The sequence below is a fragment of the Peromyscus californicus genome, unplaced genomic scaffold, assembly GCF_007827085.1.
Source record: "Peromyscus californicus insignis strain IS unplaced genomic scaffold, ASM782708v3 Scaffold_10__1_contigs__length_136768540, whole genome shotgun sequence".
Taxonomy (NCBI): domain Eukaryota; kingdom Metazoa; phylum Chordata; class Mammalia; order Rodentia; family Cricetidae; genus Peromyscus; species Peromyscus californicus.
The window spans coordinates 93,548,236-93,620,324 of NW_026294391.1; the positions used below are offsets into that span (position 1 = coordinate 93,548,236).

The 72,089-nt window shown below is 39.6% G+C and overlaps 1 protein-coding gene and 1 long non-coding RNA gene across 2 annotated transcripts; one reads left to right on the top strand and one right to left on the bottom strand.

Annotated features, from left to right (window-relative positions):
• The first annotated feature begins 21,809 nt into the window (after window positions 1-21,809).
• Sertm2 (serine rich and transmembrane domain containing 2) lies at window positions 21,810-33,938 on the top strand. Its single transcript, XM_052737555.1, has 3 exons — window positions 21,810-22,281; window positions 22,444-22,540; window positions 29,593-33,938. The coding sequence occupies exon 3, from the start codon at window positions 30,381-30,383 to the stop codon at window positions 30,648-30,650; it is 270 nt and encodes an 89-aa protein (XP_052593515.1). The 5' UTR covers window positions 21,810-22,281; window positions 22,444-22,540; window positions 29,593-30,380; the 3' UTR covers window positions 30,651-33,938.
• LOC128109959 (uncharacterized) lies at window positions 23,545-30,592 on the bottom strand. Its single transcript, XR_008217992.1, has 3 exons — window positions 30,483-30,592; window positions 28,837-28,937; window positions 23,545-23,767 (listed from the first exon to the last, which is right to left on the bottom strand). It is a non-coding gene; the product is annotated as an uncharacterized LOC128109959 (long non-coding RNA).
• Window positions 33,939-72,089: the final 38,151 nt, after the last annotated feature.

Sequence of the window (72,089 nt, forward strand, 5' to 3'; positions counted from 1 at the left end):
CATGGATTGCTTTAGAGACCTCAAGATGTTGGAGATGCCAGAGCCATGGGATACCTGCCAAAGAATGCTGCATGTTTGCTGGTGTGGAATCAAAGAGAGAGAAGTGGGTTGCATTCAACAAAACTGAAAGGAATTGGAGATATGAAGAGTGATTTGACATCAGACGTGGAGATGCAGAGTTTCCAGTTTGCCAAGCTGGTTTTTCAGTCTTGTTTTGGTCCAGAATTTCCTTGTTATGTTCCCTTTCCTCCATTTTGAAATAGTAATATATATTCTGTGCCATTGTATGTTGGAAGTATGAGATCTGCATTTTGATTTTATATGATGTTACAGTTAAGAGAGTACCTTGAGTCTCAGAAGAGACTTTGAACTGTGGACTTTTAAAGAGTGTTGGGACTGTGATAGACTATGGGAATTTTTGAAGTTGGGCTGAATGCATTTTTGCGTATGATTTGGCTACAAAACTATGAGGTCCAGGTAGTGGAATGTGGTGGTTTCAATAAGAATGTTCCCCATACTCTCATATATTTGAATGATTGGTCATCAGAGTATGGCACTACTTGAAAAGAATTAGGAAGTGTGGCCTTGTTGGAATAGACATGGCCTTGTTGGAAGAAGTGTGTCACTAGATAAGAGCTTAGAGGTTTTAAAGGCCTAGTGGGTCTCTCTTCCTGCTGCATCTGTATATATGGCACAGATATGTATGGAGATACATATATACATATACACACACATATCAGCTACTATTGTGCCTCCCTACATGCTTCCATGCTCACTGCCATGGTGTTAATGAACTAAATCTCTAAAACTGTAAGCAAGCTGCTATTAAATTATTGGCAGAATCATGATTAGACATAGCCTGGCTAGATACTGTGCCTGTGAGTTAAGCATCATATATGACTGCAACTGTCAGAAAACTATGTGAGACACAGTTCTTTGTACTTCTCATGAATTATCTTAAAAGGATGGATCTGGGGAGATGGTTCTGTGTATGAAAAACACTTACAGCACAAGAGTGAAGACCAGATCCCTAGCATCCACATAAATGCTGGGTGAGTATGGCAGTTTGCCTGCAATCCCAGAGATTAGATGAGAGAGGCAGGGATCTCTAGAGTCAGCTAGCTAGCCTAGCCATATGGCAAACTCTGAGTTCAATTGAGGAACTCTGTAATAATTTATAAAGGTAAAAACTATCAAGGAAGAGTCCCTAATGTCAGTCTTCAGGTCTCTATATGTTCACACACATGCATGTATGAACGTGGACAAGTACACACAAGTGCATCCATACACCTATAAACATGCACACATACATGGGCAAAACACAGAGACACATATAAAGAGAATGGCTCAAACTAGCCTCTAACAGTCCTTGGAAAGCAAGGTCATTATTCCATTTAACAGATTGCAAAATGATGAGTGGTTCAGAGTTTCTTGCCCAAGTCACATAGCAAATCCATGACACAATCAAGACAGAAACCAATGCTGTTTGATCTCATTGTTGGTACTAAGAACAACTACCTGATACTGTCTTTCCAGACAATACAGGCATTACTAGCCACATCCAGCAGACAAGAAATTAATGGCCAGTACCTGAAATACAACAGCCACTCAACAGAAATAGGAAGGAAATACACAGTCCCAATTCATTCATATTCTCTCTCTCTCTCTCTCTCTCTCTCTCTCTCTCTCTCTCTCTCTCTCTCTCTCTCTCCTCTCCCTCTCCCTCTCCTCTCCCTCTCCCTCTCCCTCTCCCTCTCCCTCTCCCTCTCCCTCTCCCTCTCCCTCTCCCTCTCCCTCTCCCTCTCCCTCTCCCCTCTCCCTCTCCCTCTCCCTCTCCCTCTCCCTCTCCCTCTCCCTCTCCCTCTCCCTCTCCCTTTCAAACTGAGGCCTCCGAAATCTTTTGATGGAAATTGTCATGTAGTTTGGGACTATAGGTTTGCAAGGTCTTCCACAGTTCTGTCTCTCAGTTAAACGGGTGCCTCAAGGTCAGCTTCCCAAATGTTGATGATTTCATCACAGTTTAGCAGATTAGTTGCTGTTCTTTTCTTATGTTTTAAATCTAAGAATTTCCAAAGACTTGATATAAGAATATTATAAGGAACAAAGAGCCTTGGAACGTTCCTTCTTAACCTTCTCCCTTTCCCCCTCTCCTTTTCTGGCCTTACAGGAAATTCATTGGCAATTATCACAGGCAAAGCAATCATTCAGCCAGCACTATCTAACAAATCGCCTTGAAGCTATTTTAGAAGTGACAGATGAGTGCAAGGTCCTGGAAGGCACATGTTCTTCCTTCGTTAATTGCCGCTTTACTAAAAGCAGGAGGCAAACAATATTGAGAAACTTAGCTCTATTCGCTACCTCAGATGGCAGAAGAAGCTGTACATGTGCATATTAAATAGGCCAGCTGAAATCTTATTTGCTCAGTATTAATGAAGAGATGGTAATGTAGCCCAACATCTGTAAACAGTCCAAGAAGACATCTGTGGATTACTGGGAGCAATATTCATGTTTTATAACCCTTATAACAGCTGAAGTACTCTAAGTCTTCCTTTAAAACTGGAGTTTAGTCTTCTAATGTACACAGAACACCAGAAAGAAGCAAAACATTAATTCTTCCTATTTGAATTTTTAAAAAGACATTAAACAAGATAGATCTTCAGATTCTCATCTTCTGTGTGCTTAAAGCAGACATTCTGCACAGCAGGACTGGTTGGTTGGATGTTAAAACATGAGGGTGGGTTTTGTCATTAGGTCCTTTACTCTTCTCCTTTACCCCTCCCTCATCATCTTCTATGACTCCCTCTTCCTCTATTGAAATGGCCAACTGATAAAAGATTTTTATTGGGAATTCTAATATAGACTAGATTCCTACTCTATGACTCCTTCTCTACATTCTCCACCCTGGAAGGAACCTGAGTCCCATTCCAGTAGCACTTCCCACAGAGTGTCATGTAGGAACCAAATCAGATAACCCGGCAATCTCATTCTTGGGAATAGATGCAATGGGAATAAAAGGCAGCAAAGGTACCAGTGGACAAAAATAAGTGGGAAAAATGACGTACTTCGGCAACCAACCATTTATTTCAGTTTGCGCAGAGCAGAGAGGTTTCCTGGAGTTTGAACCTTTCCATGCTCAAGCCAGAAAAGTTCCAGATAAACTGAAACAAGGGTTAACTCATAGAGTGTTGATCATAATATCAAACAACTGAAATAAAGCTTAAATGGCAATCCATAAGATAATGCTTGAGCAAATTATACTACTTCATTCTCTATAGTACAACACAGTTGTTTTTTTTAAGAAATGTATTATTCATTTTACATACCAATCACACATCCCCCTCTTCCCTCATTCTACCCCTCCAGCCTTCCCTCCCAGCCCACCCCCCCCCCATTCCCTCCTACAAGAAGGTAAGGCCTCCCATGGGGAGTCAGCAGAGCCTGGTACATTCAGTAGAGGCAGGTCCAAGCCCCTTCCCCTGCCTCAAGGCTGTGTGAGGTGTCCCTCCATAGGTAGTGGGCTCCAAAAAGCCAGCTTATGCACCAGGGATGGATCCTGATCCTACTGCTGGGGGGCCCCTTAAGCAGATCAAGCTACACAACTGTCTCGCTTATGCAGAGGACATGGTCCATTCCTGTGGAGACTCCACAGGTGTTGGTCTAAATTTCATGAGTTCCCATTAGTTTGGTTTGGTTGTCACTGTAGGTTTCCCCAACATGATCTTGATGCCCCTTGCTCAGAGAATCCCTCTTCGACAGGACTCCTGGAGCTCTGCCTGTTATTTGGCTGTGGATCTCTGCATCTGCTTCCATCAGTTACTAGAAAAAGGCTCTATGATGACAGTTAGGGTATTCAGCGATCTGATTACTGGGGTAAGCCAGTTCAGGCACCCTCTCCATTACTGTTAGTAGTCTAAGCTGGGGTCATCGTTGTGGATTCCTGGGAGCTTCCCCAGCACCCAGTTTCTCCCTGTCCCCATGATGTCTCTCTCTATCATGGTATCTCTTTCATTGCTCTCCCACTCCATCCCTGTTCCAGCTCAATCATCCTGTTCCCTTATGTTCTCACCCCCCCATCCCCTACCCTCCATTGCCCACCCCTCATCTCCAGTTTAGTCATGGAGATCTCATCTATTTCCTCTTCCCAGGGCAATCCATGCATCGCTCTTGGGTCCTCCTTGTTAGCTAGCTTCTCTGGAGCTGTGCAACCCAGTTTTTTTAAAGTGAATCTTTGTGTATTGAGTATAAAAGATGACCACAGAAATAAAAAATAGAACTATGCATTAAAATGTCTAGCATAATAGTATTTTGTGAGTACTCGAAAATAAAACAAAACTACAAAACGGCATGATCATGTTTGCATTCTCGGGAATACAGAGATGGTCTACTCATTTTGAGAAATCAATAGTGCAATTATCAGTAGTCATTATTAGTCCAGGCATAACTACCCAAAAGGATATAAAAATCTACAAAAACTTATAGTTCCAGTGTTAAGTAGATTTGAAAATATGTGCACATTCAAAAATGAGTCAGTGATAAAATATGAACAATATGGGGAAAATGAATAGTCATTATTTTCAATTTGGTTCAAAGTGGCCTAGGAAAATACAGATGCGATTGCTGCTGATAGTACTTGAAGAGAGAGCAAAAACATGTAAATAATACTTACATAGCAGTAGAAGTTTTGGGTTTTGCTTTTTATTTTTTATGGTCTTATTTTGTTGCACACACACACACACACACACACACACACACACGGAATTCAGAGGACAGCGTGAATGAATGGCTTCAATCTTTCCACCACATGGTTCCCAGAATTAAACTCAGGCCCTCAGGTTTGAAAGCAATTACTTCCCACTGAGCCATCTCATAAAGACCAAGTAAAACTTCCAAATAAATAATATTATACAGTTGTTTGAATTTGACAATGTGAGAGATGTTTAATAGGAGCAATTTCACTGTGTTTTACACATGGAAACATAAGCAAAAGTGATTAAGAGTCTGTTTCAGTTACTGCCTATAGTTCCTCCAAAAATCATGTCTTCTGAGTCAGATGTATTATAGACACAGTCAAGATTTAGGGAGCTGTTATGTCTTCTTTGAATTTCAAATATCCTTAATCTACAGAAAGAAAGAAGTAACTGAAGAACAATGGAGCTTCTTACTAATTAATGGGAATATGATTTTTTTCTATTTTTCTATGTTTTCCAAATTTTGTACAAAGGAAATATTTTTTGATAATCAGAAGGAAAAGAGCATGTAGAATTACTAGAAGAAACATGAAGTAAATACAATACAATGTAGCAGTGTAAAGACAAGTATGTAAAAATGATTAAAACTGTCTTCAGCTCAATTCTATTTTTATCTTCATTCAAATGTATACGTAAGAGCAGTCATGGCAGCATTATTATAACACTATTATAATAGAACTATTAAAATAGCAAAACTTTTCATTAATAATATTTATCAATAATGCACTGTAATATAAGTTAAGCATATAAATACTAAGGTATACATGGACAACACTAAAAAGGACAAAATATATATTAATGACATAGAATGATATTCATAATATGTAATGGAATAAAAATAATTTACCCTATTATGTGAGTATAATTTTGTTCCTTATGCAAGTACATATACAAATAAACATACATGTATACAGAAAATTCTTGAAATATAGAAACTAAACTTTTTAAATTTTTTAAAAATATTTACTTATTTTACATCCCAACCACGGATTCTGCTCCCTCCTCTCCTCCAAGTCCCTCCCCCCACCTCTCTTCTGCCCTGCATCCACTCCTCCTCCATTTATATTCATAAAAGAGCAGGCCTCCCACAGATCTCAACAAAACATGGCATACCGGGAACTGAATTTTTAATAGTGGTTGTTTTCATACAGGGGATGGGAAGAATGGACCAAATTTTACTTCATATGTTTACACATTTCTTGAGGTTTTCCTTTCAAATCATAGCATGTATTGTCTTATGAAAAGATTTTTAACCCAATGTAAGCATTTGATCTGAGAATGGATGAATTACATGTATCTGTATAATAGAAAGTTTAATAACAATGACTAAACAAAACCATGCACATTAACATGAGTAAATGTCACCACATAATAAGCAAAGATTGTTCAAGGAAAATCTACACAGTATGGATTAATGTATGTCAAGATCTGAAAACTACATAAAAACTAAGCCACACTTTGAGTAAGAACAAAAGGGCAGCAGGGCGGTGGTGGCGCACGCCTTTAATCCCAGCACGCAGGAGGCAGAGCCAGGGGGATTTCTGTGAGCTCGAGGCCAGCCTGGGCTACAGAGTGAGTTCCAGGAAAGGTGGCAAAGCTATACAAAGAAACCCTGTCTCAAAAAACCAAAAAAAAAAAAAAAAAAAAGGGCACCAAGCCCAATCTTGGGATAATAGCCAGCTCTGGAGAAGAGGAAAGAAGGTCTTTGTACTTCAAAGGTTTGGGTTGGTTACATTCAATTTCTTAGGCTGAGTAGCGAGCAAGTGGCTGTTCATTTTATAATTAGTTCTTAAGTATATGCATATGTTGCAAATGCTCTCATATGTATGTCAGATTTCATGACATACAAATTATGTTATAGATTTATAACTTAAAACTTGTAAGAAAGAATTGTTATTCTGAAATATTGCTGCACGCAGACATATATACTCAGATAAACAAAGTCACATTAAAGTGTTAAAAAGCCAACGGAGGCCAATAAAATCCTACCTGCCATTTACCAGAGGCTCTATAGAGATGCAAAATTGTACCACCAGGGAATAGAGGAATGGCATTTTATATTTTAAACAGAAAAAGAGCAGAATATCTGGGGTGGCCAGTTCCTGTTGTTTTTACATCACAGAGCAACACATTAGGAACACGCACTTTCTTCTAAAGGTCGTAGTGATTAGTGCCAGGAAAGCACTCTGAAGTCTGATGGACTGACTCTGGCTGTGTCTGTAAAGAGCTTCCAGGATCACCTGTAAAGTCTAATCACTTGACTAAATTTGCCATTGAAATGAGCCCAAATACTTGAATTGGTGGGCCTGTAATGATATGGTTTTTGCCAAGTACGTTCTTCCATGGAACATTACATACTGTGAGGTTGTATTTGTTAGAATTTAACCCAAATAACATCAATCACCCTCAACACTTTCACTTCCTTCACAGGAAAAATAGAAAACGTTTTGATTTGCTCAGAAATCCTGGTTTTGTTTAAATGACTTTTCGAACCCTTTGTTCTTTAATTGATCGTTTTCTGCTAGTAATTAAAGTGGGGCAATAAATAAAGATAAAGACTTTTCTATTATTCGACAGGAAAGGGGTCAGGCACTCAGTCTCACAGTCATCAGCCTGAGATGGATGGCAGTCACAGGATGGGAGAACCCATCTGTCTTTATTAAGACTTGGCACCGAAGGAGAGCAGAATGGAGAAGAGCTCATTTAGCAAATGGCAGTTCCCATTCTGCAAAGCGACAGAAAATTTACTGCACTGTCAGAGAGAAAAAAATTATCCACTCAGAGAAAGTTGTTATATTAGGAAGATTTATACAGAAAAAGCTTTTTAGTGATATTAGAGAAGATTAAAATTTCTAATAATACATAAAAAGAAAAAGTTCTGCTCCAGGCCATTGCTTATGCTGCCTCCTCTAAGGCCTTCCCTCTCTTCACCTAGTCTATCTTTTACACAATTTAAAACCATAAACATGCCTATCTGTGGTCCTTGGTAATTTCAATGCAAGCTAACTTCACTTTCTTGCTGCCAGATTTCCTAGTAACCATGATTTAACATTCTAGCAATTCAGGCTTTTACTCCTATGTATTTTACTTACTATGTATTTTCACTCTTATATGTTTTCTTGTACTGATTCAACTTTCTCCTGCACAAAAACTGGGTCTTAAACCCTCTCCGAGTACCTCTGTAACTCTTAACAGAGTTCGTGACACAAAGTAGATGCTCAGTGAATATTTATTACTTAACTTTTCTGATCTAAATCCCTTTATACATTGTTATTTCTGATAACAATTTCCTAAATAATTAAGAAGTGTTTATTAAGGTAATGAGTTTATGAGTCCAAATATAATAAGCTATGGAAGGATTTATAATGAAAACTAAATTTTGCTCCTCACGCCACAATGCAAATTTCTTCTGTTTAGCAGGTGTTCTCAACTATAAATGTAGTCTAACACAAAATATTATGAGATTTTCTTTTGTAAACTAATTGTGTAGTTCTAAAGCATGAACTCTATTAATAACAATGCTATGTCACAATGTTACAAAGCCTAAGACACCAGCTAGGACTAACTTTTGAATTTATTTATATGCTTCTTCTTAAGAGTCACTCTTAAAGGTACCCTTCCACTCAACTATGAGAGTTCTTTTTTTTTTCTTTCCCCATCAATTCCAATTTGTGTTGCCCAGCTGGTCCTGGGAGTAGGACCTACTCTGGCATGTGTTCAATATACCAGGGACCACATCATTAAAAAAAACTTACTCATCTTCTCCCAGAAGCTATCAAATACCAATAGCTCCTCAGCTAGTGATGTGATTTCATGTCCTCTTCCTCCTGTCTGTGCTGGGATTTTATCTGGCTAGAGTTTGTGCAGATCTTGTACATGCGGTCACAATTGCTGTGAGTTCATTTGTTCAACTGTTTCCTTGATATTATCAACCTCTTCTGACTCTTACAATCTTTCCAACTTCTCTTTTGCAAAGATTCCTGAGCCTTGGAGGGAAGGGTCTAATCTTTATGCCCTATTTAGAGCTGAGTACTCCGTAGTCCCAGTTGGAGGGCTCTGTGTTAGTTGCCATCTACTGCAAGAAGTTTCTCTAATGAAGATTGAGAGATTCTCTAATCTATGGGTATAACAATAATTCCTTAGGAATCATTTTAATATTATGTTCATTTAGTAGAATAAAATATTGTGTTCTCCCCTAGGGCCTAGTCACAGATTCTTGGCTCCTTTAACAGTGTCAGGTATAGGTTTTATCCAATTAAATGAGCTTTAGATAAAAATCAGAAAGTGGATAGTTACTCCATGACATTTGTGCCACTATTGCAACAGTGGTCATGGCAGGCCAATCACTGTTGTAGCTTGAAGAGTTCAGAGACAAGTGAGATTGATAATTACTTTTCTCTTCTGGCAACATGTATAACGTATAGCAACACGTTCCAGCACCAGCTAGCCAGTATGGATGAGACTTCCAGAGGAGTACTAGGTTGATTTATCTATGTTATATAACACAACTGTGTGTTGTCTTTAACAATAGTTCTAGAGGGGAGCCAAGAGTATTGCCAGTAGCCAGTATTTTTTTTTGGTGTCTATGTGACCTCATTGACCAACAACTTAAAAAGAGATGACTCATTTCTGGTACTAAGGCTTTTATTTGCTATCATGAGGTGTCAAGTTGGGGTATTATTCCCCTATTGTAGGGTAACTCTTTAAACATATATATATATATATATATATATATATATATATATATATATATATATATATATATTAGAAAATTTGTATAGTAATAAGTTTATTGGCTTTCTTCAAAGGCCTCAGGGTTAGTTATCCTTCCCCATATTCCCTCCTCTACCCTTGAACTAAGAATATACCTAAAACTAACTTGAGGAATTTTGAACTAATTTCATTTGCAGAAAAGATTTCAAGACAGCCTAATATTTATTTACTCTATCCTGCAGTTGTAGTGATCACTCTTATGCAGATCTACAATGAAAAAGAGCAAGTAGGACAAAAAAAATGTACAATCTGGGGAGAAAAAAAAGAGCACCAGGAAATTTAATGTTGTAGCCTAGGCTTGTTCTGAAGGAGACAAGAAATTGAATAAAGGAAGTGATACCTTCAAGGCAAGGTCCCACTCAACCTGCAACTTGTGAAAAGAAAATGCCTAAGGAACTTTCTGCTCCTAAAGTAAAGGAAAATATATTCCACAAAGTAAAGCATCAACAAATCAAAGATTATGCAAATATATTTCAAGGATGGGGCCAGGTTCCATCCCAAGCAGGCATCAGAACTTGATAGCATTGGCCTCTTGGTTCTGACTTTAGAGTCTTGAAGGATACAGGAGTAAAGGAGTAATGGAATCTTCCTCCATGGTTAAGAAAAGTCACTAACTAAGGCTAAGAATGTGTCAGTGGAGTTCCTGCATAGACGACAGGGGAGGCTATTGTGTGAAGCTGTGAAGGTGCAGCTTGGATTGTCTTGGAGATCCCAAGATGTTGGAGATGCCAGAGCCATGGGATGTCTGCCAAGAACAGCTGCAGACAAGGAATGGAACCAGCCGAAGAGAAAGGAGTATGTTGCAGTCAACAAAGCTGGAAGAATGGAGCCATCAAACATGGAGTTGCAGGATTTGAAATTTTCCCTGCTTGGTTTTGGTCCTGCTTTGGTCCAGTATTTCCCCATTATGCCTCCATTCTTCCCTTTTGAAATGGTAATTTATGTTCTGTTCCATGGTACATTGGAAGGGTACATTTTCCTTTTTGATTTTATAAGTGGTTGCAATTACGAGGTTGTCTTGAATCTCAGAAGAGACTTGGATTTTTTAAACGGTGTGGAAACTGAAAGACTATGCAGACTTTTGAAGTTGAACTAAGGATATTTTCCATTATGGCTACAATCCTATGAGTGCCTTTCAAAGGCCCATGTCATTTCCAATTAGCTCCTCTCTCTCTCTCTCTCTCTCTCTCTCTCTCTCTCTCTCTCTCTCTCTCTCTCTCTCTCTCTCTCTCTCTCTCCCCCTCCTCCCCCTCTTTCCCTCTCCACATCTCAGTTTTTGTCTCAATATGTGAGCTCTCAGCTACTGCTCCAGTGCCATGCCTGCTACCATGCTCCCCACCATGGTGGTCATGGACTCTACTATCCCTGGAATCCTAAGCCCCAAATTAAATGTTATATTTTATGTTTCCTTGGCCATAGTGTCATCGCAGCAATAGAAAACTAACTAGGACAACACCCTGATCCTAATGTTCTGTCTCTGTTTTTGTCTATTTATCACTCTCTTTATGTTGAAAGTTTTTCTCAAATATGTTGATCATTGACATGTTATTCACATCAAAGAATGAGGTAATAAAAGTTTAAAAAAAGTAGTCAGAAACTTTATATACATGAAAGAAGTTTGTCATCTTGCTGTAGGGTGTCCTAAAATGCAACAGTGTTGGATGAATTTTCTCTAAGATCTCTGAGTTTCTGTAAAGAGTATCACTCCCATTTTTTGGAGCTCACAAATAATATAGTTGTATGTATGGCATTCTGTGCATCAGATTTAGGAGGGTAATGAATCACCTGTGTGAAAAATGGTTTCATTCACCTCCCACTTTCTGTCTTAGTTTCTTTTTCAAGTCATTTATATGAAGAAGGTTGCTTTAATTACCTTTGTATTGCTAAAATGAAAGACCTGAGGCAAATAATTTAAAAAGAAAAATAAGTTTATTTGACTCACAATTTTAAAGTAGCATGAGCTTAATAAGGGATGCCCCTTAACTACCTCATCTCATGAAACAGATAGTAATGTCAACTGTGTATGTGTGAGGGAACATGTGAGCACATCTTTAACAAGAAAGAGGTTTGGTGAGTGACAGGTCATTGTTCCATAATCCTTTGCAAAGACATGCCTCCTCCATCTTGAGGACCACCTTCTTCCACTCTGTGAAACCTCCCACGGGTTCAACCATATCCCACTTGCGCTTGCAGTACCTTGTAGATCAAGCCTTCAGTCACAGACCTTTGTGAGACAGTCTTCTAAACCATAGCATCTGATTTTCCCTTTAACTGTATTGCCCCCTGCAATTACTCTAAACTGTGGCTTTCCCCACACTGCTTCACCAACTACCACTGCTCTGCTTTCTAGCTTTCATACAACTTCATTCTCCAAGAGTACCATTCCCATTTTCTCCATCATTGTAAATTTGTATCTTCTGTATTCTTTTTGGTATCTTGTGATGTTGAGCCAATACCTGACAGTAATCTGTATTTGATCTTTAACTTCCTGAAATGCATAAAATCATTTCAAATACAGTTTGATGTTTCTTCTGAGAACAGAGCACCAGGGAGTATTATATTCATTGCTGTGATAACATCCAACTTACTTAGTAATAAAAGACCATTTTGTTAGCACAACAAATTGAAACACTACAGTACAAGTATACATAGTTCCTTCTCAAGAATTTCTAAGCATAGATCAAGATGGTCTGATACATTGTTTAGTACAATTAGTTCAGTAGGCATTTACATGCCTTGGTAGTGGTTATTCAGCTGGAAAGCTCGTTTCAAAATGCATATTCAGATCCAGGCATGGTAACACATACATTTAATCCCAGCACTTAAGAGGCAGAGGCAAGCAGGTCTCTGTGAGTTTAAGGTCAGTGTGGTCTACATAACAAGTTCCAAGCCAGAAATAGATACTGAGTAAAGCCCTGTCTCAAAACAAACTGATGAGCCTTGCACGAATTAGTCTAGCTTTTTTCTTTTCCTTATGCGCAAAGCACAGTCCTGAGTAAGAATCACAGATCACTGGAAAGCCAGCAACAGCAAAGGTTGGGCCATTCTTTTCTCCTCCTCATTTCTCCCTCCATTCTTGCTGACCCCAAGGGTAGAAGGCAGGCTTTAATGTGAGTTCTTTCAAAGAGTAGTAACTGTATGGCCAATCTGACTTTCCAGACCATGCTACTTCAGTCAAATCCACCAAGCAATCAATGAAAAACTGATGGATTTCATCTGTACTGAGTAAACTCACTGGCCTACAGTCATCGATGTGAATGATGAAAATGGGAACAGTACCCCAAGCCAGAGATTTCCATACTTTCTAAATGTCTAAATCTTAAAAAAAAAAAATTAGAAATCATATTCTAGTGTTCCTCTTAGCTACCAGGAAAAAGACTCCTGTAAGGATGAAACATTAAAATTCCTGGCATTTGCACAGTATATTCTAAGTCTCACTGGGAGAATGGGTTGTTTTTTAGAGGAAGAACTAGAAGTCTAATGAAGCCAACCCAACTTTATTGATTCACTCTCCTTTCTTAAAGATCCTTAAGCCCTTTAGAAATTTGACATTTTCTCCCTCAGAGAAATCGGAAATGAGCCAAACTCAGCTTCTGATTTGTAAATTCTTGAAACAGATATTAGACTTTACTAGAGGGGTTGCAATATGATCCAGTAGCTAAGAGAACCAGTTTGGAGTCAGGCACATCTGTGTTGAGTCTAGCCTTCATCACTGACTAATTTAACTTCTCTAAAGTTTATCCTTTCTGTTCTTTCTAGCATGAACCAAGGGCCAGTGAGATAGCTCAGAACCCACTCAATATAAAGAAGGAAACAATTCCCCAGAAGCACATGTACACACACACACAATGAAATGTTAAAGTGAGCCGGGCGGTGGTGGCGCACGCCTTTAATCCCAGCACTCGGGAGGCAGAGCCAGGCGGATCTCTGTGAGTTCGAGGCCAGCCTGGTCTCCAAAGCGAGTTCCAGGAAAGGCGCAAAGCTACGCAGAGAAACCCTGTCTCGAAAAACCAAAAAAAAAAAAAAAAAAAAAAAAAAAAAAAAAAAAAAAAAAGAAATGTTAAAGTGAAAAGTGAACCAAACTGTTTCCCTCTTTGATAGGTCCCTTGACCTTGAACACCATTCATTGTCTTTACTCTACCTCCTATTCATTCTGGTATCAGGTCAACATTGCCTCTCCCTAGAAGCCTTGATTTCCCAATCTTTGTTAAATAATGATTTTCTTTGTCTCCTAATGTCCTAAAAGCATCTTCAATTCTAATTGCCATATAGTAGGATATATTCCTTAGCTTACTCTTTTCTGCTAGTGGACATCCTAGAGGAAGCATCACTGAATTATCTTACCTTGCTGCACTCATTTCTCAGAGTCTCTTAAGGAGGCTGAATAGCTCCGGAAGTTCTTCATTGGGAGGCTGAGCTTCAAAACAACTGATGAGAGTCTTGGGAACCATTTCGACCAATTGGTAACACTCAATGACTATGTGATAAAGAGATCCAAACACCAACCACTCTAGGAGGTTGTTTGTCACTTACACCATTGTGGAGGAGGTGGGTACAGTCATGAATGAAAGTTCTCACAAGCTGGAGAACCAAAGCTGTGTGAAGAGATGATTCTCAAAGACTAGGTGCCCACTTAACTGTGAAAAAGACCGTCACTGATGACTTAAAGAAGACATTGACTACCATCACCTACAAGATTGTTTCCAACAGTATGGGAAAGTTGAAGTGTTTGAAATCACGACTGACAAAGGCACTGGGGGAAGAGGCGTTCTGCTTTTGTAACCTTTGATGAGCATGACTCTGTCAGTAAGGTAGTCTTTCAGAAAAACCATCATGGAAATTGCCACTGCCGTGAAGTAAGAGAAGCCTTGTGGAAGCAAGGAACGGCTAGTGCTTCATCTACCTGAGAAGTTGGAGTGGTTCTGGAAAATCTGGTAGTGGTCATGAAGTTAGTTTTGGTGACAATGATATGGTAGCTTTGGAGGCAGCTGAGGTGGGAATGGATGCTGTAGAATTTTCTGGAAATAATGGATTTGGTAATGGTGGTTATAGAAGGAGGTGGCTCTGTTTACAGTGGAGGAAGCAGAGGCTATGAAAGTGGTGGACGGCATTATGGAAATCAGAACAGTGGCTATGCTAGTTCATGTGAAATCTACGAAATCCATAAACCAAGAAATTACAGATAGCTTTGATGATGGTCGTGAGAGAAACTTTGGAGTTGGAAGAAGCTACAGTGGTTTTGGAAATTCCACAGTCAGTCTTCAAATTTTGGATCTATGAAAGGAAGAACCTTGGGAGGCAGAAGCTCTGGCTCCTATCGTGGTTGAGGCCACCAATTTGTGAAACCCCAAAACCAAAGTGAATCTAGCAGTTGCAGCAGCAGTGGTGACTGCGATGGTGCAGGAGGTTTTAATTATTGCGGAGAAACAAAGCTTAGCAGGAAAGGAGAGGCAGAGAAGTGACAGGGAAGCTGCAGGTTACAACAGATTTGTGCACTCAGCCAATCACAGAGGTAGCAGTGCCTAGCTACTAGGAAAATAATGTCTTAAACAATACTCATGTGTGGGCAAAAAATATCAAGGACTGTATTTATGACTAATTGTATTTCAGGTCATTTTAGTTTCTGTTCTGTAGAGGGTATAAAGCATTCCAACAAGGGCTTTAATGTGGACTTTTTTTTCCTGCCCATGCTGTTGTTTGCTAAACGTGGTGGAATGATTGTGATGCTGAATAAATGCATTCTTAAAAATAATGATAATGTATAGTAATTGGTGGTACTTAAGTATTTTGTTTTGCCTGTAGCAGCAAATAAGGGTCTAGAGGCCAACTCTGACACATGGCCTCTTTTCCTTTAGCTCTCAAGAGAAGAGTCATTTTTAGTTTTAAATGGTTGGTTTATCTATTTATTTGCTTTTTTTCTGTTTTTTTTTTTTTTTTTTTGAGATTGTGGCCCAAAGTGGCCTGGAACTCACTGTGTAGTACAAGCTGACCTTGAACTTGCAGCTATCCTCCTGTCTCGGGATCTTGAATGCTATGGTTGCAAATGTGAGCCATGCCTGGTTTTAAGGGTTAGTTTAAAAAGAATAATACACAGCAGCTGAGTGTGGTAGTGCAGGCCTGTAATCTCAACAATCAGGAAGCAGAAGCAGGAGGATTGTCACAAATACAAGTCCATCCTGGTCTAAATAGGGTGCTTTAGGCTACCCAGAGCTACACAATGAGACCTCATCTCAACAAAGACCAAAGAGAGAAAGAGAGAGACAGAGAGGAAGGAAAAAGTAAAATCATGTGTACCCCATAAAGTCTAATATCTATGTGGCCTTTTGTAGAAAAAAAATGGTATGTTAACCTTTGCTATAGACAATAAGCAATTTGAGAGCAAGAATTTTTCCCTTCTCATTGTATGACCTACTCCTAGCATAATGCATGGAACATAACACACTCACTGAATAAAAGAATGAATTGTCAAGTACAGTTGGTTGTGTTTTCATCTGTGCATGCATATAGGTGTATGCATATGTGTACACTGCATGTAGCCGCCACAGGACAATATCAGGTATCTGTCTCCTTCACTCTTTACCATATTTTTTGAGACAGGGTCTCTCACTGAACATGGAGCCTATCAATTTAACTAAGAACTCCAGGGAGCCTTCTGTCTCCATTCATTCAGTGCTGAGGTTACGCATCCACTTCGTTATGCTCAGATTTTATGTGGTAATCCAGATGAGAATCCAGGTTCTCATGCTTGCAGAGCAGACATTTTATGGACTAAGCCATCTCCCCAGCCCACAACTGGTATTTTTTAAAGTGCAATTTATTATTGTCTGTCAATGCCCCAATAAAATACACACCATTGAGGTGTGCTGTTTCTGACTCTAGATCAGTGGTTCTCAACCTTCCTAAAGCTGCGAACCTTTAATACAGTTCCTCATGTTGGGGTGACCCCCCCAACCAAAAGATTTCCGTTGCTACTTCATAATCATAATTTTGCTACTTTTATGAATTGTAATGTAAATATTATTTTGAAAATAGACATTTGACAAAGGGGTTGCAACCCACATGTTGAGAACCACTGCTTTAGATGAAAATTGGGACAGATGGCAATTCTACAGTCACACTAAATGACAAAACATAATCTTGATTCAGCAATCGGTATGTAGTCCCTCTAAGAGATTAATCAAATTCCTCAGTCTTACTGGGTCTTGTGGCACAGACCTGTAATCCCAGTACTTGGGAGGTAGAGGCTGGAGGAGGATCAGGATCAGGCTCAGGAAGATAGTAATTTTGAGGCCAATATGAGCTACATGAGATAACCAAAAACAAAGAGAGAGAGAGAGAGAGAGAGAGAGAGAGAGAGAGAGAGAGAAGAAAATCTCTTCAGTCTTTACTCCAGATAAGATCTTCTCCCCTTGCCCATACTGAGACCCATAGACTACAAATGTCTTTGGAGGAGATATTAGGGAGAGATATGATATTAGGCTTTATGGGGCACACATGACTTTACCTTTCTCTTCCACTTGCCAACTCCTCTCTGAATCTTCAAAAGGGTGGAAGTATGAACATGGAAAGAAAATAAGGGAATTGGTCATTTCTCCCTTAGTGAAATGGCTTCCCACTGCTGGGGTCTCTGTGGGCTTTTCAAAGACCTCTGTCACTGAGAATCCCTCTTGTGTAATCGGGGAGTTCTGAATTGACACATTTCTATTTAGTATTCAAGCCCTTCTATGCTGAAGTATTCAGAGGTTATCTCCAGCTTCCTGTTGCTGGCATTCCCACCACTCCTCCCCCAGATAGTTCTATTTTATAGGGTCCAGGAAGAATTAATCCCCACTTGATTCCCAGGAAACACTTACACATGGTCTGTCCAGAAAAACTAACCAAATACAGCCCACTTCCAATGCCATCAACCCTCTCCTTCTGCCGAGGGCTACACTGGCTTTTGTAGCTCTAATCTTCTGCTTTTGTTACAAGGAATGAATGTCAAGTTCTAGTGAGTTATTTCCCCACTCTTGCCTAGCACATATGTACTTACTTGCTACCTTGAGAAAAGTGAATTTATTTACTTTTTGGCAAACTGTGGGGAGAATGAAATCTAATTTCCACCACACTGTGCCACTGGGTATTACAGCAATTTATAGAAAAACAGGAGGCAAGGCTGAGCTGTAGATCAGTTGGTAAAATGCTCCTCTTCCATCAATGCTTCAGCTTGAGAGTGCTGTTACATGGCTGCACTTGAGATGCAGGAGGTGTTATCACCCTGGACCTCTCCCCTCTATGGAAGATGAAGTGAAAGCATCCTCAGTACCACATAAGCCAGACATAGTGGCACAAGCATGTAATCACAACACTCAGGAGGTAGGAGTAGGAGGGTCAGAAGTTCAAGGTCATCTTCTGTGGCACACCAATGTTAAGGCCAGCCCTCTCTCAAAAAGAAAAAAAAAAGTCTTCCAAAGAAAAGAAAAAAGGACACAAAATGGTGACTGGGGGGTATATCTGGGGGGAGTTGGAGGAAGGAGTGGGAGCATGAATGTGATCAAGATACATTGTATAAACTTCTCAAAGTAAATTAATAAGTATTATTTTAAAAAACCAATGAAAAGAAAACCAGGAGGTAAAGTCCACAACACACATAAAATTTGTTGTGATACAGTTTTACAGTCCAGGCTTGTCCAACCTTTGGGTGCTGCACCATGGATCAACATCTACAATGCTCACATTCAAGAATTGGGCAACCATCTCCTGTATCCAGACAAGACTTCCAGTGGAGGGATTGGACACCAACCCAGCCACAAAACCTTTGACCTACAATTAGTCCTGCCTGCAAGATGTGATGGGGTAAAGGTGGTGCAGAACTTGTGGAAGAATGTTCCTGCTGTGGGATGGTCTGTATGTCAAATGTGTTGCTGATTGGTCAATAAATAAAACACTGATTGGCCGGTAGCCAGACAGGAAGTATAGGCGGGACTAACAGAGAGGAGAATTGACAGAACAGGAAGGTGGGAGGAGACACTGCCAGCCGCTGCCATGGCAAGCAGCATGTGAAGATGCCAGTAAGCCACGAGCCATGTCGCAAGGCATAGATTTATAGACATGGATTAATTTAAGATATAGGAACAGTTAGCAAGAAGCCTGAGCCATTAGGCCAAACAGTTTAAACAATATAAGTCTCTGTGTTTACTTGGTTGGGTCTGAGTGGCTGAGATTTGTCCTGACTGTGGGCCAGGCAGGAAAACTCTAGCTACATGGTCCAAATGAGACCAATGCCGCAAGAGGAAGTCTATGCCAGACACTGCCTGGAAGGCCAGGAACCAGAGACTGGATAGCCCAGAAACATAGGATAGAACAAAACATGACTGGGGAGGTCAATAAAATGACTCCTAATGATACTCTGCTATACTTGTAGACTGGAGCCTAGCATAGTGGTCATTCGAGAGGCTTCATCCACCAACTGACAGGAGCAGATATAGAGACCCACAGCCAAACATTAGGCAGAGGTCCAGAATTCTGTAGAGAAAAGCTAGGAAGGATTGTAGGAGCTATAGGGGTCAAGTCACCACAAGAAAACAGCCCACAGAATCAACTAAGCAGGGCTCATAGAGGCTCACAGAGGCTCACAGAGACTGAATCGACAATTAGGGAGAGCTAGGCCCTCTGCATATACCTTATGGTTGTGTAGCTTGGTGTTCTTGTGGGACTCCTAACAGTAGGGGCTGGGGCTGTCTCTGACTCTTTTGCTTGCTTTTGGGACCCTTTTCCTCCTACTGGGCTGCCTCGTCCAGCCTTAATATGAGGGAATGTGCCTAGTTTTATTATTACTTGACATGCTGTGTTTGGTTGATATCCCTGGGGAGGTCTGCCCTTTTCTAAAGGCAAATGGAGGAGGGGTGGATCTTGGGGAGAGACTGGGAGGAGAGGAGGGAGGGGAAACTACGATTAGGATGTAATATATGACAGAATAATAATTAAAAAAAAAAGAATTTGGCAACCAAATTACAAAAAAAAAGAGTAAAAACAAAATCGCACACAAAAATCTCATAATGTCTTAAGTAGGTATATAATTTTATATTGGGCTGTATTCATAGATAACCCTAACTGCCATCTTCCCACATGCTATGTGCTAGAAACACCTCAATAAATCTTTTCCTGGGAAGAAAGTCAACTCAGGCCCGAGGTTCTTCCACGGCCTCTGTTCTGTGTTACAGAGACAGGTTTTTCTCAAGACCTAACCAAATGAGAAAAACCGGGTTGGCATTCCATCTTCAAGATCTCCACTTTGTTTTTGGTTATTATTGGTGGTGTTTTGTTGTTTTGAGAAAAGATCTAACACTACAGTCCTGGTTGGCCTCAAACTCACTAATTATCTCAGGCTGGCCTAGAACTCAAGGCAATCCTCCTGCATCAGTCTTGCAGGCGCTAGTATACTACCGAGGTATGAGCTACCTTACCCTGTTTAAACGCTCCCATCTGAAAGTGAGAACCATCTCAAGGGTTCTAGGATGGTGGATGTAAAATGCCCACCCATTCCAGGTGTAGCAGAGTTCTTTGTTCCTAGATCCATTCATTTCATAAAGATAAAGATCTTTTCTTTCCAGGTCAGCTTCCAGCTTGGACTCTTGCACACCTGCTAAGCACACTAATTTTCAAACTTGGCTCTTGCACACCTGTTAAGCACACTGATTTTCAAGCTTGGACTCTTGTATGCCTGCTAAGCATACTCATTTTCAAGCTTGGACTCTTGAACACCTACTAACCATTCATTTTCAAGCTTGGACTCTTGAACACCTACTAAGCACGCTAATTTTCAAGCTTTGACTCTTGCACACCTGGTAAGCACACTCATTTTCAAGCTTGGATTCTTCCACACTTGTTAGCCAAAGAGAATGACATAAGTATCTCTCTTGAGAATACCTCCTCTTCCACTGGTGCTTGAGAGCACTTGAGGTGTGGTAGATACTTTCACTCTTATGGGTGTTGGAATAAAAGATGGCAATAACTCTCTGCAGAAAAATTCTTCCACAGATTCCTTTGCTGTCCCTTCTCTAATAAGGCTTCTTATTTATTAGAGAACTTTCAGTGTAAATCCTGTGTATGATGATCTGGCCTCGGCATTTCTTATCTACTGTAGAACATCTATTATCTTCCTGCAAACTTGAATTTTAATCATATTATGTAACTATTATCTTTCCAAATATTTATGTAAAATCACTTCTCTAGAAAAATGTACTAGCTTTATCCTGTAGTTTCATTACTCATAAGCATAATGTTCCAGTTAGAAAAATCCCAGCACCTTCTACCTGTTTGAGGATGGAGACCGTAAGTCATACTGGTAAGTTAGGCATTTAGGATTTCAAGGAGATCTCAAATAATTATAACCACTGGAATGATGGGGAATAAAGACATAAACTCTGAAATTGTGAAGGAAAGTGTGGGAATAAAAGAAAAGCCAGGGAATCATTTATTTAATTTTTTGCAGTGCCGGTAATTGAACCCAGGCTCCCATGTACACTATGAAATTACTCTACTGCTGAGCCACATGCCCAGCCCAGTAATTTCTTCAAATTGGCAAGACATTGCTATTAATAAAGTTCTTATTGTTACCATAATAGGAATTCTTGATGACCAGGTGTTATTGAATAAACAATGCACTGGTGTTGATACAAGCCAGACTTTCAGTATATTCTCAAAGAAATCCATGACTGACAGAGGTCAAGAGGCCACTGCTACAGAGAAAAGAGGAGAGATTTGGGGACAACCTTGGCTTATTTTTAAATGCTGGCTCCATTCTCCCACAGTTACACTATAGACGTTCTCTGTGAATCTCGGGTTCTCAGTTATGAAAAGGAAGATCATATTGCACAAACCACAATGTTCCTATGGAAAAGAAATTTTCTTTGGTTTGGTTTTGTTTCTGGAGACACAGTCTCATGTAGCCCAGGATAGCCTGGAACTCACTCAAAGCTGGCTTTGAACTCCTGATCGTCATGTCTCCACCTCTCTAGTGCTGCCATCACACCCGACTCAGGAAATGAAATTTTTTATGTTCAATGCTTGTGTATACTTAGCCTGCAAGAAGTGTTAGTCTCCTTCTTAGTATATACAAGATAGAGCATTTAAACCACAGATAGATGATTTCATTTCTAATGGAGCACATATCTTTTTTCAAAGATTTTTCTGCCCTTAACTGGTAACAGGCTGTTGTTTAATTTCCACATTATATTCAAACTAAATTTTATTAACATGATGCCTAAAAGAAGTTTTTCAAGCCTACAGATATACACATGCATTCATTCTGTTTGTAAAGATGGAATTATTTAAATACCACCACAGCCTGGCATGTTTCCATTCTAAGCCCATATTGCTATGAGAGCTAGCAGGAGAAAATCTCTTGAATTGAACAAGAGATCTGATCCTCTTAAATGACACATGAAGCAGCTTTTACAAAGAGAGGAAGCTGTAGCTAATCCCACAGATTCAGTGAGGGAGGCTTGAAGGGGTTAAAGTGAAAGGCTTGTACAAACTTTGCTCTCGCATCTCCTCCCTCCCTCTGGGGCTCCACACCGCTCAGGCAAAGCTGAGCTGAGTGGAATCGTCACCTTTCCTGCATTCGCTAAACTGTTGCCTGCAAAGGAGGAACCAGGGACTTAACATAGTCGGGCTGCTTCTATTCAAATGTTCCAAGAGGGCATATACCCATCCAGAGACTTCTCAATGCTCTTTGCAGCTTAGAAGAAACGGACATCAGAAACTGCACTCTGACGCCGTAAGTGCTAACTGGGATTTTAAGTAACTAACTGAAGGTGCTTTCCTGCTTTTCTGAAAAGGCTGACTCTACAGGAAGGTGAAAGAGAAAGCTTAGGTTGCATGGGCATAGTCCTGTTTCTTTGGGTACAGGGACGCTTCAAGGTTTCCTTCTATTTTCCAGATATTCCAGAGATGCTCCTGAACAAGTCGTCTGCTGGTGCGAGCTTCCAAGGGGGTATTTAAATAGCCAAACCCATTGATTCTGTGACTCAGGAAAGGTAAGAAATATGTGGAAGTGTAATGATGCTATTCATGCCGAAGTGAACATGAATTTTATTTACCAGCAGGTGTAACAGGCACCATCTGCGGCAGAAGACACAGCAAGTTCCACTTGTGCAAGCTTAATACTTTATGTTTCCAACCATTGAAGGGGCACTCACTGCTGACATTGGTTTTTCACAGGCTGATAAGAAACTCGATACTCAGTACCTACCTCCCTTAGTTTCCTGCCCCTCATTAAGCAGATACGTGCAAACAGAATACGTTAACTCTTAAGAGGCATGCCAATTGACAGCTGGGACTTGCTTTTAGGAATGATTCCGTTGATTGTTTTTCTTCCCTGTTTGTGTGTTGGGATTTCAGCTCTGAAGTTATATATATATATAGCAGATAGCATGCAAGGAACTATAAAATGACCCAGGATTGTTTTCAGAACTTCATCAATAAAAAGAAAAAGTAACTACTTGGGCACCCCAATGACAAAAACAGGGATAAGTTTACACTGATTTCTGTATTCCTAGCCTTCACCTTAGTGCCTGGAATTTGATTGGCACTCAATAAAGTTTAGCTGAATATATGTTAGTCTGATTTTGTAGACCTGTATAGAACTTCCTTGCTTTCGTTAGAAATAAGTCTCACACTTGTGATCCTTCTTGGGGTGGGTAGAGAAAGAAACTGCCACATTCTTTCCTTATTTTAAGGAGAAAAATTCATGATCTAAGAGTGTATGTCAGTTTACTCCTATGAGGCTTTATACACTAAACTTAGCAATCCAAATCAATAGTAAAATACAAGAAGATTTTTATTACCAAGATTCTGATTACCAAGTTAATGACTGACTATGCAAATACAAAGCCAAAGTTTCATAGCTGTCACTCCTGGGTATTTTTATTTACATTAGAAGTGAAGCAAAGCAGATAGTTGTTAGGTTAATGCTGACGCTGCCAATTAACTGTATTAATGTCTTTCTCTTTTCCCTTTCCTCCAAACTTCCGCTCTCCTTCCTTTCCTCCTCTCTTCTTTCCCAGTATTTTCCCATTTCTCTTCTTTCTCTTTGTCTCAGCAGCTCATTTTTTCACACCTCTTCTCCCCCACATCCTTCCTTACCTATACTCACCTTGGCAATTTTTCTGTGTTCTTTCCCTTTCTTAATTTCCTCTCTTCTGTCTTTTCATAGTTCGTCACCTTTGTGTCCATTGTTCACTCTTATCTTTACCCAGCAACACCTAGGAACCAGTTTTTACAAAGAACAGAAATTAAGTTATATTTATATGATTTCCAGAAAAGAATGCAGGATAGGAAAATAATTTTAGCCGGGAGGTGGTGTCACATTCCTTTAATCCCAGTACTCGGGAAGCAGAGGCAGGTGGATCTCTTTGAGTTCGAGGCCAGCCTGGCCTACAGAGTGAGTTCCAGGACAAGCTCCAAAGCTATACAGAGAAACCTTGTCTCGAAAAACCAAAAAATAAAAATCTTTCCACAATAATCAGATCCCCAGAGGAGACAGAAATATTGTTCTTGTTTTGTTTTGTTTTGTTTTGTTTTTCCTTTCAGATGGTGCAGAGCTTTTCGTGGAAAAGTCCTGTCATCTGTGCAATTCATTAGTTATTCATTAATTAATTATCAAAGAACCACAGCATTGCTATTTGGAAAACTTTTATGAGAAGTTGTGTCACAGATGCAGGAACACAGTGACAGTTCCGTGATCCCTAACTTTTCATTTGTTAAATTTAAAGTCCTTTATGAATTTTAGAAATAAAACTGATACACTTGTCTGAACTGATCCAGCCACTTGTTATCCACAAACTGCAGAGGTTTTAAGAAATGATATAAACTACTAAATTTATGAATCCAAACAACGGCAGGTTCAGCTAACTACAGATGGCAATTTAATTTTAAAAAATGTGCTCTACTGAATTATACAACCTTTGTTTCTTCACACCAGTCTCTAAAAATAGGCATAAGCATTTATGTACTATATGCATTGTATTAGGTATTACAAGTAATGTACAGATGGATTAAAATATACAGAAAGATGTGTAAAAATTCTATGTAAATGAGACACTTTACATAAGCTATTGAGCATGCTTGGACTTTTGGTAGCTATGGAGATCTGTAACCAATGCTAATGGGCAGTTATAATCACAACTAAGTCAGAAATAAAAAAAGACTGTATTTTCCTGTAAGCTTTCAGTACTAAGTGCATTTCTTCAGTCATATCCATGCATTTATTCAATTATTATTGATCAGCTACTGTAAGCAGAGTTATATAAAAGATGGAGTATTGTATGAAAACATCAAGGAATGTAGAAAACATACCAAATAGATAACTACAATATTAGACAAGGATAATTCCTCTAGAAGAGATAGAAAATGATGTGGGAATTAAGATTGGGGTGAGAAACCAAGGTCAGTTTCATGAACTGAATCTTCAAGAATGATAGTATTTCCCTATGCAGAGCTATATAAAGGTAGAGGGAATTTTTCCAACAAAAACATGAAAGCAAAGAATTAGGTTGAGTGGGCATTACTGGAAAGGAGGATATTAGAAGGAATTAAGGGCAGCCTGGACATTGAAAATCTTACATATCAAGCTAAGGAGAATGGAGCAAAGTCCAATGGCAATAAGAAGTCTCAAAACAATTTGTGGCCTTTTTCATCCTGTTATTATAAGGTAGTCAAAACTAAATCATATATCAATAGGATGTAGGGTAAAAATAACAAGCTGAGCATCATGCATAAGCCAAAACATTTTAAAATGTTTCATTGTATATATTCATTGTGCTTGGTACTGTGTTACATGAAGACATTTCATCTAAGTGTATATTGTACACTGAGTATATATCTCCTATACCACCACCCTTCCCTCAGTCCCTTTTCCTCCATGATAGTTTTACTTCTATTTTCATCCCCCCTCCGTGTGTGTGTGTGTGTGTGTGTGTGTGTGTGTGTGTGTGTGTGTGTGTGTGTGATTTCATGTGTCTATATAAAACCTAGGACCTGCAAATGAGAGAAAACATGGTATTTGTCTTCCTGAGATTGACTTAATTTGCTTAATGTGAATCTTTCCAGTTGGATCCATTTTCATGGCACCAACAAAACTTTGTTCTTCTTTATGGCTGAAAAATTTCACTGTATAGAATAATTTTTCATTTTCTTTATACATTCCTTTGTTGTTGGAGTTTTTCAAATTTTAAAATAAATCACACCAACATTGCTTAGGCATTGGTTGCTGAACAAAATTCAAGGTATTGGGTATTGGCTACTGCTTGAAGGAAGTAAATAGGGAGATGAGATGAGGAAAACATAAGTGATTAGTCTCTTGTAGTTGATATTTATTCACAGGTGTTTGTCTATGGTTGTTCATTGTATTCCTTAGTAAACAAAAACCCTGAATTTACTAATGATAACAATGTGCCAAACGTCAAGGCATATAATTTATCAAAGCCTGTGTATTTTATCTACAAGGACAACCAGAAAGATACTATAGTACTGTTGAGGTCTCTCTCCGTTGGCTTAATACATAGCAAATGCTTATTTTTCCTTCTGCTTCTCATCTGGAAGGTGTATGGAAAAGTAACTTTAAGAGTCAAGGGTGGAAAGCATATTAAGCTCTTATTTCTAAGCTAATATCATTCCTTCTTCTGTCATCTGGTTTGTTGGTAGAAGAGGTTGTGACAGCTCTCATGTAGCCCAGGCTGGCCCTGATTGTCCCATGTATCTGAGAATGGCCTTGAACTCCTGGTCCTCCTGCTTCCACCACTTGAGCTAAAAAGCCTATACCTCCAAGACTGGCTCTAAGCTAGAGAAGTACTCTTAATGAAAGGAGCCACAGGGAGAGGGTCGGCTGGGGAAGGAAGGCTGTTCAGACTGATACCCTATCTAAGAAAAATGAGATATTTAATACCCAAAGGAGCACTTTGATCAAAAGAAGCTTCTGCGTGAGTTGCCAAGGAGTGCCAAGAGTCTTGAATTTGAAATGCTCTCTTCTATTTGTAGAGTGGGGCTTCTGTGTCTTGACTGCATATTACAATCTCCTGTGAAGTTTTTAAGCCATACAGATGTTCACCCTCCACACAAGCTGAAAGATTCAGAACTTCTGCAGGGTGTGTGTGTGTGTGTGTGTGTGTGCGTGTGTGTGTGTGTGTGTGTGTGTGTGTGTGTGTGTGTGTGTGTGTGTGTACATGCACTCCAGAAGCTTAATAAGTAATCCTGAAGTACACCCATGACTAAAATGCGTTCCCTAAAGACTATGCTTAGAAACTAAGTGGGTAACTTGCTACAAACCAATTTCAAGGTTCTGTCCCCAGGGATTCTTACTAGGGATCGAAGGAAATGGCCTAGGAATTTGCATTATTCTGGTTGAAGAGACTTCTCTCAGCTCCCACTAGGAAATATTATCAAGAAAAGCCCAGGGCTGTAGGGTGTTCCTTTCCTAAAGGTTCCATAACATAGGTGCATGAACATAAGTGGATTAAAGCTCCAGCAACTGAGACTGTGTGTATGGCACCAGCCTCAAATCCCAGTACTTGGAAGGCAGAGTTGGGAGAATTTCTGCAAGTTGGAGCCCAGTCTGGCCTTCACAGCAAGTTCCAGACTAGCCAGTGCTATGTAGTGAGGCCCTGTCTCGAAAATAAAATATTCTCTTAGTCTAGGAGGCTGCCTAGACTGCCACCAATGTAAATCCAGGCATCAGTGGGGAAATACATCCTTGGAAATTTGTAAGGGAGAATCCTTCCTAGCCTCGTTTAACCTCATCTAGCCTCATCTAGCCTCTAAGTGTTTGCTGGCATTCTTTGGCATTCTTGGCTTAGAGACCCATCAGTGAAGTCTCTGCTTCAGTCTTCTCCCTGTGTGTCTTATAAGGACATCAGTCACTGGATTATGGCCAATACAATGACCTCATTTTAATTTGATTACATCTGCAAAGGCCTTATTACCACATAAGGTCAGAATCACAGGTACTGGAGGTAAGAACAGCATGCACAAGTCCTGCACATGTTCAAATCAGACAAAATCCCAGCAATAAGAAGCGGAAGTGGACCCCTAACCAAGAACCTATTAGCAATTGATACCTGCTGGGAAAGGGAAAAAAACTTTTTCCAATGGAATGTCACTGAGTATGTCAACCACACTCGAGGGCAGATTCTGTATCCAGAAGTAGTTGGCTAGCACAAAATGAACTCCATGGTGTGTGTGTGTGTGTGTGTGTGTGTGTGTGTGTGTGTGTGTGTGTGTACATGTGTGTGTGTGTACACATCTTGTTTTGTTTTAATTTATTATTTTTGTCTTATGGGTTTTTTGTTTGTTTGGGTTTTCATTTTTGGGTTTTTTTTAAGAGAGGGAGAAAACATGAAGTTGGGTGGGTAAGGAAGTGAAGATCTGGGAGGAATTGGAGGAGGAGAAGGAATCAAAATATATTGTGTGACAAATTTGATTTAAAAAGACCTTCAAGCAATCAATAAAACAAATCAGTTATCTAGAGAAAAAACAATAGTTCATTCTCAAAATTCAGTGTGCAGGGAATCACTTGCATAAAATGTGTATTTCTGGACCTTGATCCCAGATAACCCCAAATAAAAAAGTTGTATTTTTAGGAATAGCAAGTATGTGTCCTAGACCATTACATCAACGAAAATACAAGCAGACTGTTTCTCTTTTGCTCATTTCTTATGAGCAAGGTGGCTCTGTGTGGGAAACAGGGGCACTAAGTGGAGATCAGTGGTTCTCAACCTGTCAGTCTGGATCCCTTTGGGGATTGAATGACCCATTCACAGGGTTCACATATCAGATATCTTGTATATCAGATATTATATTACGATTAAAAACAGTAGCAAAATTACAGTTATGAAGCAGCAACAAATTTAATTTTATGGTTGGGGGTCACCACAACACGAGGAACTCTATGAAAGGGTCGCAGTTGTAGGAAGGTTGAGAATCACTGGTCGAGAAACTAAGATGCATATGAATCACACAAAACATAGCAATGAAGACTAGGGAATATAAACTCAAACTGAAGTGCTCTCAGTCTAGGGATAGAGTTCAAGGCGACTGTGAGTAATGTGACTGTTGGAGCTATTTCTATTAACACTTATTAGGTCTGAAAAAAAGACAGTAAGAGGCTACATTGTCAGCAATCTTCTACTGTTGCCTACAGAACTGTGACAAATGATGGTTTGTTCCTGTGGGATTTTTTTGACACTTATATTCAATGTTAATCTTTGTAATGGCAAGTGGAATCATTCTATTTACACAGAGGAGTATTTTTACCAACAAAGGCAAGAATCTACCCTACCTCATTATGAAGGATGCATTTATTTCCTCAGAATAGGTATACCCTCCAAGTTCTTTTGATCTATAAATGTTTAATCAAATGTATATCTTCATACCACAAACCTAAATGAGAAAGAACAAGAACAATATTAGGGAAGCCTGAATTCCTGAACATTCTGTGATTCATTAGAGTGACAATTGGCACTGGGACCTGGAGACTGAAAACCGAGTCTTGAAATTCAGGTCTTTGTTTCAATGGCTGGCTTTCTGGTGGTTTGCAGTCCTGGCTGCAATTTAGAGTGACTTGGGGAGCTTTTAAAAGTTAGCACTGCCTGAGCCTCATCCCAGACCAATAAAGTCTGAATCTCTCAAGTAGTACTTTGAAGATTAGTATCCAAAAATCCAGACTGGGGACCAGGGTCTGTGTATTAACAAGAACTCTAGGTAAATCTCATCGTCAGTCAGCATGAAAAGCGCCATACTAATCTAGCCTAGTAATTAGCTTCAGTTTAGCAAATGATATGGCTGCTCTTTCACCTTTTGTGTTTTGTTCCTTTCTGTTTAACCCCTTTTTCGTTCATTCACCTTTTAAAGGCCATTTCCTGAACAGGAAAAAAGACATTTAAAATTATGTAAACACATGGGTTTTTAATTTTAAATCTAGTTTTCCTGCAGCAAACTAATTTGTAATACCTATGTTCATACTATTTCAAAATAATTTGCCATCTACTTTTTTTTTAGGTAATTGAACCATTCCCTCTCTCTCATTTATTTTCAGGAAAATTAATCTGTGAAGAATTTTAACAGTCAAAATCTCTGAGCCCTGGCCTATTGTCAACGTTTCTGAGACCTCCTCCACCTGAGAACCCGCACGTCTGACAACACTTCCCCTGCAGCCTACAGGGAGGGATGTCAACAATGCTGTAAACAATTCATGCCCATATTCTTATATCCTTCAAGCTTGGCATCTGGGCAGGAGTATTACAATCTCCAGCCTTAGGGAAGATTGACAAAGTCAGGCAAAAGGGCTGGAAACTCAGATATGCTGAGCCAGAGATATACAAAAGTCTTTAGCAACTCGCCTCACAGAAGAACCCAATTAAATCTACACCATTAGTCTGCAGATCTAGCTGAATTGTGGATAAAAAGGAGCCTTTTCTCCTTCTACTAAAACAAAACAAAAACCCCTCAGAAGTCTAATATAATACCGTAAGAGATTCTTGTCTCCATGCCAGTATTATAAAGCAGTTTCACCATATTTATTTATTTTCACCAGTGTAAGATTAAGAGTGTGAAAACTGACTATTTATTTACTTACTGTCTAAACTGACTAAGAAGTTCTGATAAACTTCTTTGGGAGGGGTCTGCTTGCTAGAGGCAGGGAAGTGCAACAATTGGCAATTTAGAAGACCACTCACTGCCTTCTTGCTTATGCACCACTGATTTTGGTCTGTATCATATTGTTAAAACACCACCAATACATTCGCAGACAGGCTAAGTTACTGTGGAATGCCTCAAGGGCAATAGAAATCAAATAGAAGCAAATATCAACTCAAGTCTTGAGTAATGACGGAGGTGCATTTTAAGTATCATGGAAATCTCACTGGGCGGGCTCATTTTCCCACTCTGGCAACAGAGGTTGACACCACTTCAGACAAGTATTCCAACCTGTACATGTATGTAGGATTATTTCTGAGCCTCCTGGCCATTCTTCTCATCCTGCTCTTCACAATGCTTCTTCGGCTCAAACATGTCATCTCACCCATCACCGAGAGCACAGAAAGTGTTCCTCAGTTCACAGATGTAGAGATGCAAAGCCGAATTCCCACTCCGTAAGTCAGAATGATGGTGAGTCTCAGCCAATATGAGCAAACCCCTGGGGTGCTGATGCTCAGGAAGGCTTTCTTTTTCATGTGAGGCTTCGCATGTAACAAGCTGCTCATGTTTTCTGTTCTTCATTCTTCATCTTGACTGTGCTTATGGGACATCTAAGAGGCTTAAGAGTCATTCTTTTTAAAGGAATATGGGAAATTGCAGCTGGTTGGGCTGGCAGGTTTCCATAGTAACCAAAGAGAGCCTGAGCCTTGAACAAACCTCAGACCACAGAAATTCATAGGCAGCAGTTGTTAAAACACAAGATCTCTGGAAGCTGCAAGAGCAAACAAGAATTTACCTTAAGATGTTCTGAGAACTCCCAAGAAATGGCAGGCTTTAATTTATTACTTTAGCCCTAAAGAATTACTTCATACATAACACAGATATTTCCTGACATGGAGCTTAATCATGCCACAGGTGAATGGAAGAGATTATTAATCTTTCCTCAAAAGAACAATGCTTTAATCATCATAGGTCATCAGGTTTCTCCCAAATGAAAGAGATTTAAAGAACCTTTTATTATTTAAAGAGAAATTTTGCAGAAAGTTTCTGGTGAGTGAGAAAAATGTGCATATTATATCTGTGTTATTACTATTACTGGACCTTTAAAAATGCAGATAATGGCAGATGTATTACTACAATCTGGGACAATGAGCTGCCTCCAAATCAAAGAAAAATTAAGTCAAACTTTTCTCATAAGGATTTCTACATTATACGTGCAAGCTTCCATGTCTTTGACTCCCTCCTTATCGCAAACCAGAATTGAGTTGCACATAAATATGAACTTGATTTGAAGGCTGACTTGGCAAAGAAGACACAAGTGTATTTAAAAGCAGAAATGAAACGATCTTGGGATTCTGTTACTGAGTGATTGTGACTTTGACCAAAACATGCCAGCTTTCTGGGTCTCGGATTTTTCTCGTTGAAAACTGTTCAGAGAGCTATTTCATTATGACTTTTCAGATATGAATATAAGACACACACAGACTAAAGGGGATAGGACTAAAAGTTACCCTGCAACAAGTTCTTAATAAGGTCAATGTCCTCAAATGTCACATTTGTCTTTCCCAGAAAATGCTCCTTCTTTCCTTATCCCTGCCAAAAACTGAAGTGTTTCACTTACTATCTATAAGAGAAATATATTTTGAAAATTTCCATTCTCATGAGTAGCTCTAGTGTGCCAGTAATGGATAATTTAATTAAAAAAAAAACTTGACTTTTCAAAGTGAAACCAAAGGAGACAAGTGGCATTTACAAATTAGAAGTTGCAAAATTGGTCGTATTCTTGCCGCCAAAGAAATGGTATACCTGTCTTAGAATTTTACCTGCTCACAAAAAAAAAGTTGCCCCTTGTAATTAAAGCATTGTCATTAAATTTCATGGAATCCCCCTTGGGAACTGAGGTGGTTGTGCAAAAATGGAATGGATGTGAAATTCATGGCACCTGTGCCAGGCATATATTTCTCTATAGTCTGCAACCAATTTAGATTGGCCCCTTTACTGTGATCTAAATCTAGCATGGTGGTGAAATTCCCAAGTGCTTTCTACTTTTATACATAGTCATTTGCCAATGCTCCCCTCTCCAAGGGGCTGCACAGCGTGAAATCCCCACATGCAGAGCTAAACTTAGCAGCAAGGCTGACTGCCACACCTGTTACAACTGTGCACTGTCAGAGATAGCAGCTGCATTCTGCACCATTCAGAAGACATTAGCAGGTAACCTAAGACTTGGATAGGACTTTGGGCTTTATATTTTCCAAAATGCAAAGTCACTCTTACAGGAATACATATTGGTGGTTTAAGTTGTGTCTATATTCAATACTTAGACTCCACGGACTTTTTTTAATGTTTTTACTCTTAACCACACATGGGCTTCCCCAAGGAGGGCAATATACCCAAGAACTTAAGGACGCAGGTATCCAGTCATTCCAGGTTCTCCTTTTTGTGCCCACAGTATTTGAATGCACTTTACCATAGAGAAGTCAGTGGCTGGATAAATATTGGATCTGGCTATACTTTCAACAGCAGTGAACAGCAAGTTCCTCAATACCTTGTTGCTGAAGCTAATGGAGACACAGCCTTCCCGTTACCTAACCACCCCAACACAAATTGCATAATATTAAAACTGCTTTGGAAGTACTACCTTGGGTGATGATTCCTAATTTATGATCAGGTTGCTCACCAGGAAAACAACCACGCTCTTTCATCACAACAACCCCTGTGGGATCCATGTCTTAACTGAGCATGAACCAAGGCACACAGCAGAGATTACATCAAAATAGCAACATAATCCACCACAGTTCTCAGTGATATAAGATAAATGGAAATGCATTTAAACAGATGTGTCATTATGGTAACTCACATGGTATTTAATGTTTAAGAAATAAACTGAATGTTTTCATGACAGTGAAGGAAAAAAATCTCCATTTCTGTTAAGTATGTTATATCCTTGAATGTATTAATTAGCATATTACTGCTTTAAAAGTCAGCTGTAATAACCAATGGGCATAATTTGAATTTATTTTTCTGTGCAAAATACAGACTTGACAATTCCCTGCCCCACCCCATTCTCCCTCAAATTGCATGTGAGCTGGGATATGAACAGGTAGGTCATTTACATGTATGTATACTTTATTTTAAGAAAAAAATTTTCATTTTTTATTGGATCATATGTATATAAAAATGCTTATATATCAACAATTTCCTGCAGTGTAACTTAATACAAAGACCACATGAATTTTCCAAAATGGTATCTATTAATATGGGCACTACTAAAGATATACAATTGTATATAGTTCAGAATCATTAGTCATATGAAACAAGTCGTATTGCAAAGGGTTATGCATCATATTTTGGACAACAAATGTCAATGTTAAACAAGTAAAGATGGATTTATCCAGTCTAACCTTTCTATCCATGCCAAACTAAAAATTTTGGACTTCAATACCTAATTTTGAATGTATAGATCCCACCATACTTACTAAGTAGGTATAAGTGGTCCATTTAATACATTTAAATGGTTTTATATTAAGTAATACATTCTATTCACCTGTATTTGTACAAAATAACTTTGTTTTTTACAAAAATGAATAATTATGTGGGAAAATTGGGAATTCTTTGGTTTTAACTCATTTATATTTGAATTAGATTCATATTGTATTCAAACGGAATCATATTTATATTAATATTCAGCATGTCACTTTGATCCCTGGATAATAAACGCTGACTCTTTTGTTTGCTGTTAACAAATGTCTGTTGTCTAAAGATGTAAATTGCATTGCATTAGCTTCTTCGTTGCAATATAAATTGTAATAACTGCTACAAATTTGTGGTACTTATCATTTGGAGGTCTCATTATTATTCTGTATTTACTAACCTCTCAGCTTTCATTCTTTCCCAACTTGCAAATTGATGGTCAAACTTGTTTATTTAGCCCTAAAATGAAAAAAAAATCGAATAACATTCAACTACCAATTAGAATAAATGTGAAGGATGAGTGAGATCAGGCATCTGAAATGGCAATATACTCTCTCTCTCTCTCTCTCTCTCTCTCTCTCTCTCTCTCTCTCTCTCTCTCTCTCTCACACACACACACACACACACACACACACACACATACCCCAATTGGATATTCCTTTAAAAAATGATTAATCTATGTTGTGTGCATAAGTAGTTTGTCAGCATGTATGCATGTACACCATGTGCATGCCTGGTACCCTCAGAGGTCACTGGAACTGAAGTTAGGAATGGTTGTGAGCTACCAGATGGGTGCCAGAAATCCAACCTGAGTCCTCTACAAGGACAAGTGTTCTTTAACTCCTGAGCCATCAATCCAAGCCAATAGGTTACATTTTAAATGGATCTTCCATTTTGTACTTTCATTTGACCCTCACAGCAACCCTATGAATAATGAGTACAGAAGGGATGCAGTCTATTTGAAAAGACAGCACAGGAGACGAGGGAGATTTGGAAGCTATTCATAGTTCTACAGAGACAAAAATCACAACTGCACTGAAACTCATTTGTACTTCTACTTTAGTATTCTCCCCATGCTTTGCTTTGTGAGTACTGAATACACATTTCAAATACATCCATTCTATAACACAACTATGCCCTAGCAATGATTAATTCTCCATCCCAAGTAACCCAAAGCAAATAACTACAAATCTGCCACTTGTTTTAAATAGTCTTATGTATCCCAGAGTGACCTCAAACTCACTATGTAGCAAGAGAGGACCTGAAACTTCTTTATTATTCTTTTAACTTTCATTGATTCTTTGTAGATTTCACATCATGCATCCTGATCCCACTTATCTCTCTGTCCCTTTACATCTGCCCTCTGCCCTTGCAACTCCCAAAACAAAACAAAATTTAAAAGAAAAATCAAACCAAACAAACAAAACAACACACAAAAAAAGGAGAAGAATCTCGGTGTGGAAGCTGTAGTGTTGCCCTGTGAGTCACACAGTTTTCTCTTTAGTCCATTCATCTTTACTTGTGTTCATTTCTATGAGTCTTTGGTCTGGTTCAAGCCCTCTGGCTTCTGCTACACTATTGATAATGGGCTCTCACTGGGGCTCCTCTTGGATATCCTGTTGTTGTCCTGTGTCCTGGAGATCCTGCGGTTTTGGATCTGTAGGTTTGTCCCCTTCACATGCTCCAACACGCTTCACGTGCTCATGGTTGAGGTAGATGTTGGGTGGGTTAACTCATACCCCTGGCTCTGGGCCTGATGGTAGCTGGGTTGATCATCTCACCAGCTTTCCCTCATTGTCACTATCCAGGCAGGCTCTGCAGCACTGCCTCAGCTAGCTCACTCAATACAGCCTGCAGCAAGGAGCTGGGCCAGTTCTGCTCTCAGGCCCTAGGATCCAGCTCACCCACACTCACACCACCAGGGCCAGCTCTACTGCTTTGCCCAGGCAAGGTGCGGGGGCCTCTCTCCTGATTGTTATAGGGGGAATACGAGGGAGATACAGGGTCAGTTTTCCTGCTCTCAGGCCTCAGGGCTGGCTTACCTGTGCTCCCTCCAACAGGGTTAGCTCTAGTGTGCTGCCCAGGTGAAGTGCACTCCTGTGGTGAAGCATGGCATCATCTTTCCTGAGTGTGGAGATCAGCTCTCCCTTGAGGGGTGGGACCAGCTCTCCTACTGCAGTATCCAGCTATCCTAGGGCCAGTCAGTGAAGGGCTGGGGCAGCTCAGCACAGCCCTCGGACTTCAACAGGCATGGCTCTTATGAGCCCTTGTGGTAACTCAGCTCATGGACATTAACATAGACCCCAGCTGCAGCAGGACCATAAGACATGGCCCTCGGTAGCAGCTCTAGTCCAGACATCACCATGAACCTGGTGGTAGGTAGCACAGGCCATCGAGATCAGTATGGCTCTGGTAGCAGCACGCTCTCAGATGGCTGATCAGACACTGGGCATCTGCAGAGCCCTCCGTGGTAACAGCAGCCATGGACACCACCCCAGACCCTGGCTGCTGCAGGGTCACAGACACAGAATGTAGGCAGCAGGACCTGGAACTTCTTATCCTCTTGCTTCCACCTGCCCAGTGCAAAAAAGTATACCACTGTACCTGTTTTGTGCATTGCTGGGTATAAAACACGGGACTTCAAGCATGCTAGGCAAGCACTCTAACAACTGAGCTACATCTGTGGCCCCTGCCATCTCTTAAAATAATTTTGTAACTGCAGTAAGACTCTTTACCAGATTGTGGGAAAGTTTGCACAAAAGCAGACCCTACACTTTTAATTTGCATGTGTGAAAGGAATGGGCAGAAATATGCTAGGATTGTAAACTATAGTGCAAACCCCAGTTTTCTGGTGTTTGATTGACTATTCACAATCAATGCCAGTTCTTTATATATGTGACTGTTTTCTCTTCCCTCCCCCATTCCAGAAATGAGAACACTTCCTCTTAGGTGTAAATGATGTTATTTAAAATTGTAGAGGGTTTCAAGTGTACCATCACTTGTGATCCATGATAAATGCTATAACACTGAAACAGAAATAATTACTAACTAGACAAGTTTCCCCTAGTCACCCATAAAGAATGAGCTAGATAGATGCTTTCATAACTCTGAAAAAATTCTTTCTCCAAAGAAATGGTTATTATAGATATTAGAATTGATTATTCTGAAAAATTATTTCTCCAAAGACATAGTCACTATAGACATTAGATTTGACTGCAAATTATCATTTTACCTTCCAAAATCCTACCTGCACATAGTTGTCAGTGAAAAGTTTACAAACTTGAAGGAAAAAACTTCTCAATTCCCACTTTGAGTATGATCATGGAAGATGAAGACTGGATATGTAGAATAGAAATAAATGTAGGTTGAAGACATTTTGAAGAATAACTTGAGTGATTTTTGAGCTCCTAATTCATTTTCATATGAAGCATTTATTCATTAAATCACATATAATATGGAGGAGAAAGCAGATTACACAATGCAGAGATGTCAAGTATGCAATGAAAATGTTTCTGGACTGGGGCTGTGACCCAGTTGCCTGCCTAGCTCAAAGGAAGCCCTGGTTTCAATCATGAGTACCGCATAAGCTGGACATGGTGTCTCACACATAGAATCGCAACACTCCAGACATAGAGATCAAGGTCATCCTAAGCTGTAAAGCAGGTTTGAGTCAATCCTAGGATACGAGATATGCTGTCTCAAAAAAAAATTAAGTGTTTACAACCTGTAAAAAATAAAAATAAGAAATTTAAAACATCTGTAATCTGAATAAACCACTCATTCATCTCCTCATTTATTCATCATACAGTCTAACCTGGAAAAGAGACTGGTGTTTGTAGGGCTTTGTGGGCAATGCTCTCCATTTTCTTAATTTTATTGTAAGTTTAGGGAATCATACTGTGGAAGCACAATTGACAATGGAATGAAGAAGAGCAAATCGGACCAATGGAGACATTCTCAAATGACTTAGGATAAAGATAAGATCAACATTACTTGCTAGTGAAGGATATAAGTAGGATAAGAAAGAGTAAGGTTTGAACAAGGGTCGAATGGCCTTATTCGCTTAGATGGAAAAACACAGGTCAAAGGGGAGAGTAATTCAATTTGGGACATGCTTAGTCTGAAAACATTTGAAGCATTAAAATGCAGACATTAAACAGGCAGTTGAATAATGGGTCCAAAACTCAGAAAAAGGAGTTTAACTGTACAGATAAATTTAGCAAGTGTTATTGGATGTGATCACCCAGGAAACATTTGTCGTACACACCAAAGAAAGAATGACGGTAGTGTAACATCGAATATGCCCACATATGCTCCTCCTTTGGTTTTGGAATGTTAGTCACATGTTTAGCAATGTAAGGGGAAATACAAGCTTTAAGCATTCTCAACCTGAGGTAGTTTGAACCATAAGAAGTAGAAGAGTGCCTCACAGCCAAGATGTCAAGCTGGGAGAACAAATGCAGACTCTACATGTGAAGGTTAGGAACAGAAGATCAAGGAAATGGCTTGGTGGATAAAGTATTTGCCACACAAGCATGAGGACCCGAGCTTGCACCCCAGCACACTTGTAAAAAGCTGGGTATGATGGCATGTACCTCGAATTTCAGCACTAGAGATCCAGAGACAGGAGGATCCCTGTGACTTTCTAGCCAGTCAGTCTAGCCAATTGATGAGCGTCAGGTTCAGTAAGAGACTGTCTCAAAGTGAAAGAGCGATTAAAGGAAATACGCATTACAGTCAGAGTAGAAGCTTCTGTGCATGTCCCTGTGAGCCTAGTCCTCTGCTCTAGAGGTAAAACTGAGAACTAAAACATCTACCTTCTTTCTCAGGTTAGCTACTGACACTGAGATTCCTTACCCTTAGACTCCAATATACCTTCCATAAACATTAAAAGAAGACTCTTGTCCAGAAAGATGGTTTGATTTTTCATTATAGGAATTTCCCCCAAAGACTCATCACTTTTCCTTGAAGGTATCATTTTTCTCCTTCGGTTATATACCCAAAATGCCATGTATTTGCTCTCATATGTGGAATCTAGATTTATATTTGTGTATGTGTATAAATGTGTATATAAATATATATGTAATTCATATATTATTCATTTATATATGTGTGTAATTTAATGTATGTGTGTTTATAGGTTTTGAAACTGAAAAGGGAGTCATAGAGTGAAGAAGTAGAGCTTAAGGGAGGTGGGGCATAGGGAGTGTAATAGAATACATAAAATAAGAAAATAGAATCAACTTGTAGCTTTCTTGCTGTTGATATAATAAAACACTATGACCAAAGTATTTTGTTTTTCTGTTTTCAATTGTAGCCCACCATGAAGGGAAGGCAGGGTAGGAGTTCACAGGAGCAACCTGGAGGCAGGAGCTGAAGTAGAGACTCTGGAGGATTGCTACTTACTGACTTGCTCAGCCTGTTTTCTTCTATAACCCAGGACCACTTGCCCAGGAATGGCACCATCCACAGGGGTGTGGGCCCTCCCATATCAATCATTAATCACGAAAATGCTTCACAGACTTGTCCACAGGTCAAATTGATGGAAGAATTTTTTTCAATAGAGGTTCCTCTTCCCAGATGTGTTGCTGTTCTGACTCTACCAACCCAGGTACCCTTGGGGGAAGGGGGTGAGAAGATGCAGAGTCTGGGAGGTTACAAGCAAGCTCATTTATTAAACAAAGGGCTGACGTATTTATGTGTGGGCTGTTTGGTGGGATTTGCTTCTATGACTATTGTGGCATTTCTTGCTTTAGCCCTGGGTCTTATGTCGGCAGTTGTCATCTTGGGGGTCCAGTCTCAGGCTCCTCTGGGTCAAGGCGCTACTGTGCATGTCACAGCTTTTTTACTTGAGGCTTAGCTGGTTCACCTGGCATGTGGGCCTTATCTGCCTCATTGATGAACCTAGCTTGTGTCAAGTTGACAAAAGCTGAGCAGCACATAAGGATGGACTGGAGTAAGGCTGAAAGAAGGTAGCAGGTAAAGAGAAAGGGAACCAATGAAAACATAGTATAACAACAAAAACAAAGATTCATGATAAAGTAAAACTAAAAACTTGGCTGTTTCTTCTAATTGGAGGCTGTTGTACCATAATTCATACGCAACCCTAATTAAGTTCCCACATTGAAAAATCTGTTTTGTTTTTTGTTTCTTTGTTTGCTGCCATCTTGGAGGGTCAAGTCTTTCATGAGGCTACGTGTGAACTCTAACACTGCACTGCATCCCCATCTAAAAATGCCTTTTTGACCAAACTTTCAATTCCCAATAAATCCTGGCCTTGTCTTTCTCCCTCTGAGATTCTACCAACACTTAGGGAATTGATGTTCTTTGTCACCAGAGAGAGTAAACAAACCAGACAACAGGTTCTGTTGATTATATCACTGTTCTCAGCTTGGTGCTTGTCATGACAAAATGTAATTTGATTTGTTTCATTATATATGATGCATTAAAACATGCATGTTTTAAATAATATAAATGGATCATAATGCACATATCCTCCAGCAACTTATTATGATAATGATTGCTTATTAAGCTTGAGATCATCACCATTAATTTTTACTGTTATATATCACTGAATAAATATACCACAATTGTTTTATCTATTTTCTTGGATACATGTTTTATCACATTAATAGAGCTGCGTGAGGTTTTTTTAGTCAGTCCTTGTCAGTACAGTTTTTCACTTGCTTATGTAAACAGATTCTGTCACATGGACATGCATCTTACAAGTGGAAGATCAGTTGGACTTTGTGGTGCTTCGTGGTAGTTTGAATGTAATTGGCCCCCACAGGCTTGTAGGGAGTGGCACTATTAGGAAGTATGGACTTGTTGGAGTAGGTGTGGCCTTGTTGGAGAAGTGTGTCATCTAGGGTGGGCTTTGAGGTCTCCTATGCTCAAACCAGGACCAGTGGCTCACTCATTCTTCCTGCTGCTTGCAAATCAAGATGTAGAACTCTCCGCTCCTTCTCCAACACATGTCTGCCTACATGCTGCCATACTTCCCACCATGATGACAATGGACTAAACCTCTGAACTTGTAAGCCAGCCACAATTAAATGTTTTCCTTTATAATAGTTGCCATGGTCATGGTGTCTCTTCATAGCAATAGAAACCCTAAGACTTAGATTTTTTATTTTTCTTTAATATAATGTTTTAATTGATGTGTTCAGCCCATTTACATTTACAGAGATTGTCAATTGATTTGCATTTTTATCTTTGTTTTTTTTTCTTGTTTTTTTTTCTCCCTTCCTGCACTATTTCCAGCTGCTTGAAATTTTCATCTGATTCTTACAGTATTGCTTGATAAATTAGATATTCAATCTCTATAATCTTTGTGAATAATTTTAAGCATTCAGATATTTATGATTCCCAATGTAAAGGACAAAGTTCTTTCAGGTGTCTCATCTCCTCTTTGTTGTTTGGTTTGGTTTGTTTTGAGGCAGGGTTACATGTATCAGAGGATGACCCTGAACTTATCCCACTTCTCATGTCTTGAGATTACAGATGTGTGCAACCATGCCTAGTTTATGTGCTGCTAGGGATAAAACACAGGGCTTCATGTGTACTAGGCAAGCACTTTACCAACTAAGACATACTCCCAGCCTTAAGCAAAGCTGGCCTTGAACACATGATTCTTCTGCTGCATCCTCTTCAGCACTTGCCAACCAGCGCGTACCACCACAACCATCTGGTCTTGTCTTTGTTGTTTGTTTTGCTCTCTTGTTTACTTTTTTAGTTTTGAGTTTATACTATAAATACATTTTTTCTTCCCTTGCCTCGCTCCAGACTCTCCCATATCCCCTCTTTGCTTTTCTTTCAAATTCATGGACTCTTTTTGTTGTTATTGTATGCATATATGTATGTACATATATAGTCCTAAATACAACCTGCTTAGTTTGTGTTATGTTGCGTATATGTATGTTTTCAGGGCTGCCCATTTGGTATTGGAGAACTAATTGCTCTTCCCTGCTTTTTGCTCTCATTATTTCCATTTTTAATTTCTTTATTTTTAAATTTATATTATTATTGAATGAGAGGGACACATGTGTGCCATGACACATGTCCAGAAGTCAGAGGATAGTTTTGGAGAGTTAGTTCTCTCCTCCTACTGTGGGTTTTAGGGACTGTGCTCAGACTGCCAGGCTTGCGTGGCAAGAGCTTTTACTCTCTGAGCCATCCTATTTTCATTTTTTGTTTCATTTTTTATTTAATTTCTGATTTTGCTGAAATGGTGAATGAATTCACGTTGAAAATACACTCCTGCTGACTAAAATAAAACTCTACAGAAACTGAATCTGTTTTACAATTACATTTATAAAAAGAAATACATTTTTTGAATAGTCATTTCTAGCTACATGTGCCTATAGAGGATCAAAATGTAACCATTTCAAATTGAAATGCGTATGGGCTTTCAAAGACTCTAAACTAGATCATTCATAGTTTGCATACCTATTACATATTGAATACTATAATTTTTATATATTGGATAAAATACATTAGTTAAACTTATATAAACTTTTTCTAGGTTTATAAAGTGGCTAATAAAAATATAAATTTCACGTATGACTTGTTGGGGAGGTCGCATACAATTTTACATGTTTTTTAACATGTCTGTCATGAAATGATTTAAACAGTTGAGTATGGTGGATCTTATTTCAGTACTCAAGAAATGGAATTAGAAGGGTCAGAAGTTCAAGATCACCCTTATATATGGAGTATGAAGAAATAGTGGTGAATGTCAAAATAATTACACTAAGGACAATAAATCAAACCAAATAAAACACATTACCAAATTTCCATTTATACAAAAATCATACAAGAAATAAATCTATAAAGAAGGAAAGCAGATCATTGTTTACTTGGTGATGAATTGTGATGGTTAATCTTAATTACCAACTTGAGTGGGTTTAAAATCACCTCTGGACATGTCTGTGACAGTATTTCCAGAGAAATTTAGCTGAGGAGGAAATTTCCACACTGAATGTGAACAGCACCATCCCATGGCCCGGGATCCCATACCGAATGAGAAGGAGAAAAAGAGAAAATGACCTAAGTTCCAGCATTCATCTCTTTCTTTCCTAACTGAGGGCATAATGTGACTCTGTGCCTCAGGCTGTCACTGCTATGTCTTTCGCTGCCATGATGGACTATGTACCCTCAAACCATAAGCTAATATAAATCCTTCCTTTCTTAAGTTGCTTTGGACAGATAGTTTGTCATGGCAACAATAAAAATAACAAACACATGGACCAAAGAGAGAGTTCAAGAGAATTACTTCTTAGGGTGGTAGATATATTTACTATCCTGACCATAAGGTTGATTTTTATTACAGTTAAAACAAGCATAATGGTTAAATAGAATGTTGGTGTTAAAAGCTTGATGTTGGAAACACAGAAGAAGGTAAAAAGAAGGATTTCAGCTAAGTAGGAGATAGTCGACCTGACTAGCTAAGAAAAAGAATAGTGCTCTAGAACAATGACAAAGTTATTATGGGCATGTTCCAGGCAGGTTTTGCAAAGTCCCTGAAGAGCACATTCAAGTCATCATTGTCCTTGCTCTTAGTAAACATCTCAGTCTTCTTGTACACATAGTCTTGCATATAAGTGTAAGAGACTCATGGTATTTAAGGATAACTTCTGAAAAAGCCTCTGCCTGTTCCAGGAAGGAGAACACCACAGACCACCTCCGGTGGAAGGGAGGGGTAGCCCCTATGAGTCCATATAGGACATTCCTAGACACCAAATTCTCAGCACAAAGGAGATTTATAACCCCGAAGGGGGAAGTGGGGGTGGAGGGATGGAGAGCTGGGAGGGGGGGTGCTGCCTCTGGATCAGGCTAAGGCAGACAGCAAGCAGCAACAGCAGGTGTTTTGGTGTTGTTGTTGTTGTTGTTATCGTTGTTTGGTTTTGTTTTTTGGGGGGTTGTTCTGTTTTGTTTTGTTTTACAGGAGTGAGTTTTTAAGGAGAAAAGGGGGAAGCCTATGCTAGAGTGAGTTGGTTAATACTGATTGGACATGTTAGACAAATGAATTTTGATTACTGGATCTTGGTGATGAGTCTCAGGAATGAGTCAGTAGCCAAATAAGAGAATGGATCTTGGGGCCTAGCTTTAGGAATGTAGTCTAACAGTTTTTGGCAAGGGAACGAGAAGGGTAAAAGGCAAAACCTGTCAACACTATGTTTGCCATGCTTGAGCCCCCTAGAGCCTTTCACCAGGCCGAGGCAAGGAGAAGAGTAAGCTGTGTGATTCCAGATACCAGAGACAGCCTCTCCCACTGCCACTCAGTTTAGCCTCCCTCCCTCCAGAGGGTGGACTTTGCTTTTGCTTCTTACCTGTTAAAATAAAATATTTGCTTGCTCTAACCTATGCTCTGAATGACTCCTCCTTCAGGAGTACAATAGCTGAGGCTGTGATTACAGGGATTAGAGAAGGAGGCATCTCACCTCATCAACAAGAGTTTTCTGAAAATGCACACACAAACACAACTTACCAAATGGCACTTTATTTTATTTTTTTATTTAACTAATGTATTTATTTTACATCCAGACTGCAGCCTCACCTCCCTCCTCTCCTCCTACTCCCTTTTTCCACCGCCTTTCCGCTCCCCTCTCAATCCACCCCTCCTGTATCCGCTCAAAAAGGGACAGGCCTCCCATAGGCCTCAGCAAAGCATGGTGTATCAAGCTACCATAAGACCAAGCACCTCAGAACTGCACTTTAAATACATGCAATTCTAAAACAGAGAGTTTTTCCCAGATATCTGGTGATACTTAACTGAATATCCAATTTTAGGAAGAAGGTCCTTAAAAAGAAGGAAACACTCTCCTCCAACTGCTTGCAAAGTCCCTTCCACTTCTGTATTATATCAGTAGATTGTCATTTCCCTCAAGAAAAGAAAGAAAGAGAAGCAACAGGTCAAGGCCAGATTCTGCTACATAGGGAGTTTGAGGCCGGCCTAGGCTACATGACACCCTGTCTCAAAAACTAAACAAACCAACAACAGATTGGGTCATCTCCTTATCTAGGTACATTCCTTGTCCTGATCCCTCCTACTAGGAATTCATTTCCCTTTTCCCCTCATGATCCCAGTGGTACTGATTGCTTACATTCTTGCACTATTGCCTGCATTATAATCCTCTCCTTTGCATGCAAAAGATCCTTGAGAAAGAAATTCATTTCTGCATCCTCACTGACTAACACAAAACCTGGCACATGAGTAGATACTAATACTGGATAATTAACTGCATGGCAAAACATCAAACTCTTGGGGCTAGAGACGTGGCTCAGGGGTTAGGAGCTCTCGTTGCTTCTCTAGAGGTTCAGTTCCCAGCACCCACATGACAGACAACCTACAACCATCCATAACTTCAGTTCCAAGGGTCCCAGCACACTCTTCTGGCTTTTGTGGACACTGAGTATATGTGATGCATAGAAATACAAGCAGGCAGAACACTCATACACATAAAAAAAATACAGCTTTTAAAAAATCTTTTAAATGTCATGCTCTTCCTTCTGTACTGTATTTCCTCTAACACTTATGGCTGAATTTTCTCAGGGGCAAGGCCAAAGTCCATGCCCTGGCCCAGCTACTCTATTCTACCATAATGGAATTAATTTTGGTTATCCCCACAGAAAGACAGATTTAGCAGGCGTTTTAGTTGTCAATACTGAGAAAGGAGCAGCAAGGACAACACCTCAGTGTTAGTATCACATTTAAAGCCAACACCTCAACGTTAGTATCACATTTAAGCTACATATGAGGTGTTGTTGGTGCTGTTGTTTGGATGTAAGGGTGATAGAATCCAGAGCTGTCTGCATGCTAGGCATGCACTCCACCACTGAGATACACCCCAAGCCCCTTGTCTTTTTGAGACAGGGTGTTATTAGTCATCTCACAGATTGGTCTCCAACTCACAAATCCCCTGCCTAAGCCTCTCAAGTGCTGGGAGTGGAGGCGTGACTGTAATTTGTATATTCTCTTAGTTTTACTTCACTGTTCAAAGGTTGAATTAAGAAAGTTTCTACTTCAGTTGAGCCTAAATGTGAGATTTTACTTTATATGTAGAAAGGATAAGCATAACAAATTTAGAATATGACAATTACTTCTTTCTAGCCTATGTTCCTAGTACTACTTTAAAACCTTTTGTTTTATTGTAGGAATTTAGGTTTGAATGACGCCATTGAATTTTAATTAGAAGGTATCATTTTGAGAGCTCTGCATGGTAATCTCACACCTGTAATGCCAGCACTCAACAGGCTGGGACAGGAAAATCAGGAGTTTCAAGCCAGTCTGGGTTACACAGTGAGTTCAAAGCAAGACAGGGCTACATAGTGACATCCAGACCAGCCTTTGCTACATGACACCATTTCTCTAAGTAAGTAAGTAGGTATGCTGGCTAGGTTTATGTCAACTCAACACACAAACTAGAGTTACCTGAAATAAGGGAACCTCAGTTGAGAAAATGCCTCCTTAAGGTCAATCTGTAGGGTATTTTCTTAGTGATTGATGGGGGAGGGTCCAGCCCATGGTGGGTGGTGCCATTCCTGGACTGGTGATTCTGGGTTCTATAAGAAAGCAGGCTGGGGAAATGGAGAGATGGCTCAATGGTTAAGAGCAGTGGCTGCTCTTCCAGAGGTCCTGAGTTCAATTCCTAGCAACTACATAGTGGCTCACAACCATCCGTAATGAGATCTGGTGCCATCTTCTGGCCTGCAGGTATACACGCTGTATGTATACATAATAAAAAAAAAAAGAAAGATGAGGTTTCTAGCACGACAATTAGGGTGTTTGGCCATCCCATCACCAGAGTAGGTCAGTTCGGGCTGTCTCTCGACCATTGCCAGCAGTCTGTTGTGTGGGTATCTTTGTGGATTTCTGTGGGCCTCTCTAGCACTTTGCTTCTTCCTATTCTCATGTGGTCTTCATTTACCATGGTCTCCTATTCCTTGTTCTCCCTCTCTGTTGTTGATACAGCTGGGATCTCCCGCTCCCCCAAGCTCTCTTTCCCTCGACCCTCACCCTTCATTACCCCCACTCATGTCCAGGCTGTTCATGTAGATCTCATTCCATTTCTCTGTCATTGGGCGATCCTTATGTCTTTCTTGGGGTCCTGTTTTCCAGGTAGCCTCCCTGGTGATGTGAGTAGCAGACAAGTCATCCTTGTTCCACATCTAGTATCCTGCTATGAGTGAGTCCATACCATGTTTGTCTTTCTGAGTCTGGGTTACCTCACTCAGGATGATTTTTTCTAGATCCATCCATTTGTCTGCAAACCTCATGATGTCGTTGTTTTTCTCTGCTGAGTAGTATTCCATTGTGTATATGTACCACATTTTGTTTATCCATTCTTCAGTTGAAGGGCATCTAGGTTGTTTCCATGTTCTGGCTATTACAAACAATGCTGATATGAACATAGCTGAACAAGTGCTCTTATGGTGTGGTTGAGCATTCCTTGGGTATATGCCCAAGAGATCCATGACTAGGCCCTGGGTGGATCTCTGGGAGTCCAATTAGCGAGAATGAGGAGGGTTTATATGAGCGAGAATTGTTGAGACCAAGGTTGGATAAAGCACAGGGACAAATAGCCAAATGAATGGAAACACATGAACTATGAACCAATGGCTGAGGGGTCCCCACTGGATCAGGCCCTCTGAATGGGTGAGACAGTTGATTGGCTTGATCTGTTTGGGAGGCATCCAGGCAGTGGGACCGGGTCCTGTGCTCAATGCATGAGTTGGCTGTTTGAAACCTGGGGCCTATACAGGATTGTTTGGCTCGGCCTGGGAGGAGGGGACTGGATCTACCTGGACTGAGTCTACCAGGTTGATCTCAGTCTGTGGGGAAGGCTTTGCCCTGGAGGAGATGGGAATGGGGGGGGGCTGGGGGGAAGGTGAGGGGAATGGGAGGGGGGAGAACAAGGGAATCTGTGGCTGATATGTAGAACTGAATTGTATTGCAAAATAAAAATAAATAAATAAATAAATAAACTGAAATGTTAGCACTATAAAGAAAGAAAGAAAGAAAGAAAGAAAGAAAGAAAGAAAGAAAGAAAGAAAGAAAGAAAGAAAGAAAGCAGGCTGAGCATGCCATGGGGAGCAAGCCAGTAAGCAGCATCTCTCCATGACCTATGCATCATCTCCCGCCTCCAGGTTTCTGCCCTCTTTGGGTTCCTGTACTGACTTCCTTCATGATGGACAGTGATATGGAAGTATAAGCCAAACAAACCCTTTCCTCCCCAGCTTGCTTTCTTGTCCTGGTGTTTTATTGCAGCAATAGAAACCTAAGTAAGTAAGTAAGTAAATAAATAAATGTAAATGTTTCATTTTTCCCCTTAAAGATCCCAATATGGTAACACATACCTATAATCCAGAACGTGGGAGGCACAGAACATCACAGCAAATTCCAGGACAGCCCAGCCTATGTAAGGACCTATATAAGGCCCACCATAGCTATATAACAAGACCTGTCTCAAAAGAAATAAACGACAGGAAAGAAGGAATGTATCATATGACTTTATCATCTATTAATTTGCCCAATTACTTATGAAGCTGTATGTATGTCATTCCTACTAAGACAAGCTGCTTTAGAAATTAGTAGTGATGTCATAAAGTCATTGTTGTACCAAAATTTTGATGTAGAAAAAAAATGAAGCTGTAGATAGCAAAGCTTGCTTACTTTCAAATGCATATGATAATTAGGAAAGCAACATTTAAATATATTGATGACTGTTTCATCACAATTTAATGAAGGGAACTTCTTCATGACAGCGATGCACACTTATATTGAATTCATGTATATATTCAATCAAAAAAGTCATGACACAGTAATGACTAATGTGATAATAATGAGTTTCTGAAACAGGAGCATGAATATGCATCACTAGCTTTTCATATGTAAATTCCATTACTAACCAAGCACTACTGTCCCCTTGTATTTCTATATAACACTATGATTACTGGGAATATCACGTAGAACAAGAGGAGAAAAGGTCCCTTTGTTCCATTTCAAATTTACAAAGAATAAAAAATTCATATTTAAATCACAGCAGAAAATCTCTTATCTAAGCTCTTAACAAAGGTTTAGAATGAGAGTGGAGCTAATAGGTTGGTATCTTATGTACACGTACAATTTGGTTATAATTTTCTGGTGGGTGGTTAATCTGTTCCCTTTTCTGTATGAGTAAAATGTGCAAAATAGTGTTTTGCTGTTTTCTATACTCTGGATTCAAATATATGTAAATACTTGTATTCTTTCATATACAGTTTTAAGATCTTGACACTTATCTAGATCAACTGTGTCAGTAAGCAGGTCAATTTACTCCTTGTGGGCTAAAAATTTGCTAGGTATTATGCATTTCTTTTACTGAAGTATCAAGTAGGGGATGTGATAGGAACAATCACCACAATTGGAAGCTCTGCTTGGTAGCCAACATCCAAAGGTACCCGCTTTGGCTTTGGTTGATTGGTTTATTCCCTTAGCAAGTTCATCAACAATATCCACTCAAGTCTCTTGCATTATAATCCTTTATTAATCACAGTGGAAGAAAATTTAATGAGACTCTGTCCCTACACTCTAGCAGCATAGGTAGGCCATATAGCAAGAAATGATTTAATGAAGGAACATTAAGGCATTCCTCTCTGGAATGCCACCATTTACTCAGCTCAAAAAAAAAAAGGTTGAAGATGGGATGGAGATGTAGCTCAGTTGAGAGAGTGCTGATCCAGTGTGCCAGAGGTCCTGGGTTGGATTTCTAGCACCGTATAGAGTGGTGTCATACTGCACTAATTACTTTTTATCGCTGTGATAATACACCAAGACCAAAAGCAACTTCGGGAAGAAAAGGTTTATTTTATCTTACAGGAAGAGAAGTCAGGGCAGGAACTGAGGCAGAGGCAATGGGGAAAATTCTCTTACTGGCTCGCTCCCCATGACTTACTTGTTCAACTTGCTTTCTTATACAAGCTACTCCTACCTTCCTAGAAGTGATACCACCCACAGTGAGCTAGACCCTCCCACATCAATTATAAATCAATAAAATGCCACACAGATATGCCTACGGGACAGTCTGATGAAGCCAGTTCCTCAACTGAGGTTCCCTCTTCCCAGGTGACTCTAACTTGTGTCCAGGTGACAAAACTAACCAACACACACACGCATACCTATCATCTCAGCACTAAGAAGGTAAAGCAAGAAGATCAAGAGGCATTCTCAGTTAGGTGGTGCACAATCTGGCCTACATGAGACCCTGTTTCAAAACAACAATGTTGGGCATGGTGGCACCTGCCTTTATTCCCAGCACCCAAAGAACAAAGGCAGACAAATATTTGTGAGTTTGAGGCCAGTATGGTCTATATTTTGAGTTCCAGGCCAGGACTACACAGTAAGCCTCCATCTCAAAACAAAATACTTGAAGGAGGTCTTAGTTGCTCTCCCCACCTCTTACACACACACACACACACACACACACACACATTTGTGTTTTGCCTGCATGCATGTCTATGTGAGGGTGTTGGGTCCCCTGGAACTGGAGTTACAGACAGTCGTGAGCTGCCATGTGAGTGCTGGGAATTGAACCCGGGTCCTCTGGAAGAGCAGCCAGTGCTCTTAGCCTCTGAGCCATCTCTCCAGCCCCGCTGGTTCTAACTTTTAAACATGTCCAAATAAATAACCATTCCTGCCTTCCTGACTACCATCCCTGGTTCCAAACACCTTCATTTCAAACACAAACTATGGCAATGGCTAACTTAATGGCTTTTGTGCTCCTGCGCTTATCTCCCTAGACTTTAAGACATAATGGTTAAAGTTACCTTTAAAAGTGAAATTGGCTCACAGTGCTTTCTTGCTAAGAATAATCTAAAGAGCTCCTTATCAATGATCTACAATGAACTCATTACTGTGGGGGTTCCTACAAGAGTCACAGCCATCAGAGAAACAAACCATGAGAGGCAAGAAGGAAAACTTAGTTCAGCCCAACTTTGTCGGTGCTGGGTTAAATTTCAGAAAGTCTGACACCAGGTGGTTTATTGTAAGCATATTTAAACACAAAACAATTTTAGAAAAAAAAAAAAAAACAAAACTAAACCTGCCTGGTATAATACAATTCCTGGTGCACAAGTAGGCATAATTACATCAAAACTCAAGTCAAAGTACATGTGACCATGAAGATGGGTTCCATAGCTTAAGGGCCTAGGATCTGGTGTGGTCTCTGCCTGAGATAGTGTATAGGTGAACAGGCTATAAAGTACAAGTGACATCTCCCCTAAGGATGGGTTCTATTGACTGAGAAACAAAGTTAAAACGAAAGGTGTAGGGAGGGAGAGTCTGGGATAAACATTCTCAGGGATTTGGGTGAGGTCTGGCTCTACAGATAGCAAGGATCACCAGGTCATTAACAACACCCACTCCCAGCCTTCTGGGTGGAAAACAAGTATATTCATTTCCTCCTTGGAAGAGATAACCCTGCATAGTTAACATTCCTGGTTTCCCTAGTGATCTGTGGGAGCCAGGACCTTTATGGTCTGAACACATTCCTATGGATTTTAAGGGCCTACCAGATCTACTCTGTGAGCCTTTCCTGATTCATCTCCTAATACTTTCCATTTCCCTCCACTTAGCACACTACTCTTTCTGCTATTCCCTAAGTACATCATACTTGAAAAACCACATAGACAGATAATATCCAAACAATACATTAAATTAGAACTCCATACCTAGTTGCACCAGTGCACATCTATAATTCCAGTAGGGTGAATGAACAGGATCACACATCTGTAAGTCCAGTAGGGTGAATCAACAGGATCACACATCTGTAATTCCAGTAGGGTGAATCAACAGGATCACAAGTTTGAATGTAGACTGGGATGCAGATCAAGACCATTTCAAAAAGAACAATAGGTGTAGAACTCAGTAATCAGTCCAGGATGGCACTTACTATCTTTAAATTACATTTGTACCAAATCACTCTACTGCTTCTAGCAACTAACCCAGGAAGCCACTTACCAATCTCTGTAAGCCCCAAACATCCAGGAATAATTAATAATTGACAGTTGCCTGCATTTTGCCCCATTTTCAACTTAGAACCAACCAGAGAAAGTCAAATATATGCGTCTAAGAAATCGCATATGATGCCTGCCTTTTAGTAATTAGCCTGTAATTAAAGATAATCTGAAAGGGATTGTTCCTTTCCTCAACTCTTCTACTGCCACCAAATATAAATAATAGTGGTTGTAGGCGCCTATGTATAAGTCCTGAATAATGGCTTTATAGCATTTCTTAAAGTCTCAGAGCAGATAACTTTCCTAAGGGGCATTTTTCATTCTAGGTTATTGATAGGCCCTTGGGATTAACTTTTTTTGTTTGTGTTTTATTTTGTTTCCTTTTTCCAGCACGGGTGTCTCTGTGTAGCCCTAGCTGTCCTGGAACTCACTTTGTAGACCAGGTTAGCCTCAAACTCACAGAGATCACCTACCTCTGCCTCCCTAGTGCTGGGATTAAGGGCGTGTGCTACCATGCTCTGCACCAGCAGGTCAGAGAAACTAGGGAGGAGATGTCGATAGGGGAACTACTGGACAGAAGTACAGACACACACGGGAACTTTATCTGAGGGCCAAAGCTTAATTCTTCATTTTACGTTTCTTTCTGTTGCTTGTTCCTACTCTGTTCTTTGTTCTGTTCTCTACCCTGATGTTTTCCTTCATCTTCTTCCCAGTTGTTCTCCATCTATATCTTCTCTAATGTTCTCCATCTAGATCTTCTCTAAGGTTCTCCATCTAGATCTTCTCTAATGTTCTCCATCTAGATCTTCTCTAATGTTCTCCTTCTATATCATCTCTAATGTCTCCATCTACTTCTTCCCTGATGCTTTTTCCTTCTACAGCTTTCCTTCTTCTTTCCTTATTTTTTCACTACAGCTCATATACCCTAGCATAATCTTTCAAGAAGTATAAAAACCACAATGTGGTTACATTCTATTTTTAAGTGAATGATTACAATGAATACAAGTAAAAAATATGTTCCCCATTTCCCTTACATAAATAAACATTTTACGTATTGCAAGTGAAAAAAAAAATTATTCCCAAAGATCCACATATATTCATGTCTAAGTAGCTTGTTATACTTTAACAAAGTGTAAGCAAGCAAGCTCTTTTACTGATAGGTTGCATTTTGCAGTTACAAAGAAAGGATCAATCATTTTATTATTTATTTCAAAAGATAATCTTATCAAAAAATCTTAAACGAATCACAAATTTAAACTTTTATATATAAAAAAGATCAGTCATCTCTTCTTTAAGTTCTCAGAGTGCATACCACTCATCATCAATTTTTATTAAACCATACCAGGAAGCCGAGGACAAAAATGGGTACAAGAAATTAACCATCACCTTTGGTCACCATCCCATCCTTAGCAAGAAAGGCTAGTAATAACGGGGCTGCTTTTGTTCTCATTCCTTGACCTCAATGAGTCCCTTGCTCAACTATTAAAGGTATGCCTTTCTAAACTTTAAATTGTTCCCCAAGATTTTCTACATCAAAGCCATTAACAAAAATGTCTTAACCTAAATTTACTAACAATCTACATCTCTACATTCTTTCTAAGTGTGGTGGTTGAATCATTAATCTGCTCCAGCAGCAATGCTTGGAAAAAGTCAATCACTACTATTGTAACTACCAGTAACACTGACCAGTGAGGGGCCAGAAACCCACTTAGAGTTTTCATACAACTCATAGATTATAAGCAGAGCTATGCTCAGTAACAGTATGGGGTCCTCAGGACCTCAGGGCTTGCCTCTCCAAGGCTCACCCAAAGTGTTTATGCTGACTGCTGGGCCGTTTTCCATGAGTTCCAAAGCTGCTTGCCATTCCTCTTACATGGCCCCTGACAATGCCCAGCTTGGATTGACTATTGATGGGAGAAATAATTATATGCCTCATGCAGCCTCTCACCATGTACTAATCTTGAAGGCAGTTTGAAAGGTCATGTCTCTGCCCAAGAATTCAGATCCCATTCTTTTGAACAATAATCAAAGTTCTTCAGTTTCATTCCCTGCTTTTACATGCTTCAGATTGTGAGGGGTACATTCCCAATGACCCTTAAGCATGGTAACATCTAACTAGCTACTTAAAAGTTCTTTCTAAAAGTTTATTTTGTCATAGCCAGGCGATGGTGGTGCACACCTTTAATCCCAGCACTTGGCACGCAGGGGCAGGCAGATCTCTGTGAGTTCGAGGCCAGCCTGGTCTGCAGAGTGAGTTTCAGGACACCCGGGGTTGCTACACAGAAAAACTCTGTCTCAATTAAAAAAAGAAAAGAAAAAAGAAAAAAAAAAAGAAAAGAAAGTTTATTCTGTTTTTAAATATGTGTATGTGTGTGTCTTTGTGTGGGTATGTGCAGGTGATTGCAGATGCCTACAGAGGCCAGAAGTGGGTGTCAGACTCCCTTGAGCTGGAATTACAGATAGTTGTTAGATACCTGATAGGGTTCTTGGAACCAAGCTTGGGTTCTCTATAAAAGCAGTATGTGTATCCACTGAACCACATCCCCAATCCCTTATTTAGTTTTAAATGATCATTTGTCCCTTCTGGGTCTTGACATTCTATGTTCCTATACCTGGAAAGCACTTCCACTTTATATGGCCTACTCACATTATGATTTCAAGTCTCAGTTCCTAGTTGATCACCTCAAGGCAGCTTTCCTTGTCTTATTTTTTTTTTCACTTTGTCAACTTGAAATAAACTAGAGTTATCTGCAAAGAGGAACTCAAATGAGAAAATATTTCCATCAGATTGCCTGTAGGTAAGTCTATAGAGCATTTTCTTGACTAGTGATTAATGTGGGAGGGCCTGGACCACTATAGACAGTTCCAACCCTTGGCAAGTGGTTCTGAGTTGTATAAGAAAACAGTCTGAGCAAGCAATGCTTCTTTATCCTATCTGTTTTGGTTCCTGCTTCCAGTTCTGTCCCTGACTTCCCTCAGTGATGGACTGTTACAGAAAGTGTAAGATGAAATAAACCCTTTCCTCCCCAAGTTGCTTTGGGTCATGGTATTTTTCACAGCAATAGAAACCTAAATGAGACACCTGTCCATACATAATGATGGCAATGAGACACTCATTCAGCTTACTGTATATATTTTCATATGTATTGGTCATATATACTCAGTAACATAAAGTAATTGAAATCTATCAGCTTCCCTAGAAATAGATTAATTATGGTGATGGCATTAATTTATTCTTCTTCCTACCACTCTGCTAAAACAATTTTTGTTGGTGTTGGACATTGTGCCAAAAGCCTTGGGCATGCAAGAAAAGCAGTCTACCACTGAACTACATCCCCAGCCCAGCATAATTGTACTAATTTAAAGCCTTATTACCAGAAAGATAAAACTACACATAAGCTTATCTAACATTCACATAACTTTCTGAGAGCACTAACAGAAATTCCCTGAAAGTCCACTTTGGAAGGCTAGGTTGGCAAATATTATGCTATTAGATCATGGGCATTACATAATTGTAGTCAAGCCCCTTACCCAACTCAAAGATCTACCTTAAGATGAGTTTAAAATCTTAGAAATATCGTGACTTCACTCTTAAATTTCTGTTAAGCTAGTTATTCTCTGACCTTACATTGGATAGACAAAAATTCAGTTTTGATTCATTATTAAGTTGTTCTAGCGCTATTTGGAGAATCACAATTTGCTGCTTGACCTTTTCTGAGGAAACATGAAGACAGATCTATTCACTCCAAATATGGCACCAACAGTCCAAAGAAATTATTTCATCCAAGTCCAGCTTAGTGAAATAATGAGTTAGTTGGGTTTACTTACTGAAATATGGGTGAGAACATGAGTGACTCAAAAATAGCTTGTTCTGAGAAAAGTTCCAGTAAGCATGTGGAATAACTCATGAAAATGAATTCTCTTAAACCTCTTACATATTCTAATACCTTTCAAGACCATGTGCAGCTGGGGGAAGAAGGAAACTATGAATGCGGAATCTCAGGTGTAAGCCAAATGACCCTCTCCCCTCTAAGAGGAAATGTTCACAACTCCATTATAGTCACCGTGCATTTAGCTATCACTATATTGTTTGACTTATTTCATTGCCATGGCTCTGGGCCACAGTATTTTGCAGGTGACCACAACAGCCTGTACTCCATGATCGTAAATGGTTTTGTCAAGACCCAGGGGAAGTAAATTTACAACAACAGCATTTTGTTTTTGAAACAGGATCCCACACTGTAGCTCAGGCTGTCCTAGAACTTGGTATATAGACCAGGTTAGCCTCAAATTCGCAGAGAATTCCCTACCTCTGCCTCCTCTGCTGGGATTAAAGTCATATGCCACCACACCTGATTTACAACAGCATTTATAATAGCACTAATGGAATAATTTAAAGGCTCAAGTTCCTTCACTTGATAATTGTCACAAGCTCTTCGATTTTTACAACTAGAAACTTTGTGTGGTGGTTTGTTTTAATTGTCAACTTAACACAATAAAAATTACCTGTGAAGAGAATGTCAATGAGAGACTATCTAGAATAATAGGCTGGCCTATGGAAATGTCTGTGGGTGGTTATCTTGATTATATTAACTGATATAGGGAGAACCAGCATAAAAGTGGATGGAATCATTTCTGGCATGAGTTTTGAATTGAATGGGCTGAGCACAAGAGGTGTGCATACATTTATTTCTCTCTGCTCTTAACTATGGATGTTATGTGACTAGCTGTCACAAGTTCCTGCCTTGATGTCACCACAAAGATGGGCTGTAATGTGGAATTATAAACTCAGTAAACCTTCTCCCTTAACGTTGTTTTGTTGGATATTTTATCACAACAACAGAAATTAAATCAAACAATAAATCCAAGATGGAGTTTATAACTATAATTTTATATCGTAGGCAGTGCTGTGATTTCTCCCTTCCCCTCTTTTTCTCTGTCTTCCTCTCTCTGTCTCCCTCTCCCTTCCCCCCCCCCCCGACACACACTTCTGATCATTCATTTGTAAATACAGATATGTAACTGTCATCAGCAGTGAGAATGGAAGCTGTGGCCACAGTCCCATGCTGTCTCCTGTCGCGGACCGAGTTGTTTTTAGATATCTGTACGCTAGTGTAGCTGAAAGTCTTTACTGTGTCACAGAAAGAAATCTCGGAACAATTCAGTATGAAGCAGTAGTTTAATAAGAAGAGACATTTAATATAGATGTAAGCAGATATTAACAGAAAGAGAAGGGCTTAGGGAAATGGTAGTACATACCCAGTTGAGATGTGGGCTTCTCAAGCAGTCACAACAACTGTATATGAAAACTAGTTAAGTACAAGCAGGTTCAGAGTCACATAGGATAGCTGACAATCCCGCTGCAGTTTCTATGTTTGGAGAATAGTAGAACTGTGTGTTATCAGAACATCAAGAATGATTCTATTTTAATTCAGTTGTTTATTGAACATCCACTGAATAAGGCACATGTAAAGAGGAAGAATGGGGGGAAAGCAATCAAATTAAATTAGAGAACTCTGGGCATTCTTTAAATGGATATAATTGAATATTTAATAATTATTGTCTCAACTCCAGAGAAATTGGTATTGGAAAAAGATATTGGGGACTCTTGCAGAGTTTATTTCTGAATCTACAAAGAAGCATAGGAAATGCGTGGGAAAGAAGCAAGTAAAACTGGCTAGCGAGACATGAATGGGAACTTAAAAAAAACGATGTCAGGAAAGCTGAAGAAATGGGTCATTTTGAAGAAGGAGAAATCGGTTAACAGGACGAACGTTGCAGAGAGGTCAGCTAGGACTTCCATTTGGCAAATCAGGCCATATCTGGAGATTTTTACAAAAATTGGTTTAGTAGAGTGGCGGAAAGAAAAATAAATTATGCAATCATCATAATTAATCTATTTCGAGGGAAGCTGATAGATTTCAATTACTTTATGTTACTGGCTAATGGGTTTCTCTTGAGAGATTAATGGTATATTGATTGGAACCTCTCAGAAAGAGTCTCTTTAATGGAATGGATGGCCATTGAAAATGTATTTATTCAGCTCTGCTTTAATCAGAATCTTGGTCATAGATTCACTCAGTAAATGATTTTTGAATTGATGGTAACACTCACTCACTTGCATCTATATCTCTCTCAATGTATATTTGTATAAAAGTTTGTTTTGTTTATTATATTCATATTTTATACATGAATACACATATAAGTACACATTTATTGAAATAATTACAGGTTCACAAAAATTTGCAAAAGAAATAAACAGGGAGGTCTGTGGTGGTTTGAATGAAAAATACCCTTCATAGACTAGGTATTTTAACCGTCAGCCCCCGTTTGTGGTCCTGGTTTTAGAGGGTTAGGTGGTGCTTGCTGGAGGATGTCTATTACTGAGGGTGACCACTTCCAGTTCACTCTTAGCTTCATGTTTATGGTTCAAGATATGAGCTCTCAGCTTCCTGATCCTAGGGCATATTATGGTGATATTTTATTTGTGCTGAAATGTGATTTTATTTGTATGTTAATAAATAAAGTTGCCTCGGGATCAGAGCTAAAAGCAAGCCATGTGGTGGCACATGCCCTTAGTCCGATCACATGGCAGGCAGAGTCTCTGTGTGTTCAAAGACACAGTCAAGCAGTGACCCGAACCTTTAATCCCAGTACCAACCACAGAGACCTGGAGGTCTTTATAGACAGGTAGTGATGAGGAAATCATGTGGTTGGGTTTAGAGCCAATGAGAAGGTAGAACAGAAAGGCAATAAAAAGACAGGTCACATAGGAGAAGGTCTCTCTCTCTCAGGGGAAGAGACGGCAGCGACTGGTAAGCTAAAGATAGTCTTGGGCTTCGCTAGTGCTCTGATCTCTTAGGCTTTAACTCTGTATTTGGCTCTGCGTTTCTTATTTACTAAGACAGTTTAGAATTTCATCTACACCGTATCTGTTGCTTGCTGCCATGCCTCCACCTTGCCATGATAGACTCAGCCCTCTGAACTCATAAGCCAAAAGAACTTCCTCCTTCTGTAAGTTATCTTGGTCATTTTATTTCATGTGGTGATATATCAATATACAATATATCACCACATTTTCATCACAGCAGCAGAACTAATAGAAGGTCTCACATACCATTCCTCTAGGCTCCCTCGTTTCCATTTTCTACCACTGTAACATGTTAAAATCAAGAATCTGAGATTCATACCGTCCATAGAACTTATTTAAATTTGAACAGTTATATAAACACTGGTGTTAAGTATGTGGCTGTACAATACATACATGTAGGTGTGCATATTTACTACCACAATGAAGAGGCTCACAGAACTGTCCTCACAAGATCTCCTCGTGGTTTCTTTTCATAGTCACAAATGTTTCCTCTTCCAGTTCTCTGAGAACCCATGACAAGCACTGATCAGTTGCATGCTTCTATATGCCATTTTATGATTATTACATAACTTGAACGATGCAGTGACCTTTTGATAACATTTTGTCCCCCATAAATTTTCCTGAAAATTTGATGGTAAATGTCAATTGTCAACTTGACAAGATCTGAAATGACCTAGGAGACAAGCCTCCAGACACACTTCTGAGGAATTATTTAACCTCTAGCCATGCCTGTGAGGGCTTATGTTGGTTAGGCTAATTGAGGTGGGAAGATCCACACAAAAAAAGTATGTAGCACTACTTCCTGTGCTAGAGTCCTGAGATGTATAATAAATAGAAAGCTAGGGCTAATGAGATGGCACAGTGGGTAAAGGTGCTTGTTGGTTAAGCCCAGTGACCTGAATTCTATCCCCAGAACATAGAAAGTAGAAGGAGAAAACTAATCCTCAAAAGTTATTCTTTGACTTCCACACCTGTGCTGTGATGCATGAACTCTCACACACATATATGCATGTACGCTCCCTTGTGCATGTGTCCACACACACACACGCGCACACACACACACACACACACACACACTAATATATAGTGTGATTTTTAAATTTTTATTCAAATATACAATGATATATGATCATATATACTTCCAATTTCCTCCCTCCAACTCCCACATGCTCCTCCAACACACCTCTTCCCAACTTCATGTCTTGTTTTTAAATTTATTTATTTTTATGGGTATGACTGTTTTGCTTGCATGTATGTATGTACACTACATGCATGCCTGATACAGAGGTCAGAAGAGGTAACCAGATCCCTTGGAATTGGAATTATGAATAGCTGTGATCCACCACGTGGGTGGTGGGAACTGAACCCAGGCCTTCTGCAAAACTAGCAAGTGCTCTTAGCCACTGAATTTTTTCTTCAGATAACCTGTTAAGTCCAGTTAGTGCTGCCCACATGTTCACAAGTATGGAAACATCCACTGAGCAAGAGAAGCCTACTGGTGACCATATCTTCACTAACAACAATTAAGGAAAACTGGGGCCCATACCATCCTTCCTCCCTCTCTTCAACAGGATTGCCAAGGCTCAGCCCAATGCTTGGCTGTGGATCTCTGCATTCATTTCCATCAGTTGCTTGATGAAGAATGGTTCAAGCCAGGGGGTCAAGGTCATCACAAGGGAACCTATAGACGCAACTAACCTGGGCTCATAGGAGCTCACAGACTCTGGGCTGACAGCTAGGGAGCCTGCATGGGACCGACCTAGACCCTCTACATGTTTGACAGTTGTGTGATTTGGTTTATTTGTGGGACTCCTAGCAGTGGGGTGAGGGCCTGTCCCTAACACTTGAGCTGGCTTTTGGAAACCTGTTCCCCAGACTGAGTTGCCTTGCTCAGCTTTAATACAATAGGAGTGTGGAAGACTGTGGGAGTCCAGCTCTAACCTGCTCCCACCTTTTGAAGGGTTCTTAGGAGGAGGAGAGAGGGTTAAGAAAATACCAGATAGCTGAGCAGTGGTGGTGCACACCTTTAATCCCAGCACTTGGGAGGCAGAAGCAGGCAGATCTCTGTGAGTTCAAGGCCAGCCTGGTCTCCAAAGTGAGTTCCAGGAAAGGCACAAAGCTACACAGAGAAACCCTGTCTTGAAAAACCAAAAAAAAAAAAAAAAAAAAGAAAAGAAAACAAGAAAATACCAGATAGAAAGAGAACTAGCCAATGAGAAGAAAGACAAAAACACTGAATAGCTTTGGGAGGGCCTGGATCAATACCTAACAGCCTCGTCCGTTATTGAAAAGGGCTTTTCATAGCATGACAAGGGAAGGAGCAAAAGACCTCCCCCTTGCAAAACCAAAGCACACAGTACAGCCAAGTGTAGACCCTTCCAAACACCTGGTAACCATGCCTGTGACCTAATCATCCCCTTATGCAGCCCTGCTGGTTAAAGCAAGCTCAGATTCTCTGACCCTGCGTAAGTTCTCACTAGGAAGCTTCTGTGAGCTCCCAGAAGGGACGAGCTTAATCCTACCTCAACTTGATATGCCATGCTTTGATGACACCCATGGGAGGCCTGTTCCTTTCTGAACAGAAACAGAGGAGGAGTGGATGGGGGGGCAGAGAGTCAGGGGAGGGGAGGTAGAAGGAACGGGAGGAGAGGAGTGAGGGGAAACTGCAGTGGGGATGTAAAATAAATGAAAAATTTTAATTAATTAAAAAAAAAGAAAAATGGGCCATGTATTTGAAATATAACAATAGGGAAGGAAAGGGGGAAGTAATATAATTATTATCTCAAAAAAGTAAGAATACTATTTTTAAAAAGAATGATTCTCAACCGGGCGGTGGTGGCGCACGCCTTTAATCCCAGCACTCGGGAGGCAGAGCCAGGCGGATCTCTGTGAGTTCGAGGCCAGCCTGGTCTCTAAAGCGAGTTCCAGGAAAGGCGCAAAGCTACACAGAGAAACCCTGTCTCGAAAAACCAAAAAAAAAAAAAAAAAAAAAAAAAGAATGATTCTCAATTCCCCAGCAACTACCTATTACCAACACCTCAATATGTGTAGGACCAGGAAATCATCCACTGCATCTATGCTAGAATTTTGGCTGAGTTGATCTTGTGCAGGTAAGCACAGATGCTCTGAGGTCATGATTTCAACAATAGAGTTATGCACAGCATTCCTGCCTATCCTTCTGCTCTTACCTTCTTTCTGTCTCTATTCTATAATTTTCCTGAGCCTTGGTGGTGGATTCATACAGATGTCCCATTTAGAGCTGAGCACTCAATCTCTTGTTCTTAGTACTTTGATCAGTCATGTGTCTCTCCACTGACTGCTGTCCATTGTAAAAAGAATCTTCTCTGACCAAAGGTGAAAGCAGCCCAGGTCTTTGGGTATAAGCATAAATACTTAGAAGACAATCTGACAGCACAATTATTGAGAAAAATAACAACAGATTCTATTGTATAGCTAGTGAGATCTCATGAACTTTGGACCGACAGCTGTGGAGCCTGCATGGAAGTGGACTGGGTGCTCTGCATGGGCAAGACAGTTATGTAGTTTGGTCTGTTTGAGGGGCCCTGATAGTGGGAATAGGATCTCTCCCTGGTCCATGAACTGGCTTTTTGGAGCCCATTACCTATGGTGGAACACCTTGCACAGCCTTGATGCAGGGGGAGAGGCCTGGACCTGCCTCAGCTGAATGTGCTGGGCTTTGCTGACTCCCCATGGGAGGCCATACCTTTTTGGAAGAGGGGATAGGGGGTGGGCTAGGAGGGAAGGCTGGGGGGGAGTGGGAGGAGGGATGAGAGTGATCTGTGGTGCATATGTGGAATGGATAAAAACATTCTTAATTTAAAAAGTAGCTTAAAAAAAACAAGATCCATGTAGAGACACACATGTAAAACCACATAGATGCTAATAATCAGTGTAAATTTGATGTGATGGATAATATAATTTGCTTAAACTTAATATTTAAAACAAAAATAAAATTTGTCCTCTCTGGGAAAAAAAGATTCTATTGTATGTCTATATCACATTTTGTTTATTCATTTATTGATGGGTATTTTGATCATTCCCACCTTTTGTCTACTGTAAATAGTGCTAGAATAAACATTAACACACAAGTATTTCAGTCTCTGCTTTCAGTGCCTTTGGGTATGTAACCTGCAGCTGCTTATACAGTAATTCCATGTTTTGCTTTTTGAAAAACTGCCTAATTTCCCCCCTCTCTCTCCTTTTTTCCCTCCTTCCCTCTCTCTCTCCCATCTTAGGTGTCAACTGATATCTCACTGATTTCAATTCACACTCTCCCTTTATTTTCACCAAAAAAAAAAAAAAAAATTGCCCTAAAAGAGATTTTGGATAACACGCCCTGTAAAAGTACAGTGAGTAAAAACTTTTAAGATTTCTGAGTAATATAGTCATCTCTTTCATAGATACTGCACTATGTGTGGTTGAATCAAAAAAATAAATACAAGTAATATAAATATAAATATAATAGAAAATAAGAGTAGTTGTATTGGGAGGCCAGTTTTAACACACGGATCCCATTTTTCCACCCCCTTATCTAGGTCTCAAGAACCATTGCTAAATTTGTTCCACATGCAAAAACTCGAATATGGAAAGGTCATTTTTTATTCTAGAATGATTACTGAACACGAACTGTATGCTTCCAATGTGCTGGGTATGCAATAGTGAGATGTAGTTGTTGCTCTTGATGAACATTTTGGGAAACTCAGAGACACTTTTTTTCTTTTACAGAGACATCTTTTTACTTTTATTGTTTTCTTTTGCAATTAAGCAGTTAGCTGTGCTGTGAAGATATTAAACTTTCATTACCACAGGGGACAGAAAGAAAATATCCCATATATAAAGGTCTGAATTCTCCTGAGGAAAATCCTTGGCTCAATCCATTTGCCCATTTATTTTTCTTTTCTTATTTAACCCATGATAATTATTTAAGGGAGCAAGAAACACTCTAAACACATGATTTTCTTGATGACTTTTACATGTAAATTTTAATAGGGCTAATGTTTTTAAACATAAGTCCGTTGTATTAAACATCGTAAGTATATTTAAGGGCTAAGAATTTGCTAGTCTTTTGACAAGACTTTTAATCCTTTCTATTACTTCTTTCATATTCAGCGTTATCACTAAGATGAATAAGAACTGAGTGTACAAAAGAAAATGAAAGAGGGTGAAAAGGACAAAGATCAAGTCAACCATGAATAGAGATAATCATGTTTCCAGTCTTGTAATTAATTTAACATGTACAGTCCACAAAAGATCCTGGCAGCAATAGACTCATTCTGGATTAAATCAAGAAAGCCCAGGGATAAGGAGTGACATTTAATAGAATTATTATTATAAGCATATCTTATTAAGATGAATGAGATTCATGGGTTATCTGAGCTTCTGGACACCTGCTGGGCAATTGCAAAATTGTTTAAATAAATAAACCACCAGAAGCCTTTCAACCAAGTTAATCCCCTTCAATTAGACAAGAGCTTAATAGAAAAGATTATTCCTTACAGAATTATCAGCATTTGAAAACTAAACTCAATTTGTCACATGAAAAAGATTAAATTCAAAGCCGAACATGGGACAAAGCTGTAATGATCAAGAGGTCCTTTTCTGAACCTGATCTAGGAATCCTATGGGGGGAAAAGTACTTGAAATCCTCACCTCCTGGATGATGGATAGATGGAAGAATATGTGATAAAGCAAGTAAAATAAAATATCAATTACAGAACATTGGTGGTGTGCTATAGAGAATGCATTCACTTTTTATCTATATATTTGAATATTTTCTGGATAAAATAATGGAATTATGAAATGTCCCCAATTCTGTAAAACTGAAAACAACAACATATTCCTTTCACCCTGATAATGAGAGGAAGGGCGGTTGTTTCCCTAACATGCTGCCCAACTTGCAGCACCTATATTACACTTTCCACTTACTGAATTGGTATCTGGCTTAGCAAGACTTGAAGGGACAATGGAAATGGGACTCCTGTCATCATCATCACTTACACTCAGTACCACAGAAGTAGAAGGAGCCTCAAGGTCAATCAGAACAGTTAGAAATACTGCCCAGTTGGTCAAGTACTTGCCTAGCATGCATAAAGCTGGGAGTTAGATCCCAAGCAAACTGAGGATGGTAGTGGCTGGCTCTAATTCTCAAGCACACAGGAAGTAATGTCGGGATAACGTCCAGTGTTATCCTCAGCTATCTAGTGATTCTGAGGACAGCCTGGGTTATGAGAGCCCCTGTCACAAAATGAAAACAAAACATAATCTGGAAAAACATTTAAAAACAAAAATACTCTTTCCTTATTTCCATGACAATGTAGTCCAGTTCATACTATCAAGAAAAAAGTTAGTCTTATTGCAAAGGGATAGACTGCCTACTCCTTATTAATATACTGAGAGAAGCCATGGTGCATGTTTGTTCCAGTCATCTCAGGTTCCCATAACAAAATGCTATAGGCTAAGTGGTTTAAATGATGGGGATTAGTTTATCCTTTCCTTAAGGAGTATTGCCACCTGATCACTAAAGGAATGATATAGCAGCCAAGGCTCAATTTAGAAACAAGTCAGGAAGAAGCATAAGTCCCACATCAAGGGTTTCACAGAGGAGCTAAACCATCAAATAGACATAAGTACAAAACTTCTAGGAAAGCAGAGATTTTGGGCTGTTGTTATTTACTGTTATACCCCTGAAGGTCTAGAATAAAATGTAGTACCTAGTAAAGGCTTGATAAATGCTTGATTGTTGAATAAATGAACATTTTCTCAATTTATTGGATTTCAAAACCATTTACAGCACAGCTATAATTGAACTATGGTCTCCTTGGAATTCATATGTCAAAATATTAACCCCCAGTTTGATGAATTTTAGAAACATCACTTTTAGGATGTAATTTGGTTTAAATGAAGTCATGACAGTAGAGTCCTTTTAATTAATGCCTTTATAAAAATAAAGCAGATCTCCCCACTCTCTTCTCACTCTCCATCATCATCCACTAAGTGAGCATACAGGGGGAAAAAAGACCACTGTCTGAAAGCTAGGAAGAGAGCCATCACCAAGGAACTGAATTGGTCAGCATCTTAACATTGGACTTCCAGCTTTCAGAATTGTAATAAACTAATCCCCATCATTTAAACCACTTAGCCTTTAGCATTTTGTTATGGGAACGTGAGATGATTAGAACAAGCATGCACCATGGTTTCTCTCAGTATATTAATAAGGAGTAGGCAGTCTATCTCAAACTAAATCACCATATGTTTAAGTTAGAATCCCATTGAGATGCAGTATTTCTTACTACACATTCTTAGAGAAAGATCTCTTTCTCTAAGCTTCAGTTTATCCTGTTCAGTCATTTATCAGCTTAGCACTTGATGCTATATGTGGTGTTAATTTTCAAAAGGGGGAAAAAGAAAATTCTACTCTCAGATACTCTTTAAGGCATTTAAGCAGCATTGTATGTATACCAATTGATTACACAAAAATTTCCTCCATTTCTGTTGCTATAATATTTGGATGAATGATATAGCTCTGAAGGCTCATAAAGTATCAATGATTACTCTCCTTAAAAAGTGGGGGAGGGTTGATTACTTTGGAAAATTTTACAGATTTTTTAAAATAGTGCTCACTTTTGCTATGCATTCATAGAATCATTCAACAAATATTTGATAAATGGCTATGATGTTCCATACAGAGGACTAGTCCTTTCAGAAACAACACTATGATTTGGTCCATCTCCTATAGGATCTTACATTCTAAAACTGAACATTGAGACAAGGTTTCCAACCACCACTGTGCAATATCAGAAGTGCAGTAGAAGGAGCCTGGAAAAATGGCGAAGTTGGCCAGTTTTGTTGATTTAATGGATTAACAGTAATAACTGCAGAATCATTTTTTTATGGGAACAGTTTTGCAAAACTACAATCCAATTATAATAATGTGTTTTCTAAAAAGTGTGCATTTTATCTTACTACTTATTTAATCTGTGCACACAGTTTCTAAAAACAAAACAATAAAAAATTGAATTACTACAGAATAAAGTATGAGTTTAAATAAACGGGAAATTTATTATTTACTTATTTATTTACTTATTTATATTTGGGGTTGAACTCAGGTTCTTACACATGTCATGGAAATGCTCTGCCACTGAACTATAGCCCAAACCAGCAGCACAATTTTAAAAAGTCTCTTTAATATAGCCACAGATTTAGGTAACTATCGCCACTAACTCTAGAATATTTTGTTTTCCTCAAAAAGTACTCCACACTCCCAGCACTCAAGAGATAGGAGAGTTTAGACCAGCCTGGACTGCATAATGAAACCAACTCACTACAAAAAAGAAAAGAAAAAAGGGAAAAGCCTCTCATACTCATTGCCAGTCATTCTCTGTTTTTTTCTAACTCTCCCCTCAACCCTCAGTAACTACTACTATATTTTCTATTTCCAAATATTTTGTACTCATAAAAGTGTGCAATATACAACCTTTTCCTAGTACTAGGGTTGGAGCCTAGGACTTTGTCCATAGCAGGGAAGCACTCTTTCACTGAGATACACCTAGCATAGTGTATGGCATTTTTGACAAGCCTTTCGGACTTATATTCAGCTATATACACTTATTAAGGGGCTACGTATACTATGTACTATTCTAACCATTTCTGTAGGCTTCACAAAGACTCGGCTCTACTACAACCTCATTTTACCAATGATGAAACTGATAAAGGGGTTTAATAGGTTGAAGAATTTGAACACACTCCCAGTGACTCCACAGAAGAACCAGTGATTAGAATTCAAGTTACTTAGTAACAGAGCCCATGCTTATTTTTTTTTAGTTGCACAAAACTACTATTAGCTACATCATGACAACAAGCATCGTGACACAAGTTTTCAATCCTAGAACTTGTGGGGCAGAGGCGGGAAGATCAAGATTTCAAGGTGATCTTGGCCATATAGCAAATTCAAGGTCAACTGGGCTACACAAGAACCTGTCTCAAAATAAAGAAATAAATAGTCCTTCGAGGTGAGTCAGCAGGTAAGAGGACAGATATGGTGTCACCCATCTATAATCACAGCACTCATATTGCAAGATAGGAAGCAGAGGCAGGGGAATTACCTGAGAACCCACAAGCCAGGTAATCTGGAATACACAGCACAGCAGAAACAAGAGAGATGCTATCTCAACAAGGTAGAAAGGAGGACCATCTCCTGAAAACCAAAATTGATCTCTCACCTCCACACACATGCCTACACTCTCAAACAGCATCTCTCTCTCTCTCTCTCTCTCTCTCTCTCTCTCTCTCTCTCTCATTCTCCCTTTCACACACACACACACACACACACACACACACACACACACACGGTAGTATTGTGTTCCCCAAAATATTGTGCACCTAATAAATTTATCTGGGGTCAGAGAACAGAACAGTCACAATATTAAACATAGAGGTTAGGCAGTGGTAGCACACGCCTTTAATCCTAGCATTCCAGAGGCAGAGATCTATCTGGATCTCTGTGAGTTCAAGGCCACACTGGAAACAGGCAGGCATGGTGACTCATGCCTTTAATCCCAGGAAGTGATGGCAGAAAGCAGAAAGGTTTTTAAGGTGTGAGGACCAGGAACTAGGGACTGGGGATGTAGCTCACTTGGTAGAGTTCTAGCCTACCATAGACAATGCCCTAGGATTGATCCCCACCCATGCGTAAATCAGCGTGATGGAGAATATCAGTAATCCTAACAATGAGAGGTGGAGGCTAACGGATCAGAAATTCAAGGTCATTCTCAGCTACGCGGGGAATTTAAGGCAATCTTAGGATACCTGAGATCTTGTCTTAAAAAGATAAGACTGGGCATAGTGGCACAAGCCTTTAATCCCAGCACTAAGGAAGCCGAGGTAGGTACATATCTATGAGTTCAAGATCATCCCTGTCAACATAGTGAGTTCTAGGCCAGCTAGGCCTACACAGAGAGACCCTGTCTCAAAAATATACGGTAGTATTAGTCAGATTCTAGCAGTTTAACAAAAATACCTGAGGCATTTGACCTATCAAGAGAAAAGGAGTTTGACTGAAGGTTCCAGAGCTTCTGGTCCAAGACTGATTGGGCCCACTTCTTTGGACATCTAATGACACAGCACAACATATTGTGGTAGGATTGTGTGTAAGTGGTTCACCTCATGAGCTAGGAAACAAAGAAAAATAGGAAGAAGAGACTAGGTCCTTTGAGTGTACTCTTCCAAAGACTGAAGACCTCTTATTGGGCTCCTCTTTCCCAATAGTGCCACTCTGGAGAAAAAGCCTCTAACACATGGGTCAGCCTGAGATATACAGTGAGACCCTGTCTGAACCTTCCCCCATAAAATCTCAAACAGATATTAAAAAAACTCAACTGGAGAGCTACGGAGACACCAAGCTAAGCTGTAGGGGTGTAGAGCGGCAGGGTTGAGCCAGAACCTAAAGGTTGGGTCAAGCAGCAGAGGCAAGATGGAGGCTTATGAAAGTCATAGGGTGAAGGTGCAGGAATACATGGCTGTAGAGTCAAGGTACGGAACATGCTCCAAACAGACAAACAGATGGATTGACAGCAATCTAAGCAGTCCTCATCAGCAGTAGGGACCAAGCTAAAGCTGAAGTCCCCAAAACATGTACAGAGTTTCTGTCAGTATATTGGCATACACTGAGTGATCACATGATAATTTGGAGGTTTATCATCACAGTATTACAGGTCCTCTTTTAGGGATCCGGGTGAGGGTGTTGGATTCTTCTGTCTGGTGTGTTTGGTATATTTTCAAGCATGGCTTTTCTGATATGGTTTTAATACACCTGTATGCTCATATGTCTCTAATCTACTTTGATACCTTTATAAAGGGATACCCTTTTTTACTTTGAAGAATAAGTTAGTTATCAATATCTGCCTATTAGGTGGTACAGGACTGGTAGTACTGACCATGTACCCAAGGACATACAGAGTTAACCTGCTTCTATGTCTGCACTCAAAATGGAGCCACATGCTGCTTGTAAAATGGAGTCCCCTAGGGCAAGGCACAGCCTGAAAGTCACTCTTTTACACAATGTTGAGCAAATTAGAGCAAGACACAGCCTGATCTATACAGCTTTGTATGAGTGTGTTACTTGTCAAAATTTACAGAAGCCAAGGTAACTAAGCAACCTTCTAGCCTTGTATTGTCTCATTCCAGCAATTAACACAGGTTTGTGAATCGTGGTAACAGTCGTTCTCACTATCTAGTAGTGAGACTATTTCAATCACTGCAAACCATGACTTCATCATTTAAAAACTATTATGCACAAAACAAGAATATGAAATGATATTCTGAAATATTAAAGAGTTGAAAACTCACAGGAAATAAAGACTCTTGCAACAATGTTCAACTGGCAATTATTAGTTTTAACTAATATAGCTAGATTGTGTCAACAAATCAGAATGTAAGTGTATGAATCTTTTCCTAAGAGAAGAAAGGACATTTATTCCATGAATATAGCTATCACTTGGAAACATTTTACTCCCTTTTGAAACTGTCATCTAAGCCAATTTATGAGTCACCCAAGAAATATTAAAGAGAAAATTTATGGTGATACATCATATACAACTGATGGGAAAATTTTTAATCAGTCTGAGCTAGTACTTATTGTTATAGAAGCTACAGATATTGGAACTGATTCAATGGAAATGATTAAAGTGCACAATTAATTCTGAGTGAATTAGCAAACACCTAGACTGGGTCAGTGATAAATTGCATTACAGGAAGTTGGCAGAGAACATAGCTGAGTAATGTGCTTAAGTAATACTTTAGGCTGTAGTGGTTGTTGGAAAGGGCAAGTAAGCTATAAAAATCTACAAGTGGTCCTTTTATGAGATTGGAAATCCTGAAAGTGACCTGTAAAGCAAGTTGGCCATGTGTCATGCCACTGTTTGGTTCAGCTTTCACAGACCACATCATGCCAGAAGTCAGAGGACACTGAATGAAGTTCTACACTTAATCAGCCTCAGAATGTGATGCAGATATTCTTACTGTGATATCATGTACAAAACATTGTGGTCTCTAGAAAAGCTATCTTTCTTGATCTCCTATGTGGGTGATGAATATGTTGCAACTAGACAGATAGTCAGACAAAGAGTAAGACCCAGCATGATCTGCTCCGATTTACTCTCAAAGCCACCCCAGAGCCAGTGGCTTCCATGTCCTTTGTCTCCCAAACTCAAAGAATAGATGTCACAGGCAACAGTGAGGGTAAGTTTTTAGAAAGGTGTTTGTTACTGGACCATAGGGGAGAGCTTAAGAGAAAGAAGGAAAGCGGAGCTCCTGTGGAGCAAAAATGGATCCCAGAGATGTGGTATTATCAGGGCTTCCTATTTATGGGCTAAGGCTTTTTTGGATTCTGGCCTGTTGGGGAGGTGAGCAGATCAATCCAGTCATCCCATCCACCAGGCGTCCGAGCACTTCAATTTCAATCACATCCTCACATACCAGGTTGTGGTGCACATTAGCTTGTGTAAAAGGAGAAGAAAGGCCGGGCGGTGGTGTCGCACGCCTTTAATCCCAGCACTCGGGAGGCAGAGCCAGGCGGATCTCTGTGAGTTCGAGGCCAGCCTGGTCTCCAAGCGAGTTCCAGGAAAGGCGCAAAGCTACACAGAGAAACCCTGTCTCGATAAACCAAAAAAAAAAAAAAAAAAAAAAAAAAAAAAAAAAAAAAAAAAAAAAGGAGAAGAAAGAATAAGAAACCAGACTAGGAATCAAAGCTCCCAAATGTATCTTGTATTTCTACAAAATCAACAACATTTCTGGCTTGTGACTCAGGATGAGGATCAAGGTTCCTACCCCTAGTCTATCTCCTGTTCTCATCATTAATGCACTGCCTTCTTGGATCTATGTATGGCTCCTTGACAATGCACAGCTTAACGATTCAGTCCCTGTCTCTGCTCAATGCATTTCTTTTGTGACAGACTGCAGAAAGTCAGGCATTCCAGTAACAGGGAAAAAAAACCAATGAAGTCATCTGGGTCAACTACAGGTGTACTTCTGCTATTCTTTGGCTGTCGGGCATTGACAACACTGATTGTGCCTTTACCAAAGCCAAGATTTGAGTTAAACCCAAACCAACTATTTTAATTTGTCAATGTCTTTGCCCCTTCTTCCCTCATCACGCTTTTTTAATACAGGGTCTCTGTATTTGGCCATGAATAGCCAAAAACTCATATGTGGACCAGGTTGGTCTTGAACTTGAAACAATACTGCTGCCTCTGCTTCCCCAAAGGTTACTGAAATTTTGAAGAGGACTTTCACGGGATACTGGGGAAATCATGTCCCCTTTGGGGGTTCTTAGACTCGTTAATAAAATAATTTAAGAATGGACTCAAACAGAAACTCAATGACAATTTTATTAGAGGTTTAAAAAAAAACAGGATAAGCAAGCTGTCCATCTGAGCATCTGTCACAAGAAGAGAGAAGAAAATAGCCATGCTGTTTTAGTCAAGCAGGCATGGAAGTCCACCACATGGTGGGAGGCAGCCACGTAATGAGGATGGGGTTTTTTA

What these genes read in the sequence shown, in the direction of transcription:
- Sertm2 (XM_052737555.1), top strand. Translation starts at nt 30,381, where the DNA reads ATGACGGAGGTGCATTTTAAGTATCATGGAAATCTCACTGGGCGGGCT.